A 72,089-nucleotide genomic window follows, 5' to 3' on the forward strand; every position below is an offset into this window, starting at 1 on the left:
ACCCTAAAATACCCCTAATTTTGTTGTATAAAAGAAGTCAGGTAAATAGAGATTGTTACATGACCTAAGAACTATTAATACACAAATGCAAGTTATGGGTCCTGTACAAAGAAGACTCCCCCTGCTCTCAGCTCTACCTAAAGATTAGATAATTATAGTGGTGGATGTTAAGGATTGTTCCTTTTCCATTCCATTAAGTGAAAAAGATGAACCTAAATTTACAGTTACCTTGCCTTCTATTAATCATACGGAGCCTAATAAAAGGTATCAATGGTGGGTATTGCCCCAAGAAATGGCAAGTGGCCCTGCAATATGTCAGTTATATGTGGGAAAGGCTTTGCAACTAGTTAAAAGTTGGTTTCCCCTCTTTAAAAGAATGTCACTATATGAATGATATTGTAATTTGTGGACCTAAAGAAGAAAGTATACAGCAAGCTCATGGCTTGCTTAATAAAACTTAAAAAAAATAATAGCTTGATTATTGCACCAGAAAAGGTACAGCAGTCTAATGTTAGTCATTTTTTAAGAGCCACTATTACTTCACGATGTGTCACCCCACAAAAGATTAGTATAAGAAAAGATCATTTAAAGACATTGAATGATTTTCAAAAAAATTATTAGGAGATATAAATTAGATTAGACTTTATTTAAGGATCCCTACTTCGGAATTAAAACCTTTATTTCAAATTTTAGAAGAATCACATATTACCTCATTGAGACAATTAACACCTGAGGCTTCTGATGTTCTTAAGAACGTAAAAAAAGTGATCCAAACAGCACAGTTAAATCGTATAAATAAGCAAAAACCTTTGTGCCTATGCATATTACACACCATCAATCTGCCAACTGCTGTGTTATGGCAAGATGGTCCTTTAGTATGGATACATCCACATATATCCCCTAATAAGATTATAGAGCATTATTCCACCATGGTTGCAAATATGGCACACAAAGGAATAAAAACTTCAATTACTCACTTAAAAAAAAATGCCTGATAGCATAATTGTTTCTTATACTGCTACACAAATGCAAATATTGTGTGCTACTATAGATGAATGGGCCATTCTTAGATGTGCTTATTCTGGTTTAATTAATAGTCATTATCCTAAGCATCCTTTATTACATTTCATGCTATTGCATCCAGTGATCTTTCCAAAGGTGATGGCTAATACCCATATATATATATATATATATATATATATAGCTATTGATATTTATACAGATGGATCCAAAACAAAAAATTAGAAGTTATGTGATTAATAGAAAAGCTGTAAGGTTGCAATTTACACCAGGAGCCCCTCAATTGGTAAAATGTTTGATGGTTTTAAAAAGTTTTTAAAAGGTTCCTTATGCCCATAAATATTATCTCTGATTCTGTTTATGTAGTTAATGCTGTATTAATATTAGAGACTGCCAAAAATTTTAAGCAGTCTAGTTCAGTATCTAAAATTTTGATGAAAATACAAGATTGTATTTTGATGTGTGAACACCCTTTTTATATTCAACATATTAGAGCACATGCATCATTACCTGGCTCCTATTCAAGGGAGAAATTCCTAAGCTGAAGTTAGCCACTGGCAAGAAAGACTAAACAGATAAGTCCTAGCTGTTTATTTTGTAAATCTAAATAGTACATATGACTAAGCTGAAAAGCTACCCTAGAAACAAATGTTCTGTTCTTGTTAGTCAAAAACATTCATGACAGTTTTGCCATCAGATCAATGTGACTCATCTGACTGGCCTTCCTTATAATCCTCAAGGACAAGGCATTGTAGAACGTGCCCATCACACTCTCAAGTCCTATTTAATTAAACAAAAAGGGGGGATAAAGGCTATGACGCCAAAGATGGCTCTATCCCTTATAATATTTACTCTTAATTTCTTAAAATTGGATAATGCTGGGAAATCACCATCTGAAAGGCACAGACAATGGCCTCAATCGCTCAATGAAATGGTAAAGTGGAAAAATGTCTTTGATAATAAATGATATGGCCCGGATCCTATTTTAATAATAGGATCCTGTTTTTCCACAGGAGGAAGATAATCCCTTTTGGATTCCGGAGCGCCTCACTCGAAGGATCCAGCTCTTGGACAAGAACAAGATCCCAAGACATCGATGGATCATATTCCTCACGCTGGGGATTCTGGTTCCTAGTATATCTGGAGAGTTATGATGGGGAATTATGTCAACTTTCCCTCTTCCTATGCCAGTTATGCATAATGCACAAATATTTCCACGCTTTTTCACTACAGATAAAGAACTGGGACTTGCTTATTTACCCTTAGATGAACAGATTCAGGATTTACTAGAAAATAGAACCTTCTTCCTACAGGGAAGCCTGTGCTTTATGTTAATTTCCTCGTTACAAGATAAGAGCCAATGTATATCCTTGCATTATCAATCAGCAGCCTGGTTAAGAAAGAGCTCTTGGGGTGTAACGACTGATATAAAGGCTGATACCATAGTTATTAGGGGATGGTGGCCTAGCCGAAAACCTGGAAATAAGCCGCCTTCAACCTAGAATGGCACCCTTTTGCAAGGAAGGTTCCATGGAAGATGTAATGTTACCTTGGACAGGTTGCCAAGCTAAAAAATATACTTGGGCAGTAGAGAAATATTTTTCCTTTTCCCCATATATTAGTAGAGAGTATAATGATACTTTTGCTGGATATGATTTTAGTACTATGGACCCCCTCCGAACTAATACTAACCCTTTTGATCAATGGTTGCTTTGTGGGGTTAATGGAAGCTGTACTGATCTTGCCCCCATGGCAATGATTGGAGGAGGTTCTAGTGAGAAAGGAGAATTGACCTTTGATTGGAAAAGTACCTTGAAGACCGGTCGGTCTGATAAGCAGAGTCCAAATTTTTTTAAATGGACCACCTCCAATGTTAGATATAAAAAACAGAAAAAGGTAAATTTTACCGCCACCCCGGTATGTGTATGGCCCCTGTTTTTGTGGGTGGTAAGTAAGACAAGCTTAACTCAGAATCAGATAGAGATAGATTGCTCACAAGAAAAATGTTTTTATGCCTTATGCTGGGATGCTAAGAAATATCCTTTTGCTTTGGTTACCTGCATGCCTAGATTTGTTCCTGTTCCTGTAAATGCCCCTAATAGCTTGACTTTGTTTCGAGGGAAAAGAGATTTTGGTATTTCTGCTATCATAGTTGGACTGGTGGCCACAGCGGCGGTTGCAGCCTCTATCATGGCCTCGGCACTCGCTCTATCTACTACTGTTCAAACAATACAAACTATTAACAAGCTTTCTATGACAGTCACAATGGCCTTAGATAAACAGGCCACAGCCAACTCACAGATACAAGGAGGGTTGATGTTGATAAATCAACGCATCGACCTAGTCTAAGAGCAAGTGGATATTCTTTGGCAGTTGGCTCAGTGGGTTGTGAATACAAGATGCCTGGCCTTTGTGTTACTTCTGTTCAGTTTGAAAATTCTACAAGAGCAGCAAATTTGTCTAAAACTTTGTCTCGTTATATGTTACAGAATTGGACCATGGAATTTGAGCAAACGCTTCAAGAGTTGAGAGTTACTATTCTACTAGTGAATTCTACATGTCTCGACCCTTCGCTGATGAAGGGCTTCTCCACCTGGATTTCCTCTGCATTTTCCTACTTTAAGGAGTGGGTGGGGGTAGGCTTGTTTGCCGTGATCCTATGTGGTGGAGCGTTGCTTTTGCTCTGGCTGGTCTGTAAACTTAAAGCCCAAACAAAAAGGGACAAGATGGTGAAAGCCCAAGCACTTGCAGCATTAGAACACGGTGCCTCTCCTGATATATGGTTATCTATACTTAAACAATAGGTCGCTGGCCACTCAGCTCTTGCACCCCATGAGGCTAGTCTCATTGCATGGGATAGAGTGAGTGTGCTTCAGCAGCCCGAGAGAGTTGCACGGCTAAGCACTGCAGTAGAAAGGCTCTGCGGCATAAAATGAGCCTATTCTAGGGAGACATGTCATCTCGTATGAAGGTTGAGTATCCAAGTGTCCTTCCCCCAGGAAAAACGACATGGGAGCAGACCAAGACCCCTCCGGATGATGAGCCTGGGAGAAGGTTTTGTGTAATGCCCCTATTTTTGCACACTGGGGATTTGACCTCTATCTCCACTCTCAGTACTGGGTGGCCTGTTGCCTCTTAAATAAAAGTAAAGGGGGAGATGTGAGGAGCCGCCCTTGCAATTGCCATTACAAGATGGCACTGATATCCGGTGTTCTAACTGGTAAACAAGTAGTCTGCACATGTGCTGGGGTATTTTTCCATTCCTTGTGCCCTGCCTGTCCCGTGCCGTCATCTGGGCTGGTAGTGAGCAACCAGTCAGGCTGAAAAACGTCTCCAACCGCTCTTGTGGGCTATTTAGGGACTGAGTTTCCTGTGTTTGGGGTCTTCCTGAGATGTAAGCAATAAAGCTTTGCTGTAGAAGGATCTGGTTGTCCGAGTATGTTTTGCTGGCGAAACATTACAAGGACAAGAGGTACCATTCAGAGCCTTATTGTCAGAGGTATCATTCAGATTCATTCATTCCAAAAGAGGAACAGAGAAAAGTGCAGCAAGCATTTCCAGTTTTTGAAGGAGCTGAGGGAGGGCGTGTTCACGCTCTGGTAGAGTATATACAGATTAAGGAGCTTGCAGAAGCAGTTCGCAATTATGGAGTCAGCACTAATTTCACTATAGCACAAGTCGAAAGGTTTGCGAATCACACTATGACTCCTGGTGATTGGCAGACTGTAGTAAAAGCTGCAGCCTCCAGTATGGGAATGTATCTTGAGTGGAAAGCCTTGTGGCAGGACTCCTGCCAGACACAGGCAAGGGCCAATGCCACCATGGAAGGGGACCAAAGAACGTGGACGTTTGAATTACTTACAGGTCAGGGACAGCATGCTGCTAACCAAACAGATTATCATTGGGGAGCGTACGCTCAGATCTCAGCTGCTGCTGTTAAGGCATGGAAGGCACTCTCTAAGAAGGGAGAGGCAAGTGGGCATTTGACCAAGATTACTCAAGGTGCACAGGAGTCCTTCTCAGACTTTGTGGCCAGAATGATGGAGGCAGCAGGGAGGATATTTGGAGACCCAGAAGCAGCTATGCCTTTAATTGAACAATTGGTTTATGAACAAGCTACACAGGAATGCAGATCAGCAATTACACCTAGAAAGAGTAAGGGGTTACAGGACTGGTTAAAGGTTTGCTGTGAACTTGGAGGGCCACTTACTAATGTTGGATTGGCAGCCATTCTGTAGGGGAGGAGGCGCTCGGATTCAACTGAGCTCAAACTTTGCTTTAATTGTGGCAAACCAGGACATTTAAACAAGGACTGCAGAGCCCCTATAAAAAGGACAGCACCAGGATTGTGTACTAAATGTGGAAAAGTATATCATTGGGCTAAGGACTGTCGTTCAATTAGAGATATATGAGGCAGGCTCTTGCAGCCTACAAGGTCTTATTGTCCACCCTGGAGTTGTAGATCAGGATTATAAAGGGGAACTTCAGGTTCTCTGTTCTTGTCCTCAAGGTGTCTTTTCTATATCACAAGGGGACAGAATAGCTCAACTAATAATTTTGCCAAGCCTACATGGCTGTTTTCCTACCTCTGGTATTCCTCGAGCTGCCAGAGGGATTGGTTCTACTGGAAATGATTCTGCTTACTTAATAATGCCTTTAGATTCCAGGCCATCCTTGGAGTTAGTTATAGAAGGGAAACAATTTAAGGGAATTTTAGATACAGGAGCAGACAAAAGTATTATTTCTTCTCACTGGTGGCCAAAAACCTGGCCTGTAACTCAGTCATCACACTCTTTACAAGGGCTAGGCTATCAGTCCTGCTCCACTATTAGCTCCCGTTCTTTTAGCTGGCAAATGGATGTCACACATATTTCCTCCATTGGGAAAAACCAATATTTACATGTTTGCTAATCTGTCTAGGCAGATTTCTTTGTATCTTGCGGGAAATTGGTCTGAAAGATTCGATGAGACCCTTGAGGCCCTGAGAGCGGCTGTTCTCAGGATCAACTCGACACCAGTGGACCTGTCATTGACAGAGGGTCTCTCCTCCTGGATTTCATCTGCTTTTTCTTATTTTAAGGAATGGGTGGGGGTGGTTTTATTTGCTGCTGTTGTCTGCTGTGGACTTGTGTTTATGCTCTGGTTAGTTTGCAAGCTCAGAACCCAACAAACAAATGACAAGGTTGTGATTGCTCAAGTACTTGCAGCCATTGAACAAGGGGCCTCCCCTGAAATTTGGCTGTCCATGCTTAAGACCTAAATGGCATCTGAGTTCTCTGCTATTGCGTCCCACGGATTTGTGGATACATTGCACTGGGATGTAAGAGACTCAACGCTCATTGATCAGCACTTACACCTCGCTGAGGTTTACTAATTTGTTTTTTGGCTGGCCTCTTTTATAGAGTTTGCCCTAGGTCATTTAGCAGTTACTGTCACTCAGTACTGCGGTTTCCAGAGATGGGCAACTTTCCTCATGCACAGACCAACCTAAGACACAGGACCCGGTGGCGAAAGGGTTACCCTATGACAGGAAAGGCTGTGACATTGGAGGAATGACCTAAGACAGGAGCCACAGCAGATGGACATGACTGCAGAGGCCTAGACCAGCCTCAAATTTTAATAAAATAAAAAGGGGGAGATGTGGAGAGCCGTGCCGCGAGCAATCACCATTATAAGATGGCGCTGGCTTCCACTGCGCCTAACTAGTAAACAAGCCTTATGTGCAAGTGCAAGAGTGAACTAACGCCTAGTCACTGCCTACGGCGTAGTAATGGGGTGATGGGCAAGCAACGAATCAGGAGCTGTCATGCCACATCAGGTGCTGAAAAGTCACGCTGCGGGCTATATAAGCAGCGCCATTTTCCCGGTTCGGGGTCTTCCCTCCTGATAAGTAAGCAATAAAAGCTTTGCCACAGAAGATTCCGGTTGTCCTGAGTGTGTTCTTGCCAGTGAGGACAAAAGCTCAGGATAGGCCATCTTCTGATACATATGCAGCTAGAGACACGAGCTCTGGGGGGGTACTGGCTAGTTCATATTGTTGTTCCACCTATAGGGTTGCAGACCCCTTTAGCTCCTTGGGTACTTTCTCTAGCTCCTCCATTGGGGGCCCTGTGGGCTAGTTCATATTGTTGTTCCACCTATAGGGTTGCAGACCCCTTTAGCTCCTTGGGTACTTTCTCTAGCTCCTCCACTGGGGGCCCTGTGATCCATCCAATAGCTGACTGTGAGCATCTACTTCTGTGTTCACTAGGCCCCAGCATAGCCTCACAAGAGACAGCTATATCTGGGTCCTTTTAGCAAAATCTTGCTAGTGTATGCAATGTTGTCAGCGTTTGGAGGCTGATTATGGGATGGATCCCTGGGTATGGCAGTCTCTAGATGGTCCATCCTTTCTTCTCAGCTCCAAACTTTGTCTCCATTACTCCTTCCATGGGTGTTTTGTTCCCAGTTCTAAGAAGGGGCAACGTGTCCACATTTTAGTCTTCATTTTTCTTGAGTTTCTTGGGGAATTCTTTTAAGAGACTACAGAAATTCTAATTTCTCCATATAGAAACACATGCATATGTACACTAATAACACACACGTTTTATTTACAATACTGAAAGTGCAAAGTGAAGACAAGCATTTGAAGGTATTTTAATGTTAATTAAAGTCACAATTTGAAGTTCACCTATTTGAAAGGAGATAGGCAAAAATTTATTCAGCAGGGATGTCTTAAATAAACAATTCTCTTCTAAGAACAACTACACTGATTTCCAATGGGCTCTGTCAGAGATCTTTACTTTTTTCACTTTCACTTCTGTCTATGTTATATTATTAACTGCCCCCACAAGAAACAATTTCACTGAGGTCTATTGGAACTAAGTCCAATTTTAACCCTAATGAAAAAGTAGAGTGTCTTCCCTTTGTTATTCTGACAGAAGTCATCTTTCTGTTTCTTCTTTCTCTCAGTTACAGAGAAGACCTTCAGGGAGAGGTTAATATATATTCTTGGGATTCACATTCCTGGGACACTCATGTATGCTGCTTTTGCCAGTTAATTCTCAGTTAATCAGAGAAAAGCCCATGCACAGCCATCACCCTCTTCAGAGACACCAATAAATGCAAGGCTCTGCATCATTCATAGTAAGCATTCATCCAGAGGGAAGCAGACTTCTTCAAGGACCTAGAGAAGAAAACAAAATTGTCAGAAAGTGAAACTCAGTGCAAAGGGGTTCTCCATGAAACATTTATTAGATTCACCGCTTGTTTTGAGAGAATGTAGTTTCTAGTCATATTTGATAAATGTCATTGCATGTGAACCAGGGAAGGGGATCAAATGCACTGAATTTCTTTTAGCAGATAAATTTGCCTTTTTTTTCAGGGAGAAGATTTGAGTTTAGTTTTCATTTTATTCTTTTCTATACCATATACTTAGATATAAACTCATACCATATTCATCTACCTACCCTATTTTATAATGTTGAAGATGAATTTCTAGGGTTTAGGAATGTAACATCAAAAGAGACAGAAATAAATTCTGGCCACACAGACTCTTTGTCTTGAAAGATAAGCATTAAATAATTGTTTACTCAGCAAGCTGTTTAATCAAGGTTGTGATAAGGACTGTGGTAAGGATAGATTTAGTCTTGAGATGGAAGGCTGACATAAGGGAAAAAATGCAATGGTCTTAGAGAATGATTGTGGATTGAGAAGGTGAAATGACAAGCAGTCCATTTTGAAGAATGTTTCAGGCATGAGAAAAAGTGGCAAAGGGATAAGATGGTCAGGTACAGGAATTTTCAGCAAGTGGAGGTAGACCAGATGTGTATATGACAGAAAGGAAGAAGAATGTGGGGAGTCTGAAGGAGCCAGATGAGATCAGATGTGGCCATGGTGGCCTTCAAAATATTTCCCTGTTTTGTTTTGTTTTGTTTTAATAGAACATTATTAAACTCAGACCAGTGGTTTTAAAGTTGTCAGTAACATCTTCTGCAGGAAAGTGCATGTGCATGCATATGTATTTGTTGTTAGATTAACTACACATGGCTAATTGCCCTGACTGATTCTTGCATTACACCCATCTACACATTAATAATTTCTCCACTGAATCAGAAGATTTGTTGGTCTTTCCAATCATGTTAAATTCTAAGGTATGTCCAGAGGTCTATGGGAAATAAATACAAAGACAAATCTTATATAGCTATGATTTCAGGAAATTTGATCTAAGGAGAACAGTAGGGTGTTTCTAATAAGAAATATAATAAAGTCAAGTAGGTAAATGGTAAAGATTTGTGTGCCTTTATTATTGTTGATACAAGTGTTTCTTAACAAATGGTTGTTAGATGAAAGATTCCAAAGCTGCTGAAAAGTTTAGAAATTAGAAAGAAAGGAAAATGAGCAAAGATATATTGTGTTATTACCTGACAATATCTCCAAAGGCCTTCAATATGGGCTTATTTATATACTGCAATCCATGCTTGGCACAAAGTGACTTCACCAGAGGTGCCACTTTGTGGTAATTATGGCGTGGCATTGTGGGAAAGAGGCTAAGAAAACAAACAGAAGATGTGAGATTTAAACCTAAAGAGAAACCCAGACATTGTTTTATTATTTTTTATTTCTAAATAAAATAGTACCAGGAATGAAGACCCAAACTTGACCTTGTATAAGCCTTCTAGTAAGCCAAATCTTTTACCCCAAACTCTTCTCTTGTAACATCTCTACAAGCCATGTGAATAGCAAGTGTTTGGGAAATGCTAAGAGAATAACTACTAGCCATTTAATATGCATATTTTTGGTCAGTTCAAATGAAAATATGGATGAGCTAGCGTTATGAATTGGTTAAAAGAGGGCTGGAGAGATGGCTCAGTGGTTAAGTGCGCCAACTGCTCTTCCAGAGGTCCTGAGTTCAATTCCCAGCAATCACATGGTGGCTCACAACCATTTGTAATGTGATCTGATGCCCTCTTCTGGTGTGTCTGAATACAGCAACAGTGTACTCATATACATTAAATGAATAAATAAATCTTTAAAAAAGTGAATTGGTTAAAATAACAGATCATGTCTCCTTCATTCTTGCCTCTCTCATGTTCTTCTCATCTAAAAAGTACTGTTGAACAACTAAGTATTCACCTAGGTCTAGCTGTGACATTTAAATTGAAGTTTAGATTGGAATTTAAAGGAAGAAGTCTTTTATCCAAGGTTTGGCATGTAGCAAACCCAGTAATTATTCTTGACCTGTATATTTTCTTTAATAATATATAACTCATGATTCTTCTTTTGCTAGGGTGTTCAAGCATTTACAAGGAATACAGATTGAAAAACCAGCATTAAGACCTTAAGAGCTCTTTTGTTCTCTGACTCCTAGATGTAACTTCACAGAAGGAACCGTGAGAAGCATCTTGTAAGCATTCTAGGGAGATCGGATGTCCAAACATTACCATTTTCCATGTCTTTATTGTACGTCCAGTTCACTGATTACTTGGAAGGTTATTTTTAGATTCACTGGTTAATTTCAGAAGTGGCTATATTTCATTCTTGGTTATTTTATGACTTTGGCCCTAACCTGCTAATTACATTAAATTGCACTTAAATTCAACAAAACTTGGTTACTCAAGGGCTGTAATTTTTCTTAGGTTTCTTTAACAAATGAAATATGTGTGAGCACATGAACTCACACTCCAGATACCTTCTGCACCCCACCATAGACATCACCTATTCTTAAAACTCAGAATATATGGTAACTAAGTTATTGGTTTATTTCTCTGATTTTACTTCACTTCTCACAACAGTTAGGTGCTCCTTCTCACCCCACTATCCCAGCCATTTGGCACTGATGGACAGCTGTCTTTAGTGAACTCTGGTTAAACTTTTTAACTCTCTGAGACTCTTAATTGAATGGTTGTGCCATATTGCATGATAATAAGGGTCAGTCAGACATTGCTCCATAATAGACCATTTCCATCACTCACTGGTGTTCAATTTGGAAGTTCAAATGTCCAGTGAACCAGTCATTGAAAAAGGACTGTTCAATATTACAGGTGGCCACAACCTGCAAAGAAAAAGTTTGTATTAGCTATAAGTGAGCCTGAGTGTAAAAAAAATGCTATATTTTTATGTAAATCTACTAATATGCATATTATTGTTTACTTTTTATTTGTTAGTAAATATATAACTGAGTTACATAGATACAGTTCCAGCCTTCAAGAAGTTTACCATTTAAAACATACTAATAGATTTTGCTAAGAAGTACATATAAAGGAATAGATGTCAAGGGATATTAGGACTGAAGGAGAAAATGCCACAATCATTCCTCAGACACAGATGGTTATTTCATCATGAATGAGGAGTTTGACTGATGTAGATGGGTTTTTAGGATTGTGTTGGAAAATGTATGGTTAGGTTAGAACATGAGGGCTTCTGAGTGACATGAAATAAGGAAGTATTAATGAAGTCCTTCTACAGTAAAATTACAGGGTTAAGAACCACGTAGGAAAAATTTTATAACATATATTATGGGCAATGTTTTAAAAGCCCTATTTTATAAGATTTTATCCAAATATATAATACTCACATAAAAAGGTCAAGGGTATGTGGAAAGCATGAGATCTAACCAATGATTAAAGAAATGATGAATGTGAACTAAAAGATATGGAAGTAGCTCTCAGGCCAAACACCTGAGAACCCTTCTTCTTGACTCTGATTGCTAGGGTACAACTCATCTTACAATTTTAACTCTTAGATTCACTTGAAAGACTTTGTCATATTTAATGATTAGAATAGAAAATCAAAACACATTTTCTATAAATTCTCAGATAATAAACATTATCTTTAGACTATTGTTAAGTACATAGGATTGTAGCATTTTCTCCCTTACCTTTCCTCCCTACAGTCCTCCTCAAGAACATTCCCTCAAACTACTCCCATGAGCTACTGTATTCACACAATGATAGCCTTTTTCTTTGATTACTATTGTCACATATATATGCCCATATATAAACAAATATATAAATATAACTCACTGAAGTTTTGTTTTGTTTTATTTTGTTTTGTTTTGTTTTGTTTTTCGAGACAGGGTTTCTCTGTATAGCCCTGGCTGTTCTGGAACTCACTTTGTAGACCAGGCTGGCTTCGAACTCAGAAATCCACTTGCCTCTGCCTCCGGAGTGCTGGGATTAAAGGCGTGCGCCACCACGCCTGGCTCCACTGAAGTTTTTTTTTTTTTTTTTATTGTTTGTGTGTATATAGTTTCTGGCATGATCACTTTGTATTCAGTAAAGAAGTACATTATAGTTTCAATAGTATATCTTTTAATTTTGTTGTAGCATCAAAGTGGCCATGGATAATATATAAATAAAGAAACATGACCATGGCCCAGTAAACCTTCATATACACAAAGAACCAGTGGTTCAGATTTGGCCTCTGGATTTTAGTTGACTGATTTTACTTTGCAGTTAAGACTCTATAACCAAACTGCTTAGGTTTAAAGCTTGTTGCTATCACGTATTAGTTGTGTGACCATATACAAGTTACCAAACCTTCTCACAAGTAGGTTTCATCATGTTGTAAAGTGAGAATAATCATTGTGTCCTCCTTGTTCAGTTGCATGCAAAACATCTCATGGTGCCTGTCCTCAGGAAATTGTTTTATGAAAGCAAGTTATTATTTTGATTTTTGGTTAGCAGTTGTAAGCCAGTCTGGTTGGAAGGACTGTCCCTCATGAATGCTATCATCATCACCTGAGTGCTGAGCCAGTCGTGGTTCTCTTCACTGCTCATTTTCATTGGTATGTGACTCATCTGGGTAACGTAAGCAATCCAGGGGCTCTCAATAAACCTGTGGAGGAATAAAAAGTGGGAGTGGCAACTCATTTAGTACATTTTAGGTGTAATCACTGAGCTTGAATGACCTCTGAACTGGCCAAACCCTGGAGGAAATGGAAGTGGCTCTAAGATTCTAATAACTGTCTATGTCCTCTGCGAGTGCCATTTCTTCTTTTTTAAAAATCTTTTTATTAGTAGTATTTAATTAATCATTCTAATCATTTACACTTCAAATATTACCCCCTTTCTGATTTCCCATCCACAATCCCCCATCCCATTCTTCTTTTCCCCCTCCACTTTGTCTCTATGAGGGTACTTCCCGGCCCACCCACCCATTCCTGCCCCACAACTCCAGCATCTCCCTATGCTGGGGCATCAAATTTCCACATGACCAAGGGCCTCCCCTTCCACTGATGTCTGAAAAGGCAGTTCTCTGCTACATATGTATCTGAAGCCATGGATCCCTCCCTGTACACCTTTTGGTTGGTGGTCTAGTCTCTGGGAGCACTAGGTGGTCTGGCCAGCCCACATTGTTCTTCCTATGTGGTTGCAATCCCCTTCTGCTTGTCCAGTCCTTCCTCCAGCTCCCCCATCGGGGTCCATGAGCTCAGTCTGATGGTTGACTGCGAGCATTGAGTGCCATTTCTAACAAGTTTTGGCACACAAGTATTTGATGATATGGCGTGTCCCATTTCATAATTCAAAGAAGTACTGCTTGCAAATATTCTACTCTAGCTTTGGTGAAAGCATAAAAGATATTGGGGGCTGAGTGTTTGCCTGATATGCAGGAAGTTCAGTTCAATGCCTAGCATAAGGAGAAGAAAAAAGAAAAAAAACTAAGCCAGGTTCTTTAAGGGTATTTGTAAAGTAATTGACAGTTTGTCAACAGATAGAGTTTTGTTCAAGTTCTATATTGGCAACATTTTTGCCCTTACTTGTTCTGTTACCTTAGGCAAGCAATTTAATCCCCCAAGCGTCAGTTCCTTGATCAGAAAGAAGATGATACTATCTACATTGTAAGGCCATGTGGGGATTACATCAAACAAAATGATGACTGTCAACACTTAACAGAGTGTCTGATCCACAGTTGCTCTCATTGTCTTTACAACTAATAGCGGTTTAGTATAGCAATGCAACTGAATGAAATATAAACTAATTAGAAGTTGGAAAGGGCTATTTATGCACAATAGTGCTTTGAAGTCATTGTGGTTTGGTGAAAAACTTCTTGCATGACAGCTTAAAATTTGTCTTGTCCTATCATGATTCTTGGCAGAGTTTATGATGTCGAAGCAGCTTAAGTTATATTGGCCTTAAAGAACAATTGATATGGCTTACTTGGGAATCTAAAAATATGGGGACAACTGAACCTGGACAAATTCTTCTTAGATGGAATTTGTGTTATTCAATCACTTGAACTGTTGCCTTTCATGGGAATGGACCACATTATCATGATATTTTGCTAATTACAAGTAGCTCTGGTAAAAGAAGTTATAGAAATAAGAGAATATTCTTACTTGACCAAATATATGAGCAACACTGTTCCGAAAATTCCATAGAAAGGGCCAAATGTGATGAAATAACGAATGTAAAAGCTGCTGACCCATGCAATGTCCTGCAGAGATAAGCAATTCAGTGAGAAGCCTTGAATATGTTTTCAGACCCTGTTCTTTGAGAAATGTCTCAATCTGATGTCCTGTCACTCACAGAAGCTACGCTGAAGGACACTAAGCACTGAAGGACACTAAGCACTGAAGGACACTAAGCACTGAAGGACACTAAGCACTGTCAACTCATTTTCTATCTGGTCTCGGTTTAGAAAATGGGATGAGTGACTCACCATCCAGTATTTTCGAAGGTACATCACTTGCATGGATTGCAAATTAAAGTAGACAGGCATGAGGAAGGGGAGTGCAACTGGAAAAAAAGATAAAAGAAAAAAGACAAATGAGCAATGTGGACCCCCGTGCAAGCCAGCAGGTGTTTGATTCTTTGCATGCCCTCCCTAGAGTGCTGGCCTTGAGAAAGGATGCAAGGAGGACACCCAGAACGACATTCTGGGCTTTAACACCTCAGAGGCTGGGGAGAGAATTTGGCCAGAATTTCCATGTTCAAGTTTCCTGAAGTAGCAAATGAAATATTGAATTTTTCAGAGTGCATTCTGTTGTGATACATTGGTATGACAAGAATTATGTCAGTATACTTATTTCCGAGCTATATACCCAAGACCTCCAAGAGCAAAAACAATCTCAGAGGGACCCTTATGCTTTGAGCAAATACCTTTCTCTGGCCAAACTTTAGTTTTGTTACTTTGAACTTTGTTCTCAACTAGATCTCAAACTTGACTAATGAGAATTGCTCATTGTCAGGACAAATGATTTCACCCATTCCCACTGTAGCAGCTCAAAGCCAGAGCACACCAGCCTCGTCAAAGTTCCTGCTTGGGAAAACTGAAAAACATGCCATCATTTTTCTTAGAGAATTACCTTAGACTACATATGACTGCAAATTACAAAAAGAAGGTCCATGTTTCCTAGTGATACTAGAGCCTAGCACTGATAAACACGAGACTGCAAACACAGACGGAGACTGCAAACACAGACGCTCTAACTTCATCATACTCCTTCCTCTCTCTCCTATTCAATAGTTTTAAATATATTTCTTTAGTATTTTAAAGTCTCCCCCTCACCATTTGTTTCAGCTGAGTTAAACTCAGTTGGTACTGAAATTTTTCTCTCATTTTGCATCAGTCTGAACAAAATTTTTCTAGCCGTGTTTGACACTATGCTTTTCTGTAACAATTTGAGCCTGACTTATTTGTACTCAAGAGGCTCTGAGCTGACATTCCAAGGAAAGGGGCATCAAGAAACTGTTGAGGATTTATGACATAGGTATCCTGGAACTTATAATCAGTACTCATTCCTCATCAGCAAAGGGGATACTTTATTACTACAGAGACATGATATTAAGGCATATTACTTAGTCAAGTTCAGTAATAAAAAACATTTTTTTTGTGTGTGTTTGTGTGAAATACATATGATTTGATCTGATGTCAGCTGCCTTTTGGAATGTGTCACAAAAACGGTCTAATGATGGGTACAGGGTGTAGGGGTTGAATCCCAGTGTGGAGTTGAGAGCCGAAATGGGTAATTCCACTTGACAGGTAATTCATTCAGTGGCTGTGTTCATCAGGTATGTTACAAATGACCACTAGCTGCCTTATGGGCAAATGAGAGCTCCTGTTGGTGTCTTAGTCTCAGAAGTACTAAATTATATGGCTAAGTAATTATTATGATGGGCTATTCTTGTGCATTATAGGATTTTTTTAAAATTATCATCAACTCCTTCCACACTGGGAGACAAAAATGTCTCTAAACCTTGTTCAAATGTTCCCTCATTAACAAAAATATCCTCAGTTGACAACCTCTGGTATAAGGGGTGTTTGTTTTCTTCTCTCATGTTGGTTTGTTTATCAGATGTACACGTCTGTTTCAGATGAGTAGACTTTGGAGTTACTTGAACACTTGTTCATAAGTCACCAGGAGTTTGATTTTGTTTAATAATAATAATAATGGTGTCAGAATTACTGAACTAAATGATTTTGCTTAGTAACTTGGTAATATACTGTTCTGTCTACCGATATATCTATCTATCTATCTATCTATCTATCTATCTATCTATCTATCTATCTATCTGTCTGTCTGTCTGTCTGTCTGTCTATCTATCTATCTATCTATCTATCTATCTATCTATCTATCTATCTATCTATCTATCTGTCTATCATCTCTTTAACATAATCTGTCTTCTATTTGTCTATGTGTATATGCATATATGTATCTATCTATCATTTATCAATATATCAATCATCTATCTATACTAATATACCTATCATTCAACATCTATCTATCCGTTTACCATATCTATCCTTTACCTATCATCTAAGCATCTGGTATGTGTGCATATGTTAGAGCTGTTTGCTGATCATAGTAGATACAAGCTTTTGTCCATGTACAAACTTTCTTTATGCTCTTGATTTTTGGGTCTATTTTCTCTGGTATCACACTGTTTTCCCATACCTCTTCTCCCTACAAAAATGTCATTATTCTTTTATTTAAATATTGTAAGGATTTTTCTAAGACAAGAATGTTGGGCAATATGATTAGAAGTCTGCCTTCTGACTCTCTTTTAAGGTTTTAAAATACCTTTCCTTTCTTGCCCAATGCCTAGTATGATGGACATCTGTTACAAATGCCTATTTACTTTGCCTCTTTCATTTTCATAGTTTCCCACCAGCAAGCCTGACATAAGATCTGTTTATTTTATCATTAACAAATCAGATATGGGTTGGTTTCTGTGAGACAGTTCTAGTCATGCCATCAGCTTGACTACTGATTACAGGGAGAGTGGCTACAGGAGACTCACCCATGTAGAAGTACAGGTGCTGCTTCTCATAGTCAATGTATTTTATTTTCTTCTTGCCATACTAAAAGGACAGAGAATAAGAGCCATTATTCTGTAGCATGTGTGTGTACCTGTGTGTACGTGTGTGTGTGTGTGTGTGTGTGTGTGTGTGTGTGTGTGTGTGTGTGTGTGAGCAGGGAGAGGGTGGAAAGAGAGGTATGATTTTAGGACTCTGCCTGTCAAATCTGAGGCACAAGAAGAACCAAAACAGGCTTGGGAGTAACTAGTGTGCTTTAACTGTGGGTACTTCTTGCCCAGATGGATTATTCCATTTTACTATATTGAGTTTATTATCATTTAAAAATTCGTATCTAATAGAATATAAAATTAGTTTTCCTTGTGTGATTTTTTTTTAAACTTTGAAATGTTTTCCCTTTATGTGCAATGTTAATTTCAAAATTTTAGTTGTTTGCAGCCTGGTCTTAACCAAATACAATGAAATATTTTCTCTCAGTGAGCATCTCTACATCTTGCTTTGAAAACTAATGTTGGTCCTCGTCTCCTGATTCTACTGCTTGAGAATTGTTTATGTTGCCTCATAGATAGTGATAAGCACTAGAAGTGAACCTATCATTGGGGTTGCTCAAGTAGGGTGACACAGGTTATTATGTCTTCTGCTCTGGGAGTCTGCACTAAGTGACCTTTATGGTTAGAGAGTCATCACTCGTAAAATGCTTTTATACTTAAAACTTCAGGTCTATATATGGACATTACAAGGGAGAGAAGAGCTTTGAGATCTTTTGTGATTATCTTTCTGTGACAAGGGGCTACTTCCAGGAATATTTTCTTAATGTTGATGGTAGTGTTAAATGCACCTTTATAGGCTGAGTATCTCCAACCAGAAAGAGTGGGCCCACATCAATGTCTGGATCCTTGGGGTAGATATTTGGTTTTACATGATGCTGGAAGTGTCGATAATTCCACCAATCAGCTGACAGGCCCTGAGGAGAAGACAGAACTCATTAACAAATAGAAAAATTTCCCCCAAGTAACCCTCATTGTTGGGGTGTTCTGTATCTTCAACGTGAAAATAAGAGATTTGGCTTCTCTAGTTGCTGCTGCTGCTGCTGGGCCACAGGATGACTTACTAGAAAAAGGCAATCAGTTTAGGAAGAACTTTTCTAATTCAAGAACACACTGCAAGCTAAAAAGAACTCGTGAGAATGGAAGCAATCTCCTCATCTGGAATGGTTTTCTAGCCTTCTTTTATAAGAGCATAATCTAAGAAATGATTCTCAAGGTAGATGGAGCAGTGATTTGATTCTTATTCCTATTTGACGCATAAACGAATCTCACAGCCAAGATTTTAATTAGTTATGGGGAAAAAGTGGCCCTATATATGAGACTTCAATGAATATTTCAAAGAATCACGATTTTGAAGTGTTCTTCCTGGAGAACTCCACTCAGATCATTGTAAGTCCCAGCTCAATGCTCTCCTATAAAAATAAGTGAGAATAAAAACATTTTTTTGCAGGTGCCAAGCTAGAATCATCTTTGCTTAAGCTGTTAGTGATGTTTTCCCTCTTACTCTAAGTTTGAGAGTTTTAATAAAGCAAAAGATTTGGAGGTCTCTCAATTTGCTTTCATATACTGGCTTTTAAATGCCGATGTGTAGGTTTTGCAATCCACTCATCCTTGTTGAAGCTCAATTCCAACTGAGCATGGTGACATTTAGTTCAATGGATAGCTCAAGGAGATATAATAATGACTCTTTGAGAAACCCAATTTCTTCTCATTTGTGTTAATTGATTATAGAAAAATAAATAGCAGTAATATTTTATTGCATATTTACCAACTCTTAATAATTAATGTATACATATTTTACATCAGCTCTGTCCAATATGAGCTACTAACTGTATATGGCTAGACAAATTAAGTCTCAAGATTCAATTTGGAGAATCAATGTAAAAAATAAAGACAAAATATTTCACTAACTTTTATGTTAGTCACAGATTTGAGCCATAATATTTTGATTACCATAGCTATAAATAGGCAGTTTAAGTATGACTATATAAAATTTAAGGTGAATGATATCATTTAAATTTTGTTTATTTTGGAAATTGTATACCTCAACATCGTATCTATCAACACCATACTAACCCCCCAGTTGCTCTTGTGTCCCCTACTCTCCCAAATTCATGAAAATTATTATTGTTATATATATACACGTGTATATATATATATATACACGTGTATATATGTGCACACCTATACACTTAATACTCATATGCATACTTATATAGCCTACAGAATCCATTTAGGGTTATTCATATGTACCTGTGTTGAGTGCTGATTACTTGTGTCTGAATAATCTGTGAGCGAGCTTGTCCCTGGAGGAAACTGATTATCTCTCTCTCTCTCTCTTGATCACATATAGCTCTTTATCTAGGGGTAGAACCTTGTAGAATTTCCCACGTCCATATTGTCCTATCCACTGGTGTTATTATGCTGGTATCGTTTAGATAACCTTATTGTTGAGAGTCTGTGAATTCATTTTTCTTGTTATGCCTAAAGGACACCATCGAGAAGCCGGCTCCTTGGCCTTGTGATGTCATCTTCATGTAGCTTATATATTATTTCTGCTGGACATGATGAGAATGATTTGAGAAACTTGTAAGCAATAGCCCCACTTTCCCATAATCTTTCTAGAAGCTCTAATATGAGACATAATGATTATCTACCACTCACAGAAATAAAGAGTGGGACGTGGTATTCCATTTCCCTCCAACATGCCCTAACACTTTTACAGTGGAAGTTCGAGCTCCGGTTTGTATCTGTTTCCTGACTGCCTCAGGAGTCACTTTCCAGATATCTCCCTCTAGGATTGCTTATGTCAGACTTACATCCCATTACAGTCTTTCCTACTCCTATCAAGTTATACTTTTCAGGTTTCACATCCACTCTCTTATTCACTCATTTCCTATTTATTTTGAAGCAAATCAGATTCTGATCTAGGTAGGTACCTGTGATGCTAAGTAAGACGTGATGTGAGAAGGTTCCCACGCTAGCTATTTACAATCTGATGGGAACAGTTGACAGCCAAACTCAACATGATAAGAAGTGGTTCTCTTTTAAAATTATCTCTTCCCACAGCTGATATTTTGGCCTCTTCTAACAGCTGACTGTACAATTTTAGGCAATGACTACCTGTGGTAACTGGTAACATGGGAGACAGGTTTTAATGCATAGTAAATCAGGGAACAGATCTTAATACCTCAAAGCCCTAGAGGTTAGAATGGTGGCTAACATAATGATGGGTGTGATCTAAACAACCAGTTCTACCTGAACCCCTGTGTCTAGAAAACACTCTTACGGGAGATGAAGGAGATTTGTTTCATGAGCAGGAGAGGAATTTTACTATCATATGTGGCTATCCTGGGACAGCTCTACACAGGTCCTCCTTAGGCCAGTCCTTATTCCTAAGTTATGCCCTTAGTTCAGTGCAGAAAAAAAAATCTAGTCTTTAGACTGAAGTCAATTAGAACTTAAATTATTGCTTGGTCATCTACTAGGTGTATGAATCTGGAAATTTCCCCAACCATGAAATGGAGGTAGTTCTGTAAGATTACAGGAAGTAACTGCCTGACATCTCCTCTTCCCTCACACCAGATTATTTTAGGATATAGTCATGGGTTGTAGTCAGGCCAGGTTGTAATCCCAATTTTCCTGCTCCATTATCTCTATCATCATATTGTATTCTTACTATTTGGAAATGTTCATATAGGAAGATTTTGGAAAAAGTTACATGTCCATCTCAAATATTAGGGCCAGTAGTATCTTTAATTTCATTTTAAAAACTTCTTTGGAATACTTGCACATATAAAATGAGATATAAACATGAGAATTAAGTTTAAACATAAAATTCATTTGTCTCATATACACTTGATCCTGGGGATAAATTTAATTAGCATTTAAAATAATGTTGAGAGAATTGAAAGGAAGTTTCATGGTATGAAAATTTCTATTCCTGGCATCATCTTGGTGTTAAAAATATTTAGATTTTGAAATACCTCATATTTGGTATTTGATCTTTAAATTAAGAATACTCAATCTGTAATACATGAGAATTCAAAATATATGTAGAGATTTCATGGTTCATTTTTAGACAAGGTATTTGGATGTCTGTATACTGTGTATGCTAGAACACATATATGAACAAACACATACATATGTGCATACACATAGGCACACATATGTATCCACACATGCATTCACACATGCACCTGCACACAGACACATAGACACACAGACACACAGGCACACAGGCACACAGGCACACATGCACACACACACACACACACACACACACACTGAATAATAACTTCAGTGCTATTCATGATTTTCTTAGTTGTAAAGGAAACGAGGTTAAGCCTAGTTTTGAAATTTAGAATTGTAATGATTGTAAGAGCAGGGGATGTTGCTGCTTATAATTTTCTTTGCCATCTCCTTTCCACCTACTTTACCACCCCACAAGTAATTTTCTCTTCTGTACATGTTGAAGCCTACATTTACCTTGTTCATGAATCACTCACTGGCTTTGCTAGCAAAAAGGCAAAGCATTCTGGCTCTGCTTTAAGAACTATTTTCCATTTTCTCATTCAAGTCAGGAGTCACCAAAGATATACATTTCGAATCATAAAAATATCTTTTAGAGATGTAGTATAGAAAGACTTATGTGTAAAATTGGGTTAGTGGGAAAACATTGACTTTAAAAGCAACAAGCAAGGGTGGAACTCTCTGGAATTAATTGGGACCAAACCTTGGTAATTGGTGCCAATTACCTTGAGGACAAATGACTTAATTATTCTGTCTTCTGAGCACAGGGGAGGAAACACGTACACTTCACTACCCAAAACTCATAGTGATAGGGAAAAATGCCTTTATTTTTATTTTGTGATATTTCAAAGTAAATTCAGAAAACTCATCTCCTTAGCAATGGTGTCTACAAGTAAGGAAGAAAATATATCTAGAAATTATATGATTAAATAAATAGTTTCATACAATGTGACAATTACTTCTTTTTTTGATGGGCAGACATATTTCTAATAGCAACTCAAAGTTGAACTCCATTGTTTAGCCTAGTAATGGCTCCATATGGTGAATGATAATGGCTAAGAGCACATGGTTTCTGTAAACTAATCATAGTCTGACTTATAATCTAGCTATTATTACTATCATGATCAAACATTTTTCTTATTTAGTTTGGATCTTTATTTTGGTTGTGAAAATATTGTTCCTAATATTAGCAGCAGCTGATATGACTGTTTCTGGGCATTGTGTTACACATGACACACAAGTATCACATACAACTGATAAAAATCCCACAGGTTGAAGCTTTTACCTATCCATCTTCATTTTTTTTTCAGTGAAGAAATTAAGTTCAAACACATTAAATAACTTGTTTCAAAGTGACCCAGTTCACAGGAGGCTGAGTTTCAGTGCAAGAAGGTTTGTGGTTGGAACAGTAGTTCTCAGTACTGGCTCTAGGTTAGAATCATCTGAGAAGCTTCCAGAGAGCTTCACCTTTACTGACACCCAACCCCCACTGAAAATAAAATATAATAAATCATCTTTAATAGTCTAGGCATGCCTACATTTACCAAGATTCTCAGTGTCCTTCAAATGATAATTCAAATTGAGAACCCCACTCTGGCCTACACTATTCAATACTGTGGTATTAGTTTCTCTAATTAATCATTTTCTAGACATTGCTTAAATAGTCAAGCCCTTTGAAGACTCATTTTATCTGAAAAAGAGGTATAAGGTAATATTCATCTCACGAGTCTTACAGAAGTCTTACAAGCATTTCTAGGGAGATTGCTCTGCACTTGGCATCTGGAAACTTTTTACCATCAAGTTCCTGCCCACCATCCATTATCACTTGCTGCCCATGGCTGCTGGTCATTGCTCTCCAATGTTTTGGCTCCAGTACTCCTTTACTCCACTAATTAGTTGCCTATTTTTAGTCTGGGAAACCAAGTAGCCATCTTTGAGAAATAATATAAAGAGACAGTATGTTATGAAAGAAAAAGCAATATGAGTGGGTTCTAGTTTTTCCTAGGAGGCTCTAGCTTGAATGGGAGAATTTGTTTGAGATTTCTTGACTGGAGGACATTTTCTCACCTTCTGAGCCAGAGTACATGGTAAGAAAGATGTACATAGTTAAAGAAAAACAGAGATGTAGCTTATCTCCTAATGTTACAGGATGCTAAAGGTCAGAGACAGACATGATGATCTTGGTATGGCATACTGAGCACTGTCAGGGATCAAATCCCTTAATGCTGCCATCCTATCACCTTGTTACTTTGTTCCTTCACTCATTCATGCACAGAAGCTTAGTGAAGAACCGTGTCTAGGAACTCACTTGGTGCTACATAAGATAATACATACCCTTTTCAGAAAATAATGTCAGTTTTTGTTATCAGTTCTTGCTTTTTGAAGAAGTCTGAGTTTTGTAATCCACCTTTTAAAGGGAATCACCTAGCCTTTTTCAACTATTCTTTTATCTTATTAGCTATTTGTCTTCTGACATTTTCAGTCTCAACCTTTCATGATTAACTAGGTCTGCTGAGTTCTCCAAGAAAAAATTTCACATCCATTCTAAGAAGATTCCTGTTCATGGTTTTATAGTACATAGCTAGATATGAAGTATTTGTATACATTCCCTAGAGCAATGTGAATTGAGCCAAATAGTTGATCAGAGTAATAACAATAACAGTAAAACACTAAACATTTTCCTCTTAAACTTTAACAATTTGATTTTGCTATATATTTTACGGTGTTATATTAAATATTATATGTATATAACTTATAAATACATGTTATAACAAGTTTTGCTGCTTTGAGTACATAAGCAAGAAAAAGCAACCTCTGCGTTAGGGAGTTACAATCAATCTTCATCACACTTCCCCACATCCTTTACCTTGAGATGACACATTACAAATTTGTGCATCAGATGGTTCCACTTGGACTTCTTAAACATGGAAAGGTGTCCTAAGTCATGTTGTAAAAATGAACATTGAGCCTAAGAAAGAAAAGGAGGTTAGAGAAGTTACAAAGAAGGATTATCAAGCCCCCAAGTAGATTGCAAGCCTAGCAGAATATTGGGAGACCTCTTTTGAGCTCACTCAAGTCTAGTTTCAATCTCATTCATACATCACTATCTCTATAACCTCTATCTATATATTTGCAACTGGTTCTTCCTGCCTCAAACTCTTTCATTGTCACTCTTTGACATCTTCTGTGTTGGAGTAGAAAGACCACGAATAGACATTAGTGTCTAATAAGTTTGGGATCTTCAATACTTAAGAGCTGACAACTCTGGTCAAGTTATACAGCAGTTTTGTTCCTCAGCAATCTGTCTGATCCACCCTGGGTATAATGTCAAACTCATAAGACTGCCATCTAATTTACTTACTGTAAAGTGTCAAGTTAATGCTAAATATCAAATGGATATTTGTTTCCAAAAATTACTTTCTAAAGAGTAAAGAAGTTTGACTTTTCAAGAAATATATTGATGTAAAAATTCTGGGATGTGGAAATGTTATTCTTTCATCTTTAGAAACTCTTCCCGAGTTACTCCCCTGAGAATGAACTTTCCTTCTGGTTTCAGGAGCGCATGCAGCCTTTGTTGGTAGTGCTTGCCCCCTTTTACAATTCAGTGTATTCAGTTGGGTGGTTCTCTCAGTCCTGGAGGACTCCTTCATTCAGAACAAGGAACATGGAATTTCCCTTTATATCTGTACAAATCCTGGGCTCATATGAGGGCACAAGTATTTGGACATGCATATATAACTTAACAAAGATTTATCAAATGCTCTGATAAGTGCCAGTTGCTGATGTTATTTATGTTGAAGCACCCATGTTATTTTATTTTTATATATTATGATGTAATTTTCCCCTTGGAGAATTCATGGGTTGATGTATTTATAAATGTTAGGGATTGATTAGTGAAAGATAGAGATTGATGTGATATGGCTGAGGATAGAATTTTAGTTATTAAAGTCAGGATAAAATAGGGGGAATAATATCAATTGCCATTTATTTAACCATTACCATATGCTAGATGCTATGCTAGCTTGTTTATAGATTAGCTTGCTTAGTTTTCTTCATAATAATTCCATATTCACTGTTGTCATCAACTAATAGATGAGAGAACTGGAGTCCAACACTTTGGAAAGCTATTAAAGCTTATGAGTAATATGTCAAGATGTGTACCAGCACATCTAAGTAGGATAGAGAACATTACAGTAGAGAGGACAGAAAGGATGTAGGAAATGGAGCATGAAGAAGAGAGATATGAACTGTTGTCCTCTGGATATGAAATACATGTTACACACATGAACACACAGCAGCTATGGTTACTACCAGAACAAGATCAAGCCAGTTAAAAATTACAGCACCATTCTGAGAGGCTACTTGCTTCTGGGAAAGGGAGAATAATTTTAATTTGTGGGTGTGGCCACTGGTCGTTTTCAAGTCTTCCAATGGCTGATTCCACATCCCTATGCATATGGGCAGCTCTAATTAGACATCATGTACTAAAATTACCATTTAAAATGGAGGACATGAAGTTGGCAGGAAGATGAGTCGTATCCTGAGTGGGCGAGGAGAGGACAATGACGGGGGAATATGATCAAGACATGTTGAATGCATATGAAGTTTTCAAGTGCAAAACAAAAGCATCAAAACCCTCAAGCTTCTCTCAAAGGCCACTCTTGTAGCTCAGGGCAACTGCTTACCTGAGACACTGTAAGGAGAAAGGAAATAAGTATTGTAACAAGCCAGCTGCTGCCAAAATGGTGTAGTATTAGCCATGCTGAGATTTCCAAGATCAAGATCTGGGCAAGGTGCAGAAAGAAGAACCGCAGGTTGGCACTGAACATGTTCATGGCCTCTAACGTCTTGCGCAATTCACGGAAATCTTCCACCAACTGTGCCTGTGAAGTGAATATTCAAGGTTGGAATTAGTTCATTCAGGGAACTGGGAAGATAAATGAATGCAAGTAGCCACTTATTGTTATTAATAAATTAATTTTTATTATGAGTGTATTTGATTAAAATTTAAAACCAATGTCCATGAAGCCTAAATGAAATGTTGAAAAGGTAGGGATGATATGTTTTATGGGCAGGAAAGGATGAATTGCAATGAGAAAATCTCTCCCCAGCTCCTAGGAAGGGCAGGTAAAAGCAATTGTTTCCTGAGCTGGGGCATGATGGCAAGGTGGGGGCAGCTGTGATAGATGAAAGTCCAACAGTTGCTTTTGAAACCATCACTATTATTCCAATTGACGACTGAGTTGAATTCTGTTTCCATTTGGGAGAACACACTGCTCGTGGGAATATGTATTGCCACAGTTGCTAGTATAGCGTGCAAGTGATTTTCCAGTCATCAGTGATTTACTGCATACAAGTGAATCATTTACAAATCGAGGTAAGCCAGAACAGTGTTTTCTGGGTAGTTAGCTTGTGGGATAAACTTTCACAGACCTTCTTAGTGGATTCCCCCCAGAACAAGATGATCAGCCTCAGTCTGTTTGCTGGTTAGCATGGTCTCAGTACATGGATATTATACATTTGTGCATGAGTAAGATACAAGCATTAGTTTGCAAGCTTGCCATATTGTTCTGGAGGTTGAGCAGAAACATTCTTGGGTTAATGAGGATAGTAGTTGAAAATCACAACAGTTCAAAATGTGAGTGGGGCAGGAGAAAAGTAGCAGGGTTTTAGAGATGTATAAATGGAATGTGGAAATAGAAATGAGAGATCTGTAAAGGAAATTCCAGATACCAGAAGTCTCATTTTAAAGTTCCTACGTGTATCTTTAAAATGTATTTATTATTACAGTACATTTGAAGGTTGGCACATATGTCCTATGCTTGTGGAAGGCAGAGGACAGCCATTGCAGAACAGTTTTATTTTCTTGCACATTTATGCTGGTTCTGAGGCTCAAACTCATGATGTTATGCTTGCTCAGCAAACTCCCTTACCTGCTGACCAATCTTGAAGGCCACCAAAGACATTTCAACAACCATATTATCTACTTATGTATGAGTAACTGGTGCCTAAAACCATAGATTTATTATTGGATAGTCAAGAGGAATAAAAATAAACTTGTTAACATTTACATTTATTTATGGAAAATTCAATGAAATTCACTTTGAAGCAAAGAATTAAAATTAAAACAAAGGATGTTTGTCTAATACTAATATTTCATTTGAATCATATCTTTATTCTCATGGACAACTTTCCAATCAATAGATTTATACTTCTAATAAGTGTAGGGTTTAGGATGTGGAACTTTGCAAGCAATATCTTACTCCTAATTCTTCTTAGGGTGGTTCAAGGTTGGCTTAAATTTTCCTTCGTGCTCCAGTGTTTAGGCCTGCATGGTTATCTCCTACTAAAATTTAGAGATCAATACATTCATTCATATAGAATGTGCTGTCATGTCAAGACGCTTCATATTCAAAATTCTTTCTCTTTTATATCAGAGAAAGAGGAAGATATGAAAAGTGGGAAAGAAGGAAGTTGAAAGAAGATGGAAGAAGTTTTTGAAGGATTCTGAAATGTGTGAATGACTACAGAGTTGACTCTTTTATCTCCAGAGAAAATACTCAGATATTATCGATGTATATCTGAGATAAAAGATAGTCCCATCTCATAATCAAGAGGACTGCAAGGGTAAATGGGTAGGTGATCACACAGTTTGAATAAACCAAGTAAAGAGATGATTCTTTACATACTGCTCTGAATAATTGAAGACATATGCATTTGTATTTTCTAGAAATTTTTAGGGAATGTTTTTGGACTTTGATTCATGATAGATCATTGAAATAATAAAAAGTGAATCTTGGGTAAAAGGAAGCTATCGTGTGCTGTTTTCAGCAACACACAGTATGTATCCATTTCACTGGTGAGTGTTTTTCATCTAGGTATGAAAAGCCTCTTCTTGGGGGAGTTGGGTAGATGCATAAGAAGTATCACAGGACCTAGGTTCTGGGTTACACAATCGCCAAGCTGTGAAATTACAGAAGTAGCATCTTTGTTTAAATATATTTCCTAATTGCTAATGGCTATCACATTATTTTATGTGTGTGGGTGTACCTGTGATTGATGGAACTTTTAAAGGACCCACTATCAGCCCCAAAATGCTCACAAGCCCATATCCAACTCCCATCAAACTTTGAATTCTGGTGGCTATCGACAATTTTGATTAGCCTGTGATATCAATTTGTCTCTAGGATTTCTCCCAGCCTTTTCATTTTTTACTACAATTAGAGTAGAAGATCACTGAAATTCAGAAGAGCAACTACCTCAAAATAATTAGCAAGCCAGCGACATATGCTGGACTTAACTCCTCACCTCCTGTCACCCAGTTTTACCAGCCTTTTATAGTAGTAGCCCCAATAGTTATACAGATATCAACTCACAGTCAACTTTAACTCTCATAGAAGAACAATAGTTTAGATAATGATAATTTTCAGCTCTCAGAATTCATTTGAATTTGCTTTGTCTTTTGGAAACACTTTAAGAATAACAATCTTTTAAACCTAGGGCCACCAGCTGAAAGTGGTGGGGACATGTGTGGAGGTTGTAAGATTTGGTTCCTGCACCATTATGTTCATAATATTGTTAATATCTTTATTTTAGAGCATTTACTGTATTTTAAACACTATTTCAAAAAATGTGTGATTTTTTTTCTATTACAGTCCCAATAATTCAAAGATGTGGTGATAGTGTCACTATTTTACATGAAAAGATACTGGGATACAACAAAGTTTGAGAACTTGATTAAATGGGTTTGAGATGAGGAGGGTTAGGGTGAGACTCATGCCATCCACTCTCGGAGTCCAGTCTTCAAGATAAAGTGGTGTGACCAGGTACACAGTTATGTAGGATGCATGTGTGTAAAATGAAACCAAGTATTACTCCCAGATACACAACAACTTTATTTCCTTAAAGTTGTCTCATTTTCTGAGTCAACTCCTCAGTTCTTAAAGAGTGAATAAAGCTCTTTATCTACTTCGTAGCACTATATGACTCAGTACTTTGTATAAATGACTTATTGAATATCAAACAGATTGAAGTTTCTACAAACATAAATTTCAAACAAGTGAACCATTTGTTATTAAATAAAATTCCTTTAGATTTTTTGCAAATACATTCCAGCAAAATTTTAGCCATGTAAAAACATTAGAAGACTGTATAAAACAGCCAAACTATTTTAAAAAAAACACACAATACCTATCTTGGGGAACAGTTAGGAATTTGAGGCTGGAGAGAAGTGATTTCAAGCCCCATTTCTTTGATAAAGTAGCTGTGTATAGAAAGTAGTTTATTCTTCATGACTGATAATTTCCCTAAACATAAACGGGCCGTGGTTAAGATTTATTTGTATCTTTCTTCCAACAGCTAATTACTGAGTATTTTTTGCATGTCTGATCCTAGGTAGGCAGATTGGAGGACACAAGAATAAATGAAGCAGTCTTTGTTACCATAGAACTTAGCAAGGCTTCAAATATGTAATTAAAAGCAGCCACAGAAATAAAGCCATGTCTAAGTTGTCTGGCATGAATTAAATGCTCAGAAACATAGAGGTTGTATTGGATGAAATGCTACAAATTCCATTGCTTTATTCTGAGAATAAAATATTATATTTCATTATATGCATATAGGATTATAAAAAGTAAAGAAAATATCTTCGCAAGAAAAATATGAGTTTTGAAATGTGCAGAATCTGCTTATTTAGAGATGAATAAATGAGTCACAGCTCATGCGGCAAGGATATGGAATGAGGGCAACACTCCTCCATTACTGGCTAAAGTGTAAACTTGTACAGCCAGTAGGGAAATCAGTGTGGCATTTCCTCAGGAAGATGGGAATTGATCTGCCTTACAATCCATCTATACCATTTTGGGTATATATGCCCAAAGGATGCTTCATTCTATCATAGAGACACTTGGTTATCCATGTTCATTGCTGTACTATTCATAATAACCAAAAGTTGGAAACATTCTAGATGCCCTTCAACAGAAGAGCGGATAAAGAAAGTGTGGTACATTTACACAATGAAGCATTATACTGCTGTTAAAAAAATAACATCATGAACTTTACAGACAAATGGATGGAACTAGAAAAAATTATCTTGAGAGAGATAACTCAAACCCAGAAAATAAATATGCTAAGTATTTATTTATATTAGTCAGTGGCAACCAAACTATAATCTATAGAACCACTGAAGGTAGGCATAGAGTAAAAGTTTAGAAAGAACATATAGATATTATCAGGAAAGGGAAATAGAATATATAATTATGGATTGGTGGGCATGGAGCTGGAACAGAGAGATCAAGAGAGGAGAGGAAAGGGGGTTGTGGGAGGGAATTTGGGAAGATACAGCTAAAATTAAGGGGCAGTTTAGGGGTAGTATGGATATCAATATATGAAGTTGTCAAATAATGGGAGAAAAGAGTCCCAACTGGCCATCTCTTGCCATAAATTAAAGTTTCTAATACCAGAATTGGGTTACTGGGTAAAGGGGTCCAACGGAATCCCAAAATAACCTAGGCTCTTGCCAAGACAATAGTTTACTCTCTACAAACTGACAGCAAAGTCTTATTGCTGAAGACAACACCTCCATAACTCATTGATCATGGAGAGGTTGACCTTCATCCCTACATACTACCATCTTTGGTATAGGAAGGTTCTCTGAACACTACCAAATGTAAGCATCCAGCTAGTCAAAAAACTTTTGATCTATAATACTGTCCTGCCTGCAAAATATGCTAGAGCAGTGGTGGCACAAACATTGTGAGTAACCAAGCAATGTCTGATTTGACTTAAGGACCCCACCACAAGATGTAACCCATATGCAGTACTGCTTCAGTGGTCAAGAACCATAGGCAATATATCCCAGAGACCTAGAGAAAAACTAAATACATAATAATGATCTAAAATAAAAACAAAAGTATAAAAATTAGTGATAAAATGACACCTAATGATATTCTGCTATACTCAGATGAGTGCCTTGTTCAGCCATCACCAGAGAATCTTCTTCCTCCTTGAGATGGGAACAAATATAGATACTTATAGCTGAATATTACCACAGAGAATGAGAAAGGCCTTGGAACACTTAGCCCTAAATAAGATGTTTATACCAAATTACTCCCCTCAGAACTCAGGGAAGCATGAGGAAGCAAAGTCAGACAGTGTTCCAGAGCCAGAGGAGACTGAGGATATCAAGAAAACAAGGCCCTGTATAAGCTCATATGAACTTACAGAGACTAAAGAGGGGTCTGCACAAGATCTGCATCAGGCTCTCTGCATATACATTATGGTTTCTAATTTAGTATTTTTATGGGACTTCTGAGTGTGGGAATGAGTGTATCTCTGGTCTATGTGCCTTTTCTTGGGCTCTTTTTCTTCTATTAGTTTGTCGTGTCCGATTTCTCGTGATGGTTTTCAGTCTGTCTTATTATATTTTGTTATATTTTATTATAATCTCTGAGAATCCTTATAGAGACAGACAGGGATCATATCATGATGAGGGGGGGGAATGGGAATAATAGAGGGAGGGAACTTCAATCAGGAGATATTTTGTGAAAGAATCAATCCTCAGTGGATGGAGAAAAAGAAGAAGAAGAAGAAGAAGAAGAAAAGAACCTGCACTTCATGTGGTTTCACTTACTTTTAGTTATCCCTAACTAAAATAGAAGAAACTTCCAGAATTTATAATTTGTGCATTGTTCTGAGCATAATGATGGAATATCCGGCTACTCTGCTCTACCCTTTCTTTAACCAGAATCGCCCCTTCATCCTGGACATACTACATTTTACCCAGTTAGTTAGCAGCCATTCTGATAGTCATAAATACTCTCCTACTGCTCACATTATCCAGTATTTTCAGCCTCTAATTGGGGAAAAGTCTTAGGGTGGACACCTTGAAGACAATAAGGATCTACTGTACTAATATTCATTCTCCCAGAAAACAGTGTTCTTGGGGAGCAGCCTTATCCCCAATCCTTCTACGTTCTTAGATCCTGAAGCTGTACTTACGTTTTTGTTTTTCTCTTGGCTTGGTTCTTCTGGAGAAAGTTCTCCAATGAGTAGTGGCTTAAGATACAGCTTCACCATGCCCAGATCCAGGTGCATGGCCCTGAAAGCATCCTGTAAAGCATACATACTTATTAGAAGCGTGTGATATTCTCAGCCATGCTCCTTCCTTGCCCATCCTGGGCCTAAACTGGTGACAGCACAGACCTTCCCTCAGAGAATTTGCTTATAATACCATGCTGATGCTTTAAGGCGAGGCACCAACTTCACTTTTGAGACGCTTCTACAAGGGTCTAGGGCAGACACTGTTGAGGAACAGGTAATTCCTAGAACATTGATTACATCATTGTTTCTTTTTATTAAGCATTGAAAAGAAGAGTTCCTTTAGTTAATTAGCCATGGTGAGTCTTTTTAAGTCCATATCAAGTTTCATGTGAAAGTTTCTTAAACTATCTAAGGCATGCAGTAAACAAGACTCTACGCAAATTACATTTTCTATTGAGGGTTCCCTTTAGGCTCTTGACTAAGTTTCAGAAGAATGAGGCCTCTTCAATTAGTTATTCCAGAGAACAGTAGATTGAATTTGAGAGCAACATCTTAAAATAAAGATATGAATGATTGGAGGAGTACAGCCCTTGAGCCATGGGCTGTATACTCTCAGCTTTATTCATCATTGAAGGACTCTCATCACGCCATAGAAATGATGTTTCTAAGTAGTAATTCCACATCACTGCAGGACGGTGGAGTTCTTATATCCTGTGTATGTTTGCAAGTAAATGGCTCTTTCCTCCCAAGTGCTTTTATAATTTTTTTTGGGGGGGTGGATTTTACAAGATGGGGATTATTAGCTTTCTGCTGTTATGACATTGAGGTTGGAGTGATTAAAACTGAATAAATATAACAAAAGTTTTGCCTTGAATATATACTCAAGGATCGGGTACAAATGTGGAGCAATGGCTTTGCACAGTACTGGTTGTAAAACGAGGACTCTGGGGCCATTCCTACACTTCAGATCTGGTTTTGCTGTTTACTGCTGTGCAACTGTGAACCTTTTGTGTTCTTGCCTTATGTGAATCCTATATTTTCTTCTTTAAATTGAAGTGACAGTTGCTACTCAATTCAGAACTCAGTATAAGGTTTGGATGAATTAACTAGGATGCTGATTGGTGTATACTAACTATACAGTACTTTAAAAAGGAGATTTATTTTTATCACTAATTATGTTTATGGGTATGTATGTGTATGTACATGTGAATGTGAGAGCCTGCAATGATGAATGGAGCATGAAATCTCCTGGAGCTGGAGTTACAGGCTGTTGTAAACTGCTGCTCATGGGTGCTACGAATTGGGTTCTATAAAAATAACAGGTACTTATAACCACTGAACTATTTCCTCGGGCTTCATTATATAGTACTTGTTAACCATCTTTTTATGTTTGTTCAGTGATAAGAACTCACACCTTCTCTTCAATGTGGCAATTCAGGCTTTTATTTATATATTCTAACCATCAGTAGGCTCTGATTATATAAAGGAATATACTGAACCCTGGATTTTTAGTGCCATGGAAATTTGCATAAGCCTTCATGTGAGAAGGTGCATATATGATGAATTAGAAGTATGCAATAATATCAAGTTTGTAGATTGACTTCACATAGATAGAATGCTAGAATCCTCCTGGGCTCTATGTTCATTCTACCCTACACACTTCTCAAGATACCTTTGAACAACAATGGGCTACAGTTTTTGAAATATGTTTTACATTTTTTACATTCTGTGATACTAAAGCTTAGCTCTCTTAACCAGGCAAATAATTATTCATTGGTTAAGGGAGTGATTTATGTGTCTCATGATAATCTATACTGATTAAATCATCCACCTGCTGTTTCTCATCAGATTAGAATGGGATAGCATACTGGCGGATCAAGTGTCAGTGTACAGATGAACATAATAAGTTTCAGAATATGTAGTAGACATTACAATAAAGTGTGATCTAGCGTGATTTCAAGTTGTGTTGATAGCCTACTCTTCTGGGTTCCTTGCCACTTTTGAGCCTGAGGAATGATCTGAAGTCTGGGCTCTGGGGACTGACACTGAGGAGCCACAGAGTATTGCAGAACAGTAAGTATGACGATTTGTGGAGCTCTTTGCATCATAATATTGAGGAAGTAGAACAAAGGAGTTCATTTAATCTTAAAGTACTCAATGCTTTTCTAATAGAATCCATATACTAAATTGTGAAATCCCTGCTTGGAAGCTAGTAAAAACAGGTTCTGTTACCCACATTCTTGGGCAAGCATGCTCTTGCTGAAGGGCGTGGGGTAAAGAGAAGGAAGAAGTCTGGGAATGCCAGTATATACAGAATTCATTATGCGTACAAGGAGCATACAGGCTCATAGCTACCAGCTTATTCCTGTGAAGAGTTATTACTTCACAGAGAGACATCGCGTTTTTAGGAATATGAGATGGATGTCTTTTTCCTACATACTATATGGAGAACAGCAGAGCTAATGTTTGACCTTGGAGCTAAATAGAGGAATGACACCATAAAGTTCTACCCCAGCCATCAATATCAATAGTCCTTTTCCTGAGAGACATGCTGCTAGATAATATTGAGATAATATTAAAATCAGTCTGTATCTTCTGAACAAATGGTGATGGATTCCCTACTGTAGGCAGTCTCATGAAGCACTTTGCTGCTGACTTCAATTTGCCTCCTTAGGCCAATCCTTTGTGGAATTCACTACTGGAACCTCGTATTGAGTAAAATTCTCCACCTTTATAGAACTGAATGGTTCCAGATTTTATACTCTTCCCTTCAGTTCCTCCTTCAATTTTTCTCTACACAAAGGTATTTCTTGAATTTGTTACCAATATTAGATATTTTCCACCCTTTGCACATGGAGGAAAGTTTTTCATGAATACCACCTGCAAGCTCATAACACACACACACACACACACACACACACACACACACACACACACACACATACACACACACACACATACACACACACACACACACACACACACACTCACACACACATTTATTTGTTTATTTAATGAGTATTGGGACACATGCATAGATGTTAGAGGACAGACTGTGGGAACCAGTTCTCTCCTTATACCATGGGGTTCATTCATCACAAGGTTCAAATTCAGGCCATCATGGCTGGCAGCAAATTGTCTTTACCTATTGAGCCATCTCATAGACTATAAAGCCATTTTGTATTGTACTGAACCTTGCTTCTTTAGTGAGCTTCTGAAACTAAGACTGTTTACTAGTTATCAATTAATGTAGACCTAAAATCTACCACTGTGCCTAGAATACAATGTGTAGTGAATACACCCCTGATGAGTAAGGGAAATATGAAAAGCAGGTGGGCAGAGCAGTTCTGCATGAGGTGTCAGAATGACTGAATCATGAATAATATGCTGCTCCCATTTTCCCTACACTCTTTTTGACTCCCTCTTCAATCATCTCTGCTCTTTAAGGTCACCATCAATTGCATAATATTGCAGTGCCTCTTGAAACCGATTATTTCCCAAATCATATCATATCATATTGAATATTATTTGACTTTGGAATATTGTTTAGTGCTAGGTATCAAACCTGGAACCTAGCAGTTGGTCTGATAAGGGTTGAACTGTTCCAAAAGATGATGACTAACAGACAAACACAAACTCATGAGGCACCAGTAGGATCAATATCACACACACACACAAAAAACATGTGGGATGTGGCTTTTCCCACACATGAGCTCACAAATTTATAAGTCTATACTGGGAAGTAGCCAAGAGATTATTGTTGGATATATAGTGAATTCCAGGTAGCTTGGAATACATAAGACCATTTGTTTTTACATTCCCTTGAGTAACCCCCCCCCTTTTTTTTTCAGAACTTGTATGCTTCTAGGTTGTGGCTAGCACAAGAAACCTGAGATCCAAATGTAGGGTGAGTTGTAAGTAGACTGAGTTATGGGGAGAATGCATCTTTGTCCTTGCCTTGAGAGAGAGAAGCAGCGTGAAAGGGTGCCCACATGAGCTTTCAGGTGGCTATATCTCCACCAGAGTCCCTATCCTTACTGGAAGGCCTTCATTTGCTGCTTTCAGGTGAACTCCAACCTTTTCTCTCTATTTCCATTCATCTTTCTCTCACCTTCTCCCTCTCCCTCCATCCTTTCATTCTCCTACCTTACAAACTTTTCTTCTGATATTCTAATAATGGGCACCCGGGTGGCTTACTGAGGTGCCCACATCAATTAAGACTGGCATCCTCCTTGTTTATCTGGCTACCCATCAAACATTAAATCATGTCTCCACAGTGTTACTCCCACTCATCTTCCCTTTCCAGCTTTGTTGTTCATTCTCCATTTGGACTTTCAACATGTTTCTGGGACTCCATCTTGGCTCCCTTCCTTTTGACTGTCTTTTCTTAGTTTCTTAGTTAATTGCCAGGCTGACCTCTCAGAGTGGCAACATCTTTCTATGTTCCATTCCCTCTTCTTTATGTTTTTGTAATTAACTTTTTTTACTAGCAGATGGTAATTATACATAACAATCAGTTTCATTATGGTATTATCATATACATACAATTTATATATGCTATTATGAATATATAATTTTAATTACAGTTATCTCTTGTTCTTCTCACACTCTAGAAGATTCCCTTCCTCTTCCCTCCTGTCTTTCTGTCTCTCTTTTTATTCCCTCTCCCTTTTTTCTTTCATTTGATGACCTAATGAATTTCATTAGGGTTGCTTATATTATCCTGAGTGAGAGATTATTTATAGGAGCATGGATTCCTTAAACATGGCTACACTATTGAAGAAAAGATTTCTCTCTATCGCTAGGACTGTTAACTTCCTATGGATATTCAGGAAGGGTGAGGTCTCCTGTGCCCCTCTCTCTTAGCTGCCATGGTCTATTTTCATCTCCTAGAATCTGGAATGTCTTTTGTCTGTTTTTCTCAGCCATCAATCAAGTGTGCACTTTGGCCAGTATTATGCTAAGCAGAGGAAGTGGATGGCCATGATGCTTGGATACGTAGTCATGACAGTCACATATGTTTACCTTGTTTTCTCACACTGTCTTCTCTTTGCCCTAGCTTTGCCTCTGGCAGCTGAGCTTATCCCAGTCCACATCGTTTCTTTCTTTTGCAGTTGTACATGGTGTGTTTTCTCCCTAGGCATCCTCCAAAGTGTTGAGGAAGACTCCTTCTAAGCTTGCATTGGCCATCTCTTCCTTGTCTTTTCCACATTCAATATAAGAAAAGACTTGACAGAATGTGTTATATTTGTGTGTGTGTGTGCTCATGTGAGTGCGTGTGCACATGTATATGGAGACTGGAAGCTGTAGTCAGGCATCTTCTTCAGTCACTCTCTCCCTTATTCTTAGAGATACTGTTTATCCCTGAATAGTGCCTCTCCCTTCCTTGGAGCTCATTAATTCTTCTATGCTAGCTGGCCAGAGGCAACGTTCAGGAATCTATCTGTGTCTACACTGATAGTAAAAGAATATCATTTAATTTAAAGGTCTCCAGTACTGGGACCACATACATGCTGCAGTGCCCAGCATTTTAACTGAGTGCTGAGGATCCACATTCAAGCCCTCATGCTTGAATGGTGTCTTAGTTAGGGTTTTACTGCTGTGAACAGACACCATAACCAAGGCAAGTCTTTTAAAAAAAAAAAACAACCTTTAATTGGGGCTGGCTTACAGGTTCAGAGGTTTAGTCCATTATCATCAAGGTGGGAACATGGCAGTATCCAGGCAGGCATGATGCAGGCAGAGCTAAGAGTTCTACATCTTCATCCAAAGGCTGCTAGTGGAAGACTGAGTTCCAGGCAATTAGGGTGAGGGTCTTAATCCCACACCCACAGTGACACACTTATTCCAACCAGGTCACACCTATTCCAACAAGGTCACATCTCCAAATGGTGCCACTCCCTGGTCCAAGAATATACAAACCATCACAAATGGCAAACACTTTACTGACTTCAGCCCTGTCATTGCTTCTCCTAAGTGTGATGTTGAGAGATTGCCCTGCACTTGCTCTCATTATTGCAAACATTGCAGCATCTATGTATCTACCATTATAATTGTAGTTAATTCCTTGGAACATACCAATGTCTAGTATAAAATGTATGGACAAGTATTTATTTGTATGTGTGTCTTATCATCAAAATTCTTAGAGATATTCACTCTAGAGACTGCAAAAATAATCTATCATTGTGAAATTAAATGATAATCTTTACAATAGTTTTGAACTTACTACTTACTGGCTTTTCCTCAGTAAATTCACATACATGGAAAGCCCTGGGCCCTAAGCTCTCTTTATTGACACTCTTACATTAGCTCGCAATTATATAGCTTGCAAGCAACCAAATAACAATGCGTGCAGCAGCAGAAGCGTAATGTGTGGATTTTGTTTTATTGGTTTACTAAACCACTGTGGAGAGCATGAAAATCCATCTCAGGAGAATGAAGAGACGACAAACTACAAAACTGTCACAGTTGAATATTTAATTTCAACTGAGCACCATAAGGGGCATTTTCTTTGACCTCCACTGATTTCTTATAACAAAAACCAAGATTAAGATATTATTATCTCCTTTAACAAATAAGAAATGAAGACCCCAAGAGCTTAAGCAGTCTCCTCAGGACCTCCCTAATAAGTGTGGATCCCAGATCTCCGCTGAGTCTACTCCATTCTGAAACGTATAGTTTTAAACATTAGGCCAGATTCCTAACAAAGCTTTAAAAAGGCAAGTGACTGACCTCTGAGTCACTTACTCGAGTTGACCTTATGGTATTTCTTCCATGCCTTAAGTACCCTATTTGCCTTTTAGTAGGCCTAGAAATAGTTTCTGTGTAACTAAGAGAAAGGTACCCTATCTGGGCAAGTGCAGTCATGAGTCTAGTATCTATCATGCAGAAATTATACTGTGGTCTTCAGTTGCCAATCAGAAAAAATTGTGGTAATACCTCCTAAGCCATAAAGTGAGCGTTTGGCCTTGGGCCTTTGGGCTTGGTGTTCTGATCCCAATTAAATGGTACAAACTATAATCAGAATTTCTGTGCTGAGAATAAACTTTTTGAGAGTAACAATCACACTTGGAGGATATGGATGCTATAATTTGCTGAACCTTAATGTCTTCAATTATACACCATACTATGCTTGCATTCATTCCATTTACCATAGTTCAGGCAGGCAGACAATGGTATTCTTTTGTAGATCATGGAATTGAAACTCTGGGTATTTCAATAGTTTCCCTAAATTCACGCAACAATTCCCAGTACATGTGTCCTCTGAGTAGCCGGGGAGAATTAGAATTTCCTTGCTTCCCATGTCTCTCTCCTATCATTCTTGAGCCACCTTCCTTTAGAGAACTTTCTATTTGAATGCTTTTGGATTTATTTTTCTAAAATATGTGGTTGACCAAACATAGGATTTTCTTTCTTGATATGTCTCAATACTAATAAGGTGGCATCATCAAGGCTGGTAGCTTTGATGATATTAAACATTTCCTCCTCAATGGCTAGGCTGGAAATGACCCCTTCCTAACATCTGGGGTATTAAAAATCATTATCAAACTTCAAATCTATCACCTGGGCTACTACAAACTGAGTGAGACAGTCAGCAATTTTCAATGTGATTGAAAGCTCAAGTCCTGGCCAACACATCTTTGAGGCAATTCTGTGATTTAACATAGAAAACCCTGACCCAGGCCAAGTGTGATGATGTATGCCTATAATCCCAGCATTCTTTTTTTTTTAATCAATTATTTTATTTTATTTTATTTTATTTTATTTTATTTTATTTTTGAGACATGCTCTTACTGTGTTGCCCTGTCTGGCCTAGAGTCAAAGATTCAGATCAAGGGCATGTAGCACGACACAGAGTACTACATTAGTATTCAATTTCCCCAAATCTGGCCTTCTAGGGCACCTGCACTCACATGCACACTGACACATACAGATACACATAACTTAAGAAAAGGTTTTAAAAAATATAAGTCATGGACATAACTTTCTTTCTTTTAATCTTTAAGGTTTTAGTTTTATGTGTATGTGTTTTGCCTGCATGGATGTGCCACATGTGTGCTGTACCTGTGGAAGCACTGGAGGACAGATTTGCTGGGACTACAGTTATAGATGGTTGTGAACCACCATCTGGGTACTGGGAATTAACTTCTGCCCTCTGGAAGAGCAGCCAGTTCTCTTAATCAGTGAGCCCATCTCTCCAGCTCCTCACATAACTTTTTTTCTTTCTTAAATGCACATCTCTTTTTTTTTAATTTTAAATATTTTTTATTACATTTTTTCCTCAATTACATTTCCAATGCTATCCCAAAAGTCCCCCATACCCTCCCCCACATTCCCCTACCTACCCATTCCCACTTTTTGGCCCTGGTGTTCCCCTGTACTGGGGCATATAAAGTTTGCATGTCCAATGGGCCTCTCTTTCCAGTGATGGCCGACTAGGTCATCTTTTGATACATATGCAGCTAGAGTCAAAAAATATCGAGCCCCAGCTTAAATTCCTGTTTTGCCATATACAGATTTTCTGACTTGAGTTTGTACATGGGTTCTAGCTCTTTGTTTTTCTGTACTGTGACAGAAAAGAACACTTGCAGCGTGAGTGAGAGGAAGTGCATGATGCACAGAATATTTAAAGAGGGATTAAAAAGCTAGGATCATACTATGGGGCTTTGGCTGGCCTAGGACTCTCTGTTTACACTCGACTGACCTTGAACTCCCAGAGATATATCTGTCTCTGCCTCTTGAGTGCTGAGGCTAAAGGTGTGCGTCACCACATCCAGATTAAAAAAAGATTCTTGAATGCACTAAAGAGTCTGGCAGAACTCCTTATCGAACACTTAGTGAAGTTTAAAATATTTTTCATTTGCATTACTTAACATATTTAATGTGTGTGTGTGTGTGTGTGTGTGTGTGTGTGTGTACTAATACATGTGGATGTCAGAGGACAACTTGCAGGAGTTGGTTCATCTCCTACCAGGTAACTCCTGGAGGTTGAGCTCAGATTGTCGGGCTCTGTGGCACAGGTCTTTACCTGCTGAGCTATATTCTGTCTGTAAGTTTTATTTTATTTCATTTTATTTTATTTTATTTTATTTTATTTTATTTTACTTTAAAGGACATACAGATATACAGAACTCTATGGTTAAAACAAAGCAACCTGAAGACCAGCATTATCATGATCAATCCTTCTATGCACATGGCTTACCTCTTTGAGCATCAGGTACCTCAGCTGTGATGTGGGAATGACATGCACACCCCTGGCAAGAGTAACTAAGGTGGTGTCTTTGAACTCATCTGTGAGAATTGCATCACACTTGTCAAACTGCTTGAGCTACACTATGCAGGAGAAAACCGTGAACTCTCCAAGTCCTGGAAGTCCTTGGCTTTCACTATTATTCACAAACATTTGATGTACATGAAGTGAATTGCTTTCAGTAAATTCCTATTTGAATTAACAACAGGACTTCCCCAGGTATTACTTACCTATTTATAACTTGTTGTTTATAGGACAGTTATTCTACTTTAAGGAGGATAAATAAAACACTAAAACACAACAAAGACAAAATCCACAGTACAAAGCCACAATCGTCACCATCGACATTTGAATGTATCCCATAGTGGACAGCTAGACCTTGAAGCCCTATCTGCTTTTAGTTTCTTGATAGATAGGAATCTTGAGAAATTGGTCTGGGAGGAGACAGTGATAGTGGAGTTCAGGCATGTATGTCATGTACGTCAGAGTTTTGGGGATGAAAGCTAAGACCTCAGGCACTCAGCAGCATTGTGGAAAGGCAAAGAATGGAGGGAGAGAGGGAAGGGAGGACAAGAGAAGAGAAGAAAGTGTGAGGGGATGGGAGAGGGGTCAGAAGAGAGGAAGAGTGGGAGGGAGGAAGGGAGGGGAACACACACACACACACACACACACCACACACACACACACACACACACACACACACACACACAAGAGAGAGAGAGAGAGAGAGAGAGAGAGAGAGAGAGAGAGAGAGAGAGAGAGAGAGAATAGCTAGCACGTCGATGTCCTTACCGTTGCATCTTGCCCAGCATAGTGGTTGAGAACCCGACGTCCACCTGGATGCTTGCCAGCCCAGTCAGTCACATTGTAAACCTTGCGATCAATCACCAGCCACTGGTCTGCTTCCTGACTGTGTCTCTGGATCTCCTGCCAGGTGTACAGGTTGAGACATTTCCCGAGCCTGTTGCCCTTGCCATTTGCCTCCTGCTTTTCATAGACCTCCACTTTTCCATTTGCTGTCGGATTCCCATTAGCTATCGGTTTCCCGTTTGCCTGATGCGTGTCATGGAGACACGGTCGACTTTTTCCAACAAGGCTCTCATTGTGCTCAAGCTTTTCCTCCAACTTCATTATTCCTGGATCCCTGAGATTATCTAAGTTGACTCCTAAACTTTCTAGTTCTATAATTGAGCCTTAAAATTACTCTTTTCCTCCTATTTCATTCCACAGCAGTCCTGGTGCCCACACAGCCTTTGACTAAATTGGCTCTTCAGAAACTGACAGTGAGAGCACCTGCCCAGCGTGCCCTGTTTTGGTCTGTAGTTAATCTTCTGCACTGAGAACAACTAGACTACATTTCTTTCTTCACCTCTCTCCTTGCTGGCTGTTGCCTTAGCAGCATCTTCCTTCAGTATTAAATGTCCCAGAGTACAGAGCCTGAGCCAATCACAGTCTGGATGGATTAGAGCCACCTCCCTCCCTCCACACCCTCTCTGGCTCCCCCTACCCAAGCCCGCCCCCCCCCCCCCCACCCCTTGCGCCATGGGAGGAGGGGCTAAGATCTGCTCTCTGATTTTCCTAGTGACTTCATGGTGGTGGGTTGGGTTTACCTGCTCTCTGAGACGCCTCCAAATGACAACCTTTAGATTTGTAAACTCATCATGAGAACAAAAGCTTTCAGAATTTCCTGGATGACTGGAGTCTGTTGCTGGGATTAGAGAAATGCTCTTTGGACAGCTGTCATTTTACCCAAAAGCTTTCAAGTAGGTTAAAAAAAATCTTTTTAAGTGTCATTTTCAAAAGCAGGAGTTGAGGAGCCCACCCCCACCCCCACCCCGTTAAACCTCAGTTGAAATCTTTCTGAATTTGCAAACATTTCTAAAGGCTACCTGAGCAAACCATGCGTAAAGTCCTTGTCACATGTTTTATCTCTTAATCCTGTCATTCCTCTTTCCGGGGAAGCTTCTTAGTGACCCATTTTCCAGCTTAGAAAACAAAGGACTGACAGTCCAGGAAACGCATCACCCTATCATAGCCACCCCGTGGGTGAATGAGAAGTAACCCAGAGCAAGTCAGATGTGTTTATGTCTAACTCCACGTCTTTTCTCCTCTGCCCACAACTGGATTCCAGAAATGCAGCAACTAAATGAGATTGTTTGGAAGCAAAGCAGAAGAGATTTCCAAGTGATGGGAAGACTGAATTTTGAGAAAAGCAGTTGCACAAAATAACAGAAAGAACACAGGTTTGCGAGACTGAATTGATTCTTCAACACAATTCAAAATTGTCATAAAAAGGTATTTATTCTACTGATATTTGCAGCTGCTAAAATTAGACTCAGTGCTCAGTTCTAAGAAAGAAGAATGTATCTGTTTTGAACATTGAATAGGATTTAAGTATTTTATTTTTATTAATAATTATTTTATTTATTTACATCCCAAATATTGCCCCCTCCCGGTCCCCTCTCACCCCCTCCTCTTGGCCTCTCCCAGGCATTTCCTCTCCCTAGAGGCATCAAGTCTCTGGATATAAGCATTTTAAAATCAAAGTTCACAGAATTTTTATTGATAGGTGCTCATGACTGCAATATCATTAATGCAAAGAAAAAAATTAGACAAATTGTACTTTAAAGTAATTTTACTAAAATACATCCAGGTTGTATTTACTGAATAACATGTGATAAGAAGGAAGTAGGTTAAGTTATTGGCTCATTATCTTTGGAGACTTGTGACATTTCCCAAATTTTTACAAGTTAATGGATGCAATTTTTATGATTTTGAAATGAAAAATTTACGAGAACCAAAGAAAATATGGCATAGGCTTGGACACTAGATAGAACCATATTTCATCTGTATCATTTATTAAGGGGTATCCCTTAAATTATGTCTCTGCATTTTAGTTTTCCACTGATAAATGAGAGGAGAAGCATATACCTCGTGACTTCAGTAAACCAGCCTTCATGCTATGCTATAACACGAACTCATCATTCCTATGATTTCTAAGTGGAGCTTTCCAACAAATGTGCCGGTGTGGACTATTTGTAGATCATATGGATACATTTAGGAAAAGTCAAGGATTTTGGTAATAGGGTTGTCTGGAAACAAGAGTCAGTCTAGCACTTTACTTGAGGCTGGTTAGCTTCTCTGAGGGAATAGGCTGGAATGTTTTATAAGCTGGAGAACGTGATGTCTTTACCATATCATGCCAGACAGACACACCACTTAGGAAGGTACCTCAAGACATAAACATATCCATCCTTCATACCCTCCTTACCTATCTGGGAGATTCGGAAGGAACTGGTATTAGGGGGTTTGTAGCAGCAACAGACCTCAGTACAATTGTCTTCAAGTAAATGGTCATTTTCCAGGGTGGATGTAGGTCTGTCAGTATATGTCTGGGTATAATTGAGCTGCTTGAATCCTTATGAAAACTGGGGGGTGGAGGGTCCTGTCCCAGAAGTATAGAGAGATGACCCCCATTTCATTACTGTTCTTGGCATTCTCATAATATTCTGACCCTTTGCTGGGGAACAATTAAGTAAAAGCTTCATCGTGAAGGTACTCTTCAGGCTGATTCTGATTATAAAAAGATGGGTATAGCCCAAAGTTTCTTGTAAGGATAAGATCATGGGATATCAATCCTATAAAGAGATTTTTGAAAGCTAACATCTGTTGTCAGGAGAAGGTGAGTCAGTTGTTTATTTTCAAATCTGTCCAGCAAGAGAGCATGTACTGAGCAGCTTCTGTGATTAGCACTGTGGTAATCTTTAAAATCAACTGACTGACACCATCACTCAACAGGACATGGCTGAGCAATGCCAGGTACAGAAAAGTCTCAAAGAATGTCTCTGAGCTATTTGGGTTCAACCTTCATAATACTTGTGGCTCTCTCATCTCTGTAATCTTTGTTTTTATTTTTTGTTTATCTGGAGACGGATTGAATGCATCTCTAGCTGACCTGAGACTCCTTATGTAGCTAAGGATGGTCTTTAAGTTCTGATCATGCTTGCACCTCCTGGGAGCTAAAGTTACAGGCCTGTGTAAGCTGCAGTCTCCTAGCATATGTGATGATAGGGATTGAGCCCAGGGCCTTGTGCATTCGACATAATCTCTCTACTAAATGAGCCACATCCTTATCCCTCTGCCCAGATCTCTTTAGAAGCATCAGAAAGTATTTTCCTGTCCATAAGAAAATTCTCTAATCTACTGAAGGTTCTCCGAGAACTTAAGAGTTTTCTATTTGCCATCTTAGAGTTGAGACATGAGCCACACTCTCATTTTTTTTACAGAAAACTATTGAAAAAAGAATAAAACAAATTGAAACAAAACTTCATTTCTTGAGCTTCAACTTCTTTATAGAGCAACAGAGGATAAAAATCAAGAACACCTAATGACATAAATGTGAAAAAATTCTTTAACTTTACTGTGTCACAATTTATTAATTAATTAACTCTGAGATAGACACTGGCTTTATATCCCAAGATTGTGTGGAAGTCACTATGAAGACCAGGATGGTCATGAACTCAAGTTTTGATTCATCAGACACAAAGTAATGGGATGACAGGTAAGTCACTGCATCCACCTTAATTTCCTCACATTAGAACATAGATGATGGGGTTGGAGACATTGCTCAGGGCTTAAGAGCATGTACTGCTCTTGCAGAGGACCCTAATCTGGCCTTCTAGAATCCACCTTGAGTGTCTCAGCTTCAGGAGATCCAATGCCTCTATCTTCCTTAGGGAAATGTACTCATGTGTACACACACACATACACACACACACACACACTTTAAAAGAAAAAAGTTAAAAAAAAACATGGGTGAAACTACTAGTAAAAATGTTTCATTTTTTTTCCTTTGTGGCAGTTAAGTATGTGAATTCATGTGAAGTTATTAGTGTAAGCCTAAAAATGTTGGTTATTGGTATTATTCCTCTTTTGCATGTGTATAGATGCATGTGCCTGTTGACATGTGTGAAGGTACACACATGTGCAGGTGTATGTATTTGTGTGTGTGTGTGCACTTGAAGGGCAGAGATTGGCTTGGTGTGCTTTTCTTAATTGCTTTCACTTTAGGGAGGCAGGTCTTTTGCTGAACCCAGGTCTCTCCCCTATTTGGCTATTCTAGCTGGCCATCTCTCTTGGGGGAATCCCATGTCTCTGCCTCTCTAGTGCCTCTGAAGTATTGCCCCTTTCATTCTTGTGTGGCAAGTTCATCTAATCTCCCCAGTCCCTGGCATTACTTTTTAAATTTTTCTTTTTCCTTAAAAGAGTCTGAAGGGAAAGATACGGTTTGATTAGATAATGCTGGTTCTAGAAAGCATGGGTTATTAAACAACAACAACAACAACAACAACAACAACAACAACAACAATCCCAGTGCCAGGAGTGGGATACCCCCTTATGTTCAGTTGGACTGGAAAGCCCCATGGGGCCCTCTGCATGCAAACTATTATAATTCCTTTTGGTTGCCTAGCAAAACTAGTCGATAGGACTCCATTGCTGATTGACATCATACATACATTTGTAACACATAGAGAAATCAAGCAGAAAATAAGCTTAAAACTTCCTCTTAGATTTCATGGTGTGAGAAAGCACTATTCAGGCAGCTAGGAATGAGAAAACAATAGTCTCAGCCAGTTCTGAACTTTGTGAAGTATAGCACTAACCATCTGGAAAGATGTGCCCACTGGTACAATAGTGGTAGTGGGATCACTGTTATAATGGTGGCCAACTGCTTTTGGATTTGGAGAATTCATACTCAATATTGTAAAATCAATAATAATAATAATAACAATAAAAATCCCATAGTAGGAGAGGTCATAGATCACAGGATAGAATTTACTATTATTTAGCTAAACTGACATGGAATGCATGACTTTGGCTTCCAAATCTTTTTTGATTGTGGCCACAGACAAAGGCTTCTCAGAGTTAGTCATAGAAGCTTCTTTCTGCAGAGACTGATGAATACAGAGACTCATGACTGCATGAGGTCCTGAGAATAAGGAAACTTTGATTGTTCCGTTCAAACTAGAACATGTATACCACCTTCCTTAAGGCCCAGGGCACACCATGAAAAGGAGAATCAGAAGGATGCAGTGCATAGAAGAGGCAGAGAAGGGCAAGAAATGCTGTCTTCTGGTTATCTCATGTAAATGAAATCATGAACTGACAACAACTGTGGTTGATGGCACTAGATCTGAAAAAAAAAGAAAGAAAGAAAACTGGGGGCTAGAGGGTTCACTCAGCAGTTAAAAGCTCTTATCACTTTTGCAGAGGACCAAGGTTTAGATTCTGAGCATCTAACTGGTGGCTTACAATTGTCTGTAACTCCAGTTCCAGGGATGCCCTATTCTGACCCCCAAACATATACACAGGCAAGATATGCTTAGAATAATAAAATAGTTAAAAACACTTGGGGCTGCTAATAGCCAGAAGTGAATAGTTCTGCTGACATATTGGATACTGATGGATTCAGGGGAAAAGAGTCATTATTCTCAGTTGTGTAGCCACTGGTGAAACCACCAAGCTTCACTGAATAGTTCCAAACTCATAGACATGGAGATGGTGCTGGCTAAACTCAACGGGCTCTCCAAAACTAAAGACACCAACATGGAAAAGGGACTTGTAGGGATGGAAGGGCCATGAACAAGGATGGAAGGGAGAGGAAATGTTATGTGTGTGTATATGGTGGAGAGGATAGTAAACAGGATGCGTTATGTGTGTGTGTGTGTGTGTGTGTGTATCCACACACACACACACACACACACACACACACATGAGAAGAAATTCTAAGCTACCTGATGGGTTTACCCATTATACACCCTTTCTGTTTCATGCTCCTCACGCCTTCCAGCCTCTGGTAAGCACCAGTAAGTGCCTCTCTTCTGTGTTTCACAAAACATCTTCCAGCTTCATTACTGCAGCAAAACTTTCATGGCTGAAGAATTTTGCCTCACACATGCGCGAATGCGCACAGGTATGTGTGTGAGTGCACATACGTGTGCGCGTGCACACGTGCAATACACTGTGAACCACACTTGCCTTATGTATAAACCTCAATGTACATTTTGTTTGCTTCCACTTCTGTGCTATTGTGAATAGAGTTCCAATGAGCATGAGAATATAGCTGTCTCTTTGACCTACAGACATACCTTCCTTTGGATATAAAAAGAGCTGTAGGAACTTTTAGATCATAAGGTAGTTCTATTTCTTTATCTTTCTTTGAGGGACGTCTATGCTCCTTTTCTACAGTGGCTGTGCTAATTTGCATTCCTACCTGCTGCAGATTAATTCTCCAAGTCCTCAGCTGTGTATATATCTCTGAGTTAGGATGGTATCCAATGACAACACATACTCAAAGAACAATTGCTCCCGTCAGGTAGTGAGTCTTTATGGTAATTTGATTTCCCTGCAGGATATATGAGGATAGACAGCTAAATGGTCAGGGCAAAAGAAGAACAATCATGAATAAATTGATGGGAAAAGCATCAAGTATAGGTCATAGGCTGGAGGCAGGCTGATGGTTCCTTTTTTTTTTTGTTGTTGTTGCTGTTTTTTGTTTACTTTTTTTTTTTTTGTCATCAGCACAGGGTTGGTTTTCTGATCCTCCACAGTATCACTCTGAATTTCCTTTTCAGCTTCCCTCTCTTTGCTGTCTTTTCTCTCTCCTTCAGCACATCTTTGTTGTAAAAGATAATGGGCTATACCATGACTTTTATGTGTGTATTGGCCTGTGGAGACCAAAGGACAAAATCAAATAGTATTCCTTAGATATAGCTCATCTTTCTTTTTAAGGCAGGACCATACTCTCTTGGAGCTTATCCATTACTTTAGGATAGCTGGCTAGCAAGTTATCTCTGTCCCAAGCCAGAACTGCAATTATAAATGCATATTGCCACACCTGACTTTCTTTTGGTAGGTTGTGTAGCTTAAACTCAGGTCTTCGTGCTTATGTGGCAAGCACTTTACCAGCTGAGCCATCCATCTCCCTTGTCCCCTCATTGGGACATTTTCAAACACATATAAAATGAATTTTGGTTCTAATCATGGCTCCATTACCCTCTTAGTTTTATTTACACATTTCTTACCTTTTTCCTTTCCCCCAAAGTCCTGCTCTTCCTTCCATTTTACTTCTGTTGTTTAAATCTAGATCACATCAATATGACCGTTGCCTAGTTCTTTAATGTCCTAAGCCAACCAAAAAGGTGACACTTGTGACAGTCTTGTAGTAGTGCTTTACAAATGAGATAATCATTCTTTGGGGTGAAAATGAAAGTCATCATATCCTATCTGAGATTCAGATACCAGCAAATGCTGCCTGTAGGTACAAGACTCAAATTAAACAAACAGGGAAAGATCTTTCAACTCTTTTATGCTACTTCTTTTTGAAAAGCTTCCATGTATAGTTTCAGAAGCTCACTGATCTCCCTGTTTGATGGTATAGGATATCCATAAAGCCATCACTAAAGGGTTATTCTGCAGCCCTCAAGAGATAATAGCAGTACAAATATGGCCATTACACAGCAATCATAATCTTACAATGAATGCACAATTTCCTGGTTCTCAGTGAAAATTATTTCAGTAGGGCACACCATGTCACACAAAGAAAAATAAAACTATTCTTCTTAACCACAGAACCATAAAGAAAGTTGGACCCAGTATAAGGAGATTCCATTCTTCTGTTGACTTATAGTCTACCTATTTTCCTGCTTAGAATTGTGCTTTTAGTACTCTGAAGTCTGACCTGTATGTGTGAGTACAACTGTCATTATAACTGGCCAATCTTCTTTCCACATGGCTTCCTTTCATCAGGGCACACCCTGAATCTGTGAATAAGCCACTGTGCAAAAGGGTACACCCATTTTCCCTGAGCAATTTTTCTGAAGCACTACTTTATCATTCCAATAAAATTTGTTTGAAAAACACTGCAATTAGCTGTTAGTGCCTAGGGTGAAACAACCTCATTGTTTTGAGGCTGACATTCAGGATGGCCCACTTTAGCTGGTCCCTCTGAATCTTTGAGTGGACTGATGATCCCTGCTACTGCAAAGGCAAAAATCAAATGAGGCAATAATATCTTTTCCTGCTGTAGTCACAGTCTTATCTCACTCAGAAAGCAACAATGGAGGCTTAAACTTATTAACATCCACCACTATGATTAATCATTTAAAAAATGTTTAAAGCTGTCATCCCCCATCTACACTCTTCCTTATTGTAAGAAACTCTTAATTCAGAGTCACAGGCTTATTAGGCATTGTGTGATACGATTTGTTCTCTACAACGAAGGGTCACATTTGAAAGTATTTACACAGCATCCCTTCCCATCCACTGTGAGCACATAAGGACAAGTTTGTAAGTAAATATGACTGCAGTGTGACTTATTGAGACAAATCCCAGCTCCACAACTGGTGTCTTGATCTGCCTTGTCTCCTTGCTCCTCACTCCTCCTTAGCCTCCTTTTCCTTCTTTCTCCCTTCTTCTTTCTCCTTATATTTTTCTCGTTCTTTTTATGAGCCTTGGAGAAGATAATAAAGTTTCCTTTATCCTTGTGTTTCTTCAGATGCATGAGAACATGTATTTCTCAAGATATCAATTCCACTTCCCCTTAACTCGTGTTCAAGAATGTTTCTGTTTTTGTGTGGTCATGTGTAGAAGTTTGTGAGGGAATGTTAAACTAGACCAATAAGCTGCTCTTCTGGTATATTCTAGGCAAATATTTGTGTGTGAAGAAAAGAATCCATGATTCATTTGGTTTAAGAGTGGGAGGTTTGTATTTATTGAGTTATTTTAACTTCCAGTATTTTTTTTAAATCTTATTTTGAGCTGAATTACTATCTATAATATAGGATTGAGGACACAGAGGTAGACTGCTTGTCTAACATGCACAGGGCCTTGGGTTCAACTCCATGACTGTGTGTGTGTGTGTGTGTGTGTGTGTGTGTGTGTGTGTGTGTGTGTGTCTGTATGTGTGTGTGGATAGCCACTCCACAGACTCATATTCTCATGTACATGGATAACTTGTTTCCATTCCTTATAATGCAGCAGTAACATCATCTTAAGTAAATACTTATTCATATTGTTCCTGTAGGAAACATGCCTTGAACGTCACAGAGCTTAACTGTTGCAGTTATTGACATGTATATTTTTCAGAAAATTACACCGAATTTCATCCTTCCAGTAAAACTTAATAATTACAAAATCAAAGGAGGTAACCTTCTAAGTGGCTTTACTCACCTGCCACTATTCTGTTTTCTAGAATTTTCCGTCTTATTACCCACATTTCTTACACGTTCTCATGAGATCCTGGTGGGTTTGTGTCTAGTGATACTTTGTAAATTGCCCATACTGGAGTGAATGGAATAAATCAACAAGATTTCATTGTTTGTTGGCTGAGAAGTTACCTCTGAGTAGCACTTCCAACAACATACTAGTCAAGATGGTGAAAGGAACCAAGAAGAGAGGACTGGGGAGATGACTTGGTGCATATTGGTGGATACATAAACAGATGGCCTTGAATACAGATACTGGATACTCAGCACTCACATAAATCCCAATGCTTTGGTAGGTTTAGCACTAGGATGGAGAGTGGTAGTAGCAGCTTGATCCTAGTCAGTCTAGCTAGTTGAAGAACACTAAGTTTGGTGAAAGACTTCCTCAGAAATGAAGTGGACAGTGCTTGTCCTGGCTTCATTTTTGTTGTGGTAGTAAAATACCTTGGCAAAAAGCAACTTAGGAGAGGAAGGTTTTATTCTTTACCTCCAAGCTTTCTCTCTCCCTAGCTCACTAGAGCATTCCATTTGTAGAGACTCACTGGAGATGATTTTGGTTGTTTTGTACAAATGTAAATATGTACTCACCACAAGAATGACCCAACAATTGCAATCCTACATATATTTATGCCAGAAAATATTAAAATCATGTTTACAGAAAAACTTTACACAAAAGCTTATAAATTTATTTATAACAGCCTTAAATTGGAAACCTTCCAGAATTCTTCCAAGAAGAAAATCATTAAGTAAATGCAGGATATGCATATAACAGATGCTACTTATTGTTAAGAAGTAATAAATATCAACATATACAGCAAGAAACCTAAATGATGTTTTTTAGGAATTCACCACTATGTCCAGCCTTAGATTATTCTTAAGTAAATCATGCTGAAAAAGAAATAAAACAAAACAAAAAGAAAAAAACCAAAACAATCAAACAAAAAAATCTTCAAAAGTCTTTCTATTCTGTATTTTGATTTACATAACATTACTGAAATGACACTATTATATTAGAACAATCACATCAGTGGTCACTGATGAAGGCTGAAGAAGGGCATAATTAGTAAGGATTAATGAGAGTTTCTTTGTGATCAGAAACTACTCTGCTTCTTCATTATGGTGATTAATTGGATATCTGTAGTAATAATATTTTGATAAATCCTGGCGTGGAGTTCCTTCCTGTCTCAGACCATGTTCCCAGATGAAAGATATAAACACAGCCTTATAGTTTAATATGCACAATAGCTGGGCAACTGCCTAACCGCCATGCTGTTAGAATCTACCTCCCACTGATAACTCTGATTTACTACTTACTCATTTTTATGCTCCATCTTGAATGCTCTTTACGCAATTGAGCCGCCCTTTGGGCTAGGTTCTACTGACCTTTTACATGGTGCTCTTGCTCTCTCTCCTGCTTACCTTTTAAGGTATTGCAGCCTCTCTCCTTTTCCTTGTGGTCTCAGGCTGAACTCTAAACCCCAGGAACCCACCTATATATCTCCTCTCCAGCTATTGGCTGCTGGCATATTTATTTACTAATCAGAATTAACTGGGGGCAGGTTCCCAGAAGCTATGTGTAGACCCTCTTGTGAAAACAGTTTTTGGGTATCCAATTAGCTTTAGAATACAAGCAGCTATAGCTATCATAAGATAAGTTGTCATTAGATTGTACATCAAAAGCAGGCACATTACAGAGAAAAATAGTGCTTGTCAACAATGATGAAATCCCAATATCATCGGCACCTGAATTAATACGATTGTGTCACACTGACTTTTTTGAATTTTAAGCATCTATTATGATTACATTGGATTATTATATGGAGAAGCTTGGGGACAAGTCAATGAAGATTCCTTATTTTGAAGTCTTAAAGCATTTTAAATAAAAGGTAATGCTCAAAATCATCCTTGTGTTTGGTTTCAAGCTTCCCCTTCACATCGAGCGTTAGCCCCTGGGATTTCTGTCCCAGTGGTTTTGGACCAGGGACGAGAGAGTGCATAAGATTATGATGTTTGTTTTTATAGTTGCTCTTAGTGAGGTGACTGCCATTTTCTTTGTTGCAATTGCCATTCCATGCATCAGGGTTTCTCAGCTTAAGCATGATTTACCTTCTGAACAAGATCATTTCTTCCTGCTTAGGCATGGAGAGCAAGCATATGTTCCTAGATTCTGTTTAGTAGCATCCTTGTTCTTGGACCCTACTCACTAGATACTTCTGCCTTCCCCATCCATCCAAATCACATGTATTATACATGATACAGAAATTGTGTAGGAAGCTATTGGTTCTAGTGAGATATCCCTTTCAACAAAGTGGTGCTTTATTACAATACAATAATTTTAAATACGACTATTAACTATGCATCCAGAATCAAGTTTAAATTTTCATTCCCTGTTGAAATTTCCCCATCTCTAATCTTTATTTACACACTGGGCATGATGACAGAATGTCACATGTGTTGGTGAGGTTGATTGAGACAGTGTACTTGAAATGTTTAGGACAGTGCTTGCCCCATCCCAAACTCATGACCACCCTCATTATCAGTTCCTTATCATCACATGAAGGGTTTTGGAGTTTGGAAAATTTCTTAATGCACATTTAATCTCCTCAACCCACAGATAGCTTTTTGAAGCAGGTGCTCCTGGCATTTAATAGATGAGGTAACCATTTCAAAGAAGTAAAGACACTTGTCTAAACCCACATGTCCTTTTAACATTGAAAGCAAACACAGGTCTTCAAAATGTAGATTTGTGCATCTCCCCCTAGGTTTCCTTGCTCCCAGGTAAGACCGTTTTTCTTTATTCCTAGTCCATGGTTTTGCATAAACTACATGTTGAATATTTTTTAGAAACCAATTCTGTTGTGTCTTGTGGGTTTATCCACTTTCCTTAATATCACACTAAGTTAAAATATCTAATTGTGAAAACCTTTTCTTTCTCAGGAAATCTAATAGATCATACACAAATGATTTGGAGCTGAACTAACTGTTTTACATACGTATTTATTTACATAGAGAAGTTGTAGGATCCAAGGGAAATGTGATGTAAACAGTGATGTTTAGGAGTGTTATTATCCAAGGAACTTCAGGGACATCAGGAACAGAGATTGAAATGGAGCAAAACCAGGTTGACGAGGGTGGGTAGACAATCATGAGTGCAGGGTCTAATCTGGTATGGAGTGTGGGCAAATAAAACAACACAAGGCAGTGGGTGGAAGAACAGAATACTTGGGATAATGATAATACTTCAAGCAAGATGTGAAGAGAAATGAACTTTTACCATAATACTAATGAAAATGATGTTTTCTGTTGGTACCAGACAAGTAATAGCAAGTAATAAGGCTTCAACATGGAGTTGAAATTTACATAACTTTTCTATTGTTTTTCAAAGGGAGAGACACATCTGTACCTCAAGCCAGAGATACTGAAACTTAAAACAGAAAGAGAGAGAGAGAGAGAGTGAGAGAGAGAGAGCGAGAGAGCGAGCCTTGGTCAGAAGACCTGGAAACAAAGTCTTTGAAGAAGCATGGGCAGTGGCATGGAAAGAATGAGAGAAGCCAAGATGAAAAATAATGCTGGTACTTTAATGGAGATTGGATTACATTGAATATTGAACTTCTCATTTTTGAGAGGTTGTATGCTTAAAGGGAAGTATTTAATTAGAAAATGGTCAAGTATCATTTATAGCCAATGCTGTGCAGAAAGGTCTCCGAGAGGAATTGGAGTGGAGTGAACAGTTTGACAAGTTATGTGGCAGTTGAGGCAAGAGGAGATAGAAAGAGTAAAAGGACTGGCCATAGAAATGGTAGATTATTCAATTAAATTAATATCATTCTGGTTTCTATGTTAGAATATTTTGTGTGTGTGTGTGTTTGTTTTTTTTAATGAGGAAAAAAGTGTTTTGAGTAGCCAGCTTCTTCGTACATGTATGAAACCATTTGGTTCAGTGCAGCAAATAAACATAAGCCAACTGCACATGTACTAAATGAATGTCTGCCACACATGTTTTGTGTTTGTATAGTTCATATTACCTTGAAAGTGTATCTCTGTCTGGCTTTGATGTTAAACTGGGGATGTTCCTAGTCAGAGGCAGAGATCACAACCACTCCTTTCTGTCACCACTTGTAGAGTTAGAGAGGAAGGAGTACAAAGTGCTATTTTTCAAGACTGGCTCATGCTTTGGAACATTGTTCTGGAGGAGAGTGGTTAGATTCTGGCTAACAGTCTCCCTGGCAAGAATGTTTTGCAAAACAAAGTGAATGGTTACCTTGTGAGTTTCACCTGGGCCTGCTGCTCTGTGGGATAGAGCTTCATAGGAAGTGAGATCACAAAGTAATTTTCTTTATTAATCCCGTGAGATCCTCCATAACCTCACCAGCCACCTGGAGCATGTGATCTCTAAACACACACTTATGTACTCTGGGCTAAATCCAAATCATGATCACCTTAGCATAACAGGAAAAAGAGCAGGCTGTCCTTTCAACGGTAAGATTGTCTAAATACATTTTGCTACTGTACATGTATTTGAAGTAGTGATGATAATGGTACTGAACAAAGCAGCATTAACACATCATTTTCTAGTGCTTCACATGTGCCAGAAGGACTCTTAAATGCTGGAAATGTATCAGAATGTTAATCTTCACAACAATCCCATGAACTGCAGAGAGAATATTTTAGGGACTTGCCCATGTTTACACAGCCAAGAGTGGTAGGACTGGAAAAACTACTTCCCCTTTTCTATCCAATTATTTCTTTACCTCTTGAATATGAAACTCCTTTATGCTTTGCATTCCTTGAGCTTACTTTTTTTGTAGGCTTATTTATCTTTATTTTATGTATATAAGTGTTTTTGTCTGTTTTATACACATGCACCATGTGTATACAGTGCCTATGCAGGTCATAAGAGGGCACTGAATCCCCTGGACCTGGAGTTAAAGACAATTGTGAATTCCCAGGTGAATGCTGGGAATTGAACCTGGGTCCTTTGGAAAAGTAGGCAATGCTCTTAATAGTCACGGAGCCATCTGTCCATCCTCTGGACTTTAATCTTATAATATATATTATATGACATCTTTCTCTCTGTATCAAATGTAAAACTTTTATCAAATTACTTATATCAAATTGTCTCTCTATTGTTTTCTAATGGTAGTGCTGTAGCTTCTTTCCATGGTTATGGTTCCACTGGAAAAGTCACGTCCTTATGATGTCTTTCCTACTGGCCACAGGGATCACTCCAGAACAATCCTCACCACAAATGAAATTTAGTTTGAAAGTGATCAATATTTTGATTGGAAGGTTTGTGAATCCAAGAATTGTTTGTAGTAGTTGCTTTCTGCTGTTTTGATCCGAAAGCCAAGGATGAAAATTGCAAGTGTAAAAAGAGAGAGGATGCCAAGGGAACAAAAGTCTACAAGTTCAGGAAATTTCCATAGACGGAGCTCTTTAGTACTGTAGTGATGGGGATCTACAGAGTCCAATAGAAAAAGATCATTTACACAGTGGTTCCTGTTACATATCAAATGTAATAATTGTTTTGTCCAGTGAGTGCCGATGTAGTTTCTTGAGCATGGCTGAAGGAAAGGTCCTAATTTTCTTGACTTTTGGACATTTTAAATTTCATATAGGATCATAAGTTAAATGCCGTGTTCGAGCTTATTATTTTAACTAAGAAGTTTTTGCTTTGAGGACCAACTGAGTTTATTTGGATGGACTAGATGAGCATTAGTGTTATCTGAGAACGTTTGTAAGTATTACATTCTGTGCTGAAGCCTCTGGGAATTCTGATACAATTAGTTTGGTTTGGGGTTTAAGACTCTTGCACTTTCCAGAAGATCCTGAAGTAATTCTGCTGTCAGGCTTGAAGGGTTCCATAAATCTCCACACCCCATAGTTCACTCCTCCTGTGGCTCTAAATTATTTATTGCATTAACTTTATATTCTGGCAGCATCAACGTGTTTGTCATTCAATGAATACTTACTGACACATGTATGTATAGCACAGCCCAGAGCACCTGCTTGTTCCACCCTTAAGATTTCCTATCTCCTGCCAGTTAATTGGAAAAAGTGATATTTTGTTTAGGGTGAGAAGTTTTAGTTCCCACCTCTTTACAATATAACTAAAAGTCTCTTCTGTAAGTATGGAATCACAAGGTCCACGCCATGAGTGGGACAGAAACAGAAATCTGTTTTTATTACCCTAAATTATAGTATATTACTCTGACTTGTTCTGCCTGTTCTCTGATGGGTGGGGCACAAAACTAATCCAAGATAAACCAGAAACTGAAACTCTCACCACAAAGCTAGTTGCACCACTGTCAGGTGCTAGATGAACTTCAGGTTTGGGTCCTGTGTTTAGAGATTGGAGAGTGGAGAGCTCCCTATGCAGAACAGTGGCTGCTGAACTGTGCTGCATAAAGCATTGGTGTGAGAAGCTTGTGTTCGTGCTCACATCTCTGAGTACATGAACACAGTTGCTTCCTGGGTCTTTATAACTTTTTTTCTTATTGTAGAGATATCATAGACTATGTATGGAATTAGAAGCCCAAACCAGTCAATTTAGTCTTATCATTTGGTGTCAAGACTGGCAAAACCACAGAAACGAAACTTGAATGTTAAAATTATTCAGATTCCACAGTGAGTGTTGATAATTAGGTGGGTACCCTAACTGTATACTGTTTCTATAATTCAAATAAAAATAGTTTTTTTTAGAGTATCTGAGGATATTATACTAAGAAATACTTTATTGGTACAAAATAGTCATGGGAGGCAGAGGGTGGGAGAGAGACCTGGGTGAGAGAGTGGAGGGGGAGGGGGAAAACAAGAGAGAAGCCCAGAGGGTCATGAGAATGAAGGGAAACACGCAGCTTCTAGGGGTGGAAATGGGGAGTGAGGGTATGGGGAGACCCTCTAGAAAGTCTCAGACACCTGGGATGTGAGAGACTCCCACGATTCAATGAGGTAGGTGACCTTAGCCAAAATGCCCAGCAGTGGGGAGAGGAAACCTGAAGAGACCACTTCCAGTAGATAAACAGGGATCCAAATGGAAGGATGGGGTTACCAACCCACAGTCAAAATTTCTGACCCAGAATTATTACTGTCTAAAATAAATGCATGGACAAAACTGGAGGAAAGACGGAAGGAAAGCCTGTCTGGTGACTGGCCCAAGTTGGGATCCATCTTATGGGTGGGTATCAAAGCCTGACACTATTGCAAATGCTATGTTGTGCTTATAGACAGGAACCCTGGCATGACTCTCTTCTGAGAGGCTTTGCCAGCAGCTGACTGAGACAGATGCAAATACATAAGGCCAACCATTAGACTGAGGTAAGGGACCCCTATGAAAGGGTTAGGGGAAGGATTGATGGAGCTGAAGGGGATGGTAACCCCAGAGGAAGACCAATAGTCTCAACTAACGGGGACCCCTGGGATCTCCCAGAGATTAAGCCACCAACCAAAGAGCATACATAGGCTGGTCTGAGGCCCCTGGCACATATGTAGCAGAGGACTGTCTTGTATGGCCTCAGTGGGAGAGGATGGGCCTAATTTTGTAGATGCTTGGGGGAGGGAGAGGAGGAGCATGCTCTCAGAGGAAAAGGGGAGGGCGAATGAGAAATAGAACTGTGGGAGTGGGACCTGGGTGGGGTCAATGTCTGGAACGCAAATAAATAAAATAATTAATTAAAAAAGAAACTGCTTCATTGATATAACAAAGCTTTGAGGACATGCAAATCTGTCTTCTAGTTTTAGCTGTAGACAAAGTCTACTTCTGAATTTTTCCTATAAGGAAAGTGTACAAATTACAGAGGGTTGGATAAAACGCAGTTATCTCTTGAAAAGTGTTATATGTTAAATGCAAGGACTAGGAATTCTTGGAAGACACTGGGTGAAAATGAGAACGAGATAGTGTGATGCCTGTCTTTCAGTGATCAGAGGTCACCATGTCTTTTCTCTGTGGGCCCTTCCACCCGAAGTGCTCCCCTCCATCTTATCAGTCTTCCTAGGAAACTCCTTGCTCAGTATTCCAAACTCAGTTTAAGCAATGCTTGCATTTTATAATGAACATTATTTTGAATTGTCTTGAATTTTGCCATTCATCTTTAAAAATTAAAAAATATTGTTTTATTCATTCATTAAAAAACTTAAATTGTACATTCCAATGAGGCATTATGTAGTGTTTTTTAATTTTTACAAAGCATTTTTATTTTTATTATTTTGCTTGTGTGTGTGTGTGTGTGTGTGTGTGTTTGTGTGAAGTATGTATGCCCGTGAAGCCAGAAGGGATGAGATCTGAAGGTAGAGTTTCAAGGCAGTTATGAACCTTCCCCTGTGGGTGCTGGGAACTGAACTCAGGTCCTCTGGAAGAGCTGGAGCCATCTTCACAGCCACCTGGTATTGATATTTGTATACATTATGTAATGTTTAAGTCAGTTTAAACATATCTGTGTCCTCAAACGTCCATCATTCTTTATAGTAAGAACATTCAAAACTCTTCTAATGTGAAAGCATACACTATATTTTTGTTACCTCAAACTACTCTACTGTGCAATTGTAGGCTAGAATGTACTCTTATGTGTAACTTATACCCAGTGATCAGCCTGATGCATCCTCCCTTCTTACCTTCTTTGTCCAGCCTCCAGTAACCTCCATCTACTTCCAACTTCCATGAATTCAGCTTTTAGATTGCAGGTCTGGGTGAAGTCAATGAGATACAGGGGAGGTCAATGAGATACAGGGGAGGTCAATGAGATACAGGGGAGGTCATTCTTGATCCTTCCTGGTAAGACTAGAGCAGTCTCTGTTCTTATTGCTCCTGAGCATGGTGATATTATGCACCCCCTTCATTTGCATCTTTGTTGCATATTAGAATTAGAATATGAATTGTGAGAGGGCAAGGGCCATGCCCTCTTTGCTTCTGCATTTCTCAAACTGATGTTAAGTAACTCTCAGGACTTGATTACAGAAGGATGGAAGTTAGTAGCCAAGATCTGGAATACCCAGTCCTCCTCTGACAAAAAGGGTCCTGAATGAAAGAGTGTAAAAATGTTACAAACCCTCAGCCCCCTCTCATCCTTCACACCAGAGTAATGCCACATCTCCTTCCAGACTCCTCTCTGATTATTCAGTTCCTTTCCTAATTAGCGCTCTCCTTAAGTCTGTCATTCCAAATGTGCTTGTCTCCCCCCTTCTGGAAAGGATATTTACACGTTCCTCCCCTTTATATGTGATCTTTAGATCTGATAATAATTGCAGAGTCTACAAAAATTCTTAAAGAGGAGAAAGGCTTAATAAATCTTTAATGCAATTATATAGACTCAAATACAATTGTATGCTCATGCATATGTGGGGATGTTTTTTTTGTGTGTGTGTGTGTGTGTGTGTGTGTGTGTGTACATTTCTGTGAGGCCACTCATGTGTGGAAACCAGATGTTAACATCAAGGTGTCTTCTTCAGTTGTTCTCCATTTTATGTTTTGAGACAGGGTCTTTCGTTGAACTTGAAGCTTGCCATGACAACTAGATGGGCTTGGTGCTAGGCCTCCTAGTCTCCTCCTATCACTGCCTTCTAAGGCTAAGGTTGCAGGTGTGCTTTTCTGTGTCTAGCTTTTTTATGTAGGTTCTGGAGATCTGGACTTAGATTCCCATGTTTGTGCAGCAATAAATTTACAAACACAGAGTCCACACCCTAGCTCCTAAAATTCTGTTTTCTAAGAGGTGTTGGCTTTGAGTTTCTTGTGTCTACAAGGTGATATTCAGCAGCACATAGTTCACTCTAAAGTTAGCTTTTTACTTGTGTAATTCTTTTACTTTTTGTTTGTTTGTGACAGGTGTGTGTGTGTGTGTGTGTGTGTGTGTGTGTGTGTGTGTGTGTGTAGTCCTGACTGTCCTAGAGTTTTCTGGCTCTGTAGACCAGGGTAGCCTCAAACTCAGAGATTCAGCCACCTTTGCCTCCCTGATGCTGGGGTAATAGATGTATACCACCACTCCTGTCTTGTTCCCTTATGTTTTACTGCATAACTACAGCGCTCCAAGTTTCACCAGAAATGTTGTAAACTCTACAAAGGGTCTGTAATCTTGTTTTGCAGGAATGACTCAGAATGACTGGGATCTTAAAACCATCCAACTACACATGACCATTACTCTGACCTATTTCTGCTGGGCTTTATGACTGCTGCTCTTTCTGTTTTTTTTGTTTTTTTTTGTTTTTTTTTTTAATGGTATGATATTTTATTTTATTTTATTTTATTTATTCACTGTATATCTTGCTCACTTCCAGCCTTTCTGGTCAAACCTCATCCTGGACCATCAAGTCTGTGGGGCAGTGGAGACAGAAGCACTTTTATTTAAAACAAACAAACAAACAAACAAACAAAGAACCCCCAAACTCTTCCACCTTTATTAAAGAATTTTAATATATTACTCTCTTTTTTAAAGCTTTATATCCCACTCACTGCCCTCCTCTCAATCACCCCCTCTCAAAATCCTGCTCCCTCCCTCATTCCCATTCTCCTCTGAGAGGGGATATCCCCCAACCCTGGTACATCACTTCTCTGCAGGGCTAGGCACATCTCCCACTGAGGCCAGACACTGCAGCCTTACTAGAAGAACAGCTTTTGGGATAGTTTTTAATCCGGTTGTTCTGGACCCACAGGACAACCAAGTTGCACATCTGCTATGTGTGTGGAGGCAAAGGACCAAATATGGTACATCTATACAATGGGATAATATTCAGCTGTTAAAAACAAAGACATCATGAATTTGGCAGGCAAATGGATGGAGGTTGAGAATATCATTCTGTGTGAGGTATCTATGTCCCCAAAGACATGCATGATATGTACTCACTTAAAGTGTATATTAGCAACAAACTACAGGATACCCATAATATACACCTCAGACCCAAAGAAGCTAAACATGGAGGAAGGCAAAAGCAAAGATGCTTGAATCTCACCTAGAAGGGAGGAATTAAATAGTCATTAAGAGGCAGACAGAAGGAGGGAGCTGGGTAGAATAGGAGATGGGGAGGAATAGGGACATTCAGGATCAGATGTGGGGAGGGACAGGAGAGATGGCCAGATGGCCATGAGAATGAATGGAAATCTGCAACTGATTGTGGTGGGGAGGCAGAGGGCATCTCAAGGATCTGACAGAGACTTGAGATAAGGGAGATGCCCAAGAATCAGTGGAGGTGACCTTAGCTGTGATTCACAGCATTGAGGGTATGCTATTTCTGTTTTTAACAATGTCATTTAGCTATGGTGCGTTTTATTGACTCTTTTTATTATCAACTGCATTCCAATTAGCCACTATCTCCCACTCTTCTGTTTGGGAAGAAAATATAGGTATTTTATTTTTTAAAAAATGTATCATTAATTCTTTGACTTTTCTCTAGGCACAAGAGGAGTGAATACTAAGGATGTATCAGCCCTGTTTCTTTATCATATATGGTACTGAACACTCATTGTACTTCAGCATACTATTTGGCACTTTAAGAGATGTAAATATCTCCCTACTTCTGCACTCAGAGAGTTCAGTCTGTAATGGGAACAAAATAATGACAACACAAAGCATCACCTTAAGAATACACCAAAGAGTACAATCAATGCAGCATGGAGTCAAATTTGGAAGCCTTCTCACTTGCTCGACAGAATGAAGGAAGAGATATATACAGGAGAAGACACTAAGCTGGATCATCAAGGGCAGAGAACTTCCCAATAGGAATGGTCAGGAGAAAACACATGGGCAGAAGAATGAAAAGATAATCAAAGACACACATCAGTGAGAGGATAGAGCTTCCAGCAGGAATGATAAGCAAATACATTTTTTTCTGGATCATTGCATGAATTATAACATTTACTGATCAAACAAGAATTCTAATGTAAGCAACGGATTGCAAAAGGCTTTAAATACAAAGTTCAAGTGATTAAATACTAACATTCTTTGAGATTATTTTCTATTGCTATAATTTTATTTGATAGGAGAGCCTTAGGATGTTTGAAAGAGAATATTTCTATAAGAAATAAAAGCTGACACATTGCACCAGACTCTAGAAGGATCAGAGAACAATCAGAAGGCTTGAGCAATGGTTAAAGGTGAGAGGCAATATGAGTTGAAGAATGTAGGAGGTGGTGAGAATGGAGAGGAAAGGTCAGGACAGTTCCTAGCCTTTGCATCCGAAGCACAGATATTATTCTATAATCCTTTTCTTCAGATGCCAAGAAATAGTATTTCCTGCAGAAGCTGAAATGGATAGAAATGCAGATGTGAATCACACACTCTCCCCCAATCCAGCTTCTGTCAAGATACATATTTTTTTTTTAAATGTGGAGCAAGTCTTATGTACATCATCCCTTGAGATGGGGAGAAAATATACATGGATGAAAATAGACTTTTGATGGTTTTTTAATGAGCTTTTTAAGAATGAGCAAAGGCATACATTAGTGAGAAGACAGAACTTCTAGCAGGAATGAGAAGCAAATACATTTTTTCTGGATCACAGTGTGAATTATAACATTTAGTGATAAAATGCGAATTATAATGTGGGCAATAGATTGTAAAAGGATACAAATGCCAAGTTCACATGACTAAATCCTAAAATTTAGAGATTTTTTTCGTTTTAACTTTAGTTGACCATTTTTAATGAACAAATTTTTAAAAGAATGATGAATAAATGAAAAAGAGTCACAGGACGTAACACCATCTCCTACAGTTCTTACAGTGACTCTGTTTGCATCCAACCATGGCCCTGAGAAAGCCATTTATTCCCAAATCTTCAGAGTCCTTTGCTATCAAAGAGTGCAATGGAGGTTTAGTGGCTTGCAGCATTCTCAATGTCAGAATTTTGGTTTATGTTGATTATTAGGGGAGTCTATAATGCAAATCAGTACATAGGAAATGCAGTGATGTGCCTGACACAGAACTTGAGCCTTGTCCAGCTCCTGTGTGGTCTTTAAAGTATTAATGGGACGTTCAGAGAACATTGTGAGCTGTGAGATCATATCAGATGCTGCTTTAAAGTCTTTCTAATTACAGTGAGTCTTCAAACAGAAGTCATATACCAGTTTCCTTAACACCATTGGCCATAAAACAGAGAAGCATCATTCCTTATGAGCTTGCCCTTCAATGAATCAAGCCACTCAGATTTGTTACTGTTTTGAGCCTCTCATTTGTGTCTCACTCTTCTAAATGTTCCTCTTTCCCAATTTTGCAAGATTTACTATTTTCTCATTATCAATATCTTCAGACAGAAACACATCTCAAGAGTCCTTCCTTCAGAAAAGACTCTCTTAGAAGCCTTTCCTTTGTAACTTTCTTTTCCAAGGACCTGGGAGGGACTCCAGCAATATACTCAAATCACTCTGTGCTTTTGTCAAATTTGAAAGGCACCCCAGTTATAACCCATGGTGATTACTTTCCCTCACTTCTTGCTTTGTCATATTTCTCTTGTGTTGTGTGACCTTTGGAAGCTTTGTGTCTCACATTCTTCATCCACAAAAAATGAGAAAATAAATCCCATCTACCTTGCAGTGTGGTGAGAGGTATGCTTTCATGTTGTATCATGCACATTCTTAAAATTCTTAAAATGCTTAAATTCTTACTGTTTTACTTTCTTTTTTTCACCAGCCCTAGAAATCAAAACAATAGATCATTAGATTAGATTCACTTATGTTTGGACTATTGGAGATTGTAAGTAACATAACTATCACGAAGATCATGAAAACAAGGAAGAGTTCATCTTCTTCCTCCGAAATTGATGTAACTAAGGCCCAGGACAATGTAGTTGCTTTTCCACATTTCCCAACTGTGAAGGATTCAGAGCAGAACTGAATTCTAGGTCTTCTATAGAAAATGTGTTTCTGAAGTACTCTGTGATACACAGTGTTTCACAGGGAAGAAGGTTCCTTAGAGCGCCCAGTTCCTTTCTTTCCACCACCCCTTTCATTAGGATACATTCATTGTGAACATGATGGATTTCATTAGGACTTCCTCATGTATTTCAGTGTTACTTAACCTTCTGCTCCTCACCCTTCCTCTGCTCCCTTCTGAGCCCCAAATGCATTTTCCTATGTGTGCACATCTTTTAAAATATGTCAGATTCCACTTATGAGTGACAACATACAATTTTTTTCCTTTAGCTTATTTCTTTTCTTTTTTTTTAAATTTAACTACATGATCTCTAATTGTACCCATTTTCTTGAAGTAGAACATTTATGTTCCTTTTAATACCTAAATATTGAAGCATATTTTCTATATTCATTCATCTGTTAATATACACCTAGATTGAATATATAAGATTGAGAAAATAATATATTTGATTGTGAAAAAAGTGCTATACCAAATAAGGATCTGTAGGCATCTCAGTCTCCTCCTCTTCTTCCTACTCCTCCTTCTCCTCCTTTTTTTCCTTTTTACTGACTTTTATAAAATCATACATATATACTTGAATTTCTCAAGCTAGTGCACAGAACATTAAGCCTTTACCAAAACAGCCTTCCAAAAACTTTATAACAGGGAAACCAAAATGATGTTGAAATGGTTAGGCATGTATTTGGGGATTCTGATGAATTTTATTTTGAGGTAACTGCATGACTTTGGGGTACCACCAGAGTACATAAGCAGATGCGTATTCATATCCCAGTTTTTAGAAGCTAAGTCCATATGTGATTATCATACACAATGATAGGCTCCAGAATGTAGAATAAAGCATTTATAAAACATAAAATCATGATGTTGTTTCTATGAATAAATGAAGGCTTTCATAATTTTGAATTATTCCAGACTCTGTTATAGTTACATGTGCATATACACCAGAAAGAAAGGGTTGACATATTCATTTTTCCTAAAGACCAAGAGCTCAAGCCATTCCAAATAATGTCTTCCAGGTAGTAAAACTAAATAAAGCAACTTAAAACTCACATATGCCATGACTAAAGTCAAAGTCAATAAAATGTTGCAACTCCTGTCCTAGACAAAAGACTGATTTCCTTAAACATAAAGACAGCTGTTGCAACTTAAGATCCACCTAGAGATACCACTCTTCATTTATGAAAGAGGATGCCCATTGTATGAGCAAAGACCTGGAGACAACTTACGTATTCTTCACTAGAGGGTTGAATAAATGAACTCCAGTTCACTACTATGGAGATATGGCCAATGGCAGAATGGGATGCCATGTAGATCTTTCCCAAGAAAATATCTCCAGTACATTTTGGTCAATGATACAAGAAAATTTTTACATTGCTTGTTATATTTGGATACGAAGGTGGTAAAGAATATAAAATTCTGTTTTCCTGTAATAAATTCTTGAGAAATATGTAGTGCACCATGTAAATTTTTAATTAATTAATTAATCAGTGTGTGTGTGTGTGTGTGTGTTTGCATGTGTTCACAGACATGTTGAGGTCACAGGACATCTCTTTTAGAGTTGGTTTTCTTCTTCCATGTTTACATGGGTACTAGGCTCCAACTCAGGTCACCAGGACTGTGTGGTAAGCACCTTCATCTATTGAGACATCTTTCCTGCCCTGTAAACTATTTAAAATCAACTCCAGAGATTAGATGTTAACAGTAGAGTGAACTGGGTGAGGAAGTAGTAAGCTACCCAATAAATACCTTATTATACCGTTATGATTTAATAGTACCTAGTTGAAAAGTCAAAATGAAGTTAAATAAGTTCTGGTCAATGCCATGTTCTTTTAAAGTAACTTTGAGGAAGTTGTTTGAACTTGATGAACTTCAAATCTCCCATCTACAAAACTGGGAAAATGACATCTAAAAAGACCTCCAGCCTCCATAGAGATTGTCAACAGTTTGTATTTAATTTGACCTCTGATGTTCTCCCAGATTCATTGCATCTCCACCTAGACCTGTTCTAACACAGTCAGTCAAGGACCATGCCTTCCCAAAGGTGCAGGCTCAGAGTGAAAAGAGCCCTACAGCTGCACTGCCTTGGCACTGGATAATTGCTCTTGATAATTTGCATATCTGATCAGATAGAAGAGTCTAATCATCTTCTCCCTGGCAAAGCCTCCGGAGAGAAAGTTGCAGGCCTGTTTTCTTCTCATTTCCTAAGAAGAGTCATATTTTTGAACTCAATTTCACCTTGGAGGAAACTAACCATGCTAATTTGTATATATACATTCAACTAAACTCTGATTTTATGGTTTTACAGATAAATCTTTAGATTGGCACAAGGGAGGTCGATACTTCCATGTACACCGAGGTGCATGTAAAGAAAGGTCTCTCAATTTCCATATCACTTCTTTGAACTCACTGGAATCTTGATTCTCAAGCTTAATTTATGAAGTACACTGTCATCTTATAATAAGGTAAAATTATATATTCACCCGTGTGTAATTCTAGCAAAATGAGGTGCAGAGATGAGTTATTTTCCAATCATTTTCTTCCCTTTATGCCAGTAGCTTTCTGGCTAATTTCAGGTCTCTCAATAACAAACATTAGGTGTTCACTTTCTGGTTGATTACTTCCATTTCTCACTAAATATATATATATACAGATTAAACTGATGAGGTAAACAAGCTGGAAAATTTATGTAGAATATTGCAAATATCCTGCAAGGGAATCTTTTAACATTTCTTCTTTACACACTGAAGCATGACTGAGATCTCCCAGATGAGAGTCTGGGGAGAAACGTACTTTCTGAGTATTCATGTGAGCCCCTAATTCTGCCAGCAAAGTGTCCATTTCTTCCTTGTTGTAGCCCTTGCCTCCTCTGTGGGCAAAGCAACGTCTCTGTGTGTAAGTAGGAGCTTCTGCCAAGAATCAGGGGATTTTAAATGATGCAGTTGCTCATTTCAAGATAAGACATTGGAGACTAACCTTGTGATTTTCCTCAGTGAAGACATTCTTTCCCAGCATGAAGTAAATGAGTTTCTGAAGTTTAGGATGGTTGTGTAGTTCAATGCTTAAGTCATCTCACAACATACATGAAACCTTGGTTTCAATCCCTCTAAACTGTAAAATATGAGCAAGGTCTTTCATACTCATTTCTTATATAATCCAAGTGCAAGTATTTCTTCTTGTCATATCATTGTTATATAATTGTTATTATCTTTGTTTCACTGAGAAGGAAAGTTTTTTTTTAATTAGATAATTTCTTTATTTACATTTCAAATGTTTTCTCCTTTCCTAGTTTCCCCTCCTAAAAACCCCTTTCCCCTCCCTGCTTCCCCTGCTCCCCAACCCACCCACTCCCATTCCCAAACAGGTTTAATGAGGTTAGGGAGTAGCTCAAAGCTGCAAAGCAGGTAGCTGTTAATGGTTCTGAGATTTGGTGGCAGCTCTTCCATCTCTAAAAAGACTTTTCTTTCAGTGCTTTACATGCCTTCATTTATTGTATGGCTGAAAGAAAAACTGCAGGCATGCATGAATGAATGAGAGAAGGCATGAAGGCCAGGGCAATCTGACATATCTCAGAGTGAGCAAAGCTATCCTGGAAAAGTAGACCTAGACAGAAGAGCCATAAAAATCTACCTAATAAATACAGACTATGAATGTTAGATGATGAATACCGTATGAAGCAAAGGGACAGATCTGACCATATTTTATTCAGATGTACACGTAATTTATATTTAATTTTTTGGATGTTTACAGTTTTATTTATTTTATTCATTATGATCCTATATGCTGCTTAATAGCAGGGGCCACTAGAGACTGTTCAATGCAATTGAGCTGGTGATCTCTTACAGGCCTGGGCTTCAGAAACTTCTTTTTCTATTCTCAAACAAGGTGATTTCCTAGACACATTAATATATCTGTCTCCTGAGAGGCCCTGCTAGAGCCTTACAAATACAGAGGTGGATGCTCACAGACAACCATTGGACTGAGCGTTGGGTCCCCAATGGAAGAGTTAGAGAAAGGACTGAAGGAGCTGAAGGGGTTTGCAACCACATAGGAAGAACAACAATATCAACCAACCAGACCCCTCGTAGCTCCCAGGGACTAAGCTACCAACCAAAGAGTACACATGGCTCCAGCTGCATATGTAGTAGAGGATGGCCTTATCAGGCATCAATGGGAAGAGAGGTCCTTGGTCCTATGAAGGCTCAATAGATGCCCCAGTGTAGGGGAATTGAGGGCAGGGAGGCAGGAGTGGGTAGGTAGGTGGAGGAAACACCCTCATAGAAGCAGGGGGAGGGGGATGTGATAGGGGATTTCCTGGAAGGAAACCTGGAAGGTGTGTGTGGGGGAACCTGGAAAGAGGATAACATTTGAAATATAAATAAAGAAAATATTTAATAAAAAATATATAGGTACTCAAAAAAAAAGAAAGAAAAAAGGAGAGTTGGAAGGGTTTTTTGTTTGCTTGTTTGTTTTTTGTTTTTGAGAATGGGATGGGAACAGTCTCTTGGATTTATATGAATCCTCTGGTTTCACTGGTTTCCATGATGACCACATGGTCTATGTTATTGTTCACACTATTGGATTCCCCAGCTAATGATTTGATTTTAAGAAGGTGGAATACTGAGGATCCCCTACATTGTCAAGGCTGTTTTTCTATACAGTAGTAGGTGCAACAGGAAGAAGCATATGGAATATAGGAAGACACAGAGATGTGTGAATTCTGTCCATGGTGTTAGTGTTAATGCTGACTAAATTGCAGTAGAGTTGTATAATCAGGAAGGTGGACACCTTTACCCACTACCATGCCTGATACCCTCTTTCTCCAAAGCAGTTTACATTGAGATTTCAAAGTTGAGGTGAATAGAATTGATGTAATGAAAGATTGGCTAGATCCTCTTTTATTAATGTCCAAAGAAGAATCAAGGACAACACTTCACCACTGAACTTCTCTAATGATGTGCCCTCCACAGGTAAGGTGATCTCATATTTCCTGAATTAGGATGAGCTTTCACTCCAAATTATTAATCTCAAAAGTGTCTTGACATATCTCAAGGAAACTCATAAATAGAATGGGTACATTATAAGAACATAGTTGAACATTTAAAGCATAAATGAGTATTTATTGAGCACCAATGAGTCTGTTACTATCCCAGGAATTTGGGTAGAAGCAATAGCTTAGTGAAGGGAATTAGGAGCCAAAATTAATATGATATGAGTATCAAAAATGTAAATAATAAGTAAGATAGATGTTATGGTCACTGATGATATAGAATAAAACAAAACTAGAAAGGAAAATAGAACATGTATGTGATATGCCATTTCAGAGTGATCATGAAACACCACAAAGAAACCATCATCTGAACAAAAGTTTGAAAGTGATGAAGAAAGTAGCCATGTGGATAGTGGGGAAAAGAAAATTGGTATTTATTTGTATTTTGAAGCAAATCTTAGACAACAAATATTAATTGTTTGAATGAAAAATGTTTCTCATACAATATGTTCTGATCATGATTTCTCCTCCCAGAAACTCCTCAGTGCTTTACCCATCCAATTCCACACTCTTTCTTTCTCTTTTGAGCAAAGAAGTAAAACAGAAAACAAAATAAACCAATCAATCAATAATAATGTTAATAATAATAATACTAATAATAAAACACAAGAAACATACACACATCCTAATAAAACACAAAATCAGAAACCATAATGTACAATCAAAAGACTGGTAAGATTTAAAAAATGCCCAAACAAAGCAATATAAAACAAAGAATCTACAAAATAGTCATGAGTCATTTGCATTGGCTGTCAACTGCTGGGCATAGGGTCTGTCCTTAAATGTAGTTAACATACACAGTGAGACATCATTGGAAAAACTAATTTCTTTTTGCAAGTGGATGTCAAATGGAGATCACTTCATGAACTTGAAACCAGCCATCATCTAGAGATGAACCCTAGAATATTAATCTCTGAATGATGACTGGTTTCAAGTTCATATGTAGGATATCATACCCACAAAATTAATAATGTTTTTAAATCATATATTTTTTATATCAGCATCATTTAGTGTTTTGTTTTCTCATAAATGTTTGACAAATGTTAACACAATTTCAAGGTTTTCTTCTATTTTTTATGTGGGGGCAAGGTTTTTCTGTGTAGCCCTGGTTACCCTGGAACTTACTCTGTAGACCAGGCTGACCTTGAACTCACAGAGGTCTGCCTCCTGAGTGCTGGGATTAAAGGCAAGTACCACCAGTACCCTGCTAATACTGTCTTCTTCTAATGCCAGTTTGTATTATTTATTTTACAATTTTGTGCAGGTATGCATTATATTCTGGTCACTCTCACCTGC

The 72,089-nt window shown here is 38.5% G+C and overlaps 1 protein-coding gene across 1 annotated transcript; it reads right to left on the minus strand.

Annotated features, from left to right (window-relative positions):
* Positions 1-8,084: 8,084 nt before the first annotated feature.
* On the minus strand, positions 8,085-42,928 carry Fads2b (fatty acid desaturase 2B). Its single transcript, NM_001081664.2, has 12 exons — positions 42,421-42,928; positions 32,337-32,447; positions 26,024-26,221; positions 24,205-24,306; positions 18,098-18,223; positions 17,244-17,304; positions 14,662-14,738; positions 14,339-14,436; positions 12,741-12,837; positions 10,974-11,053; positions 9,423-9,548; positions 8,085-8,185 (listed from the first exon to the last, which is right to left on the minus strand). The coding sequence occupies exons 1-12, from the start codon at positions 42,757-42,759 to the stop codon at positions 8,137-8,139; spliced, it is 1,464 nt and encodes a 487-aa protein (NP_001075133.1). The 5' UTR covers positions 42,760-42,928; the 3' UTR covers positions 8,085-8,136.
* Positions 42,929-72,089: the final 29,161 nt, after the last annotated feature.

This window comes from Mus musculus, chromosome 2 (assembly GCF_000001635.26).
Source record: "Mus musculus strain C57BL/6J chromosome 2, GRCm38.p6 C57BL/6J".
NCBI lineage: Eukaryota > Metazoa > Chordata > Mammalia > Rodentia > Muridae > Mus > Mus musculus.

Bases quoted from the DNA above. Each gene is read 5' to 3' on its own strand.
- Fads2b (NM_001081664.2), bottom strand. From the start codon at position 42,759: ATGAAGTTGGAGGAAAAGCTTGAGCACAATGAGAGCCTTGTTGGAAAA. The intron at 12,838-14,338 runs GTAAGAATATTC...ATTCCTCCACAG, and splicing joins TTGCTCATATATTTGGTCAA to GTTTATTGAGAGCCCCTGGA. The intron at 9,549-10,973 runs GTGAGTGATGGA...TTGTTTTCTTAG, and splicing joins AACTTCCAAATTGAACACCA to CCTCTTTCCCACAATGCCAC.